Here is a 67,914-nt window from a genome sequence, read left to right as displayed (position 1 = left end):
CCAGCCTGCCTCTCATCCCTTTCCATTCTTGTTTCTCTCAGTCATCAGTTCTTGTCTGGAGTGGCCCACTTCCTTCCTTCTTTGCCTCCTCTCTCTAATTTTTTCACCTGGATTGGTGTTTCCAAAGCTGGATTGTCTTACTGACTTCTGTAATATAGATGGAAATAGATAAGTCTTTTACTTCCCTTTCTTCCTCACTCCCTCTTCTGTGACCTTTGACCTTCATTGTCACCTTTACCCTGGTAGACAATGTCTACCTGAACACCTAGACCTTATAGCCAGTGTCACTACCTCCTTTACAACCTCGAAACTTAGAGACTAGGAACACCTTCTTTTCTTCCTGCCAAGGAAGGTTTCTTTGTTTTTATTTTAACCTCCAGTTTTATTCTCCCCCCCAAGAAGCCTTCTCAGATAAACTGTGCACAGGCACTAACCCCTTTACATTGCTCCCTGAGAACACCCGTGCGTGGCTTGCACATCAGTGTATTTTTCCACCTGCATTAGTTTTCTGGTGGTCTGGGTGTGAATTTACCTCTGAGGTTTAGGGTGTTTCACAGATAGAATTGTGGCAGAAGTTCAGTTGACACAGATTTGCATTCCTGTCTGTTCTCTAGATCTCCTGAGTCTCCAACTTTGTATTATTGGGTCTTTCTTGGAGGAGTTTCCTTGAGGTTTTGGGGAGTGGTGGATTCAAGAGTGATGGTATGTGCTCTGGTGCCCAAGGCTGGGAGAGCCAAACTCTTTGATGTCCTTGTTCCCTGCCCGTCCTTCTCAGGGTTGTCTCTCCCATCCTCAGAGGGACCCTGAGGCCATTGATTGTGGTGGATTTCAAGGAGACTGGGCCAGGTGGCAACTAGGGCTGTGGAGGTCAGTGGAGGTATGCCTGTCCAGGTGAGGGAGTGGAGGGTGCACCAAGAGGAGGGCCAGAGGATCGTAGGCTGGACAAGGACAGCAGGTATTAGTTAAACCCCTAGAGCAGGCTGACCTGCTGCACAGAGCCAGGGTCCCTAAGCACAATGTCTAAAGACTCAGGCCCCTACCACCCTCCCTCCCCCAGTCCCTCAAAAGCTAGATCCCTCCCAGACAGCACTCTCCTACTATCTTGGAGAGTCCTGCCTGCAGTTAATAAATGTTTATTAGCAACTACTAAGTGCCAGGTGTTTGATGTTCTAAGCACAGGCAACAGAGCCGTGAAAAGGCAGACATAACCCTCCCCCCTGGAGCTCACAATGAAAGGGCAGCGGAGGCCATTTGGAGGTGCAGTCATAACCTGCGTCTCCCAGTTTACAGCTCCTAGAGTGTAGAGAAGATGGTTCCATTGTGGTGACACCCGAGACTCCCAATCAGAAACACTTTTCACCTTGACTATTCATGTCAGGGCAGCAGACTTCCTCAATATTTGGTATCTGTAAGGTGCACCCAGCCTCTCTATGGGGGTCACACCCTCCACCTCATGGACCCCTTTGTTCCTGCATTCAGTGGCAATATTGTTCCCCAAAGGGACTAAATGTGCCAGTTGACCTCAAGAAACCACCAAGATTCAGGACTTGGGACATGTACTTGCACATGGCCAGACCTCACCCGATCTTCTCCCTTTACCACCCATATAGCCAGGCATTTCACTTGGGTACAAATTTGTTGGGCAGGTGGGTGCAGAGCTTTATGCAGGTGAGCAGGCAATCCTCAAGGTCCCTTCAGTCAATTTTAGCAGCAAAATTGGGTGCTTTTTCCATTCAAACATGTTTTGAGGAGAAACAAGATGGAGCAACCCCTTCCCTCCATGGTCAAATCCTTCAGACACATCCAACAGGTGTGCACGTGCAAAGCATGGACACACGTGTCTTAGGAACATGCACAAAACAATAATCCACACACGAACATGTTGCTGACTGGGTGCATAGGACAAAGAAATAAAGCGAAGGTGCAGAGTCAGTCTTTTAGAACCTGAAGGAGACCTTAGAGATGAGGACACCAAGGACAAGAACATACAGCCATTTGGTGGCCGAGGCGGGGCTCCTGATTCTTCCTGATGCCCATATTCACCCCAAGCTTCCCTCACATCATAGAGCTCAGGGAGAAAAGCTCCCCATTGCCTGGAAGCACACTTGGAGACTCTCCTATAGTGAGAAGGTTGGTGCAATGGTAGCATCTCAAGGGCCTCACATTGTAACCTCACAGAAAGCACCTGAAGGGATTTAGACAAGAGGATTCCAGGTGCATCTTGGCCATTCCCCTCTGACCACTCTAATGGCCTCATTTGTTCCCAGGCCTGGAGCATTTCACTAAGTCTCTCTGGTTAGTGCTCAGGGGCTGCCATCTAGGGACATTGCTGGAGAGGAAAGTGGGGGTGAAATGGGATGCCCCTGCAGCTCTTCCTGGAAGGAAGTGGCATGACCAATCATAGGATGGAATTTGAGGGCTTCAGATGAGCCTTGCTCTCCCTGTTGGCTCCAAGGGTCACATTTCAGGCACACACAAGAAGACGTAGCCTCCTGAGCATGGGAGGAGAGGCTGGGGAGCTGGCTTGGTTTAACATTTCTCATGGATAAATCACAGAGTGAAGCCATCCAAGAATATTTATGATGGGATTGTGTTTATCTGCTGAACATTCACCTACCTTGTCTGTAAAGCTGTGTTTCTGTCTGAGATATCTTGGTGATGCATCATTTACCTGGGTGTTTCCATAGGCAGAAGCTTCTGGATGTGGGGTCGTGTTTTCCACCATCTCCCAGAGGGTTGGGCCCGTGGGACAACCAGCCTTGGCCTAGGAACCCTTGCTTATTCTGGGCAGTCTGATGCCCAGCTGACCTGCAGGCACCGAGTGAGCACACACTGATAATGAGAATGGTGAAAGTGACAATGGTGCTGAGAAACCACAAATCATTAAGCTGGGAGAGATTGACTTAAGGTCGCTGGAGAAGCGTACCTCTCAATTGCCCGATTTAAGAGGGGTAAACAATCAAAAGTCCAGACACAGAGGGATGAAAAATTACAACCCACGACTCATTATTACAAAAGAATTTGTCTCTTTGAAGGACTCAGCAGAGGACTCAATGAGCTGCTCTTTTTGTTTGCACTCAACATGCAATTGATGCGCAACTTTGCAGAAGGCTCCTCGGGTGCAAAATCAGACATATTTCTGGAGTCTGATGGGATGAAATAGTTTCCACTGAACAGACCAGCACCATGTCTGTGATGCAGGTTACATCTGAGCGACCAGGACACTGCTCTCACTCCCTCTCTGGAAAGAGGATAAAATGCTATATGACCCCATGGACAGAGATGCCCCAGCACCCTCTGCGTGACTCCCTCCCAGGGGAAATTCTGGATGTGCTCCCATAAGGCCAATGAGAGACACCAGTCCTTATAAAGGAATACTTCAAAGTGCTTTTCATTTGCCCCAAGCACTGGTTTATTAGGCAAGAGTTTGTCAACCTGGAGTGAGCCCAGAGACTAATGAAAATGATGAGTGAATTGGGAAATAGGAGGTGTGAGAAAGGGGAAAGGCATTATGTTAGGAGACCAACCTGTTTCTTCATTGTTGTTGTAGTGACCAGGGAATGCACTTGAACCTTGGCACAAAAAATTCAATTCAGTATCAAAGGGCTTCTGTGGTCTAATTGTAAACAGGGATACCCTCTCTCCAGAGAAGTTGTGACATTTCTATTTTTTTTTCTGGAATGATGTAGAGGGTGTGATTCTGCAATGAATGGAATTCTTTTTTATTTGTTTGTTTTATTTTCTTGGAGCATTTAATGTCTCTCTGAGATAGGCAACCTGTACTTTCTATTTTGATAAGGTTGTTTAGGCATCATGGTATTTTGTGGATTTTGAAATATGATTTTCCTATTTCTTTAAAAATTTCCCTTTGAAAGAACTGACATCCACTTAACCTCTCTGAAGTTGGACCTGCCATTGATCACATGCTTTCATACTTTGCACACATTGCCCTTGCCTTTTGGTTTATATGGTGTGTGTTTGTATGTGTTGTGTGTAGTTCTGGCTCTGCCAGGAGAGAGGGATTTTTTTTCTGGGGTAGGCACATGATTCAGTTGAATCCAACATGTACCTAATATGTACCTACCTTCCTGTAAATTATCTGTAGGGTCCAGAACCCAGCTATGCCACAGGTAATCTTACACTGTATTCCTGAATGACTTTGCTGGATTTCTGAGTGACATTGGGTATACAAATAATGAAGTTTGGAAGACAGTTTTTGAGACAAGGGCAATATAGGCTGAAGACAATCACATTCTACTCACCACTCCTCATTACCAAAGAATAAATAACAAGTCAGAGTAGGGAAAATAAGGCTTCAGAGACCAGGAAGGGCTCTCAAAAAGAGAAAAGACAAAATAAAGCTTGGATCGAGTCCAGAGCTGGAGGAGGAGAGAGCAGTAAGCTGTGCCAGCTGGGGCAAAAGCATCATCCCTCTTCCGCCCAGTGTGGGCTGGGATTCTCAAGCTCAAGGGCAGCATGGCTTGGTGTTTGCCCTCAGTGTGTGAATATGGCATCAACTGATGTCATCATCCAGCAGATGCCCCATTTAGTGAGCATCCCACTCCTGTGCCTGCTCTTTTCTTTCTGGGGGAATGGCATCTCCACCAGAGGGCATGCAAAGCAAGAAAAGGCTGGAGTGCTAGGGGAAGGCCAGGTCAGTCCTTCCTTGTTCGTACCTGCACCTCTCCCCAGGGCCAAAAGCTGAACTGATGGAGCCAGAGTCTGGGTGAGACCACACCTCCCTCCCATGGGGGAAGAGCACAGATTCTGAAAGGAGGCAGGTTGATCCTTGGATCCTGGCTCTTACTCGTCACTTATCATTATAACTGGGATAAAGTTCAGCAAGGTGAGTGGATACAGAAATCAACAATTCTCATGCACCACCTTTTAGTGACTATAAAATATGACAGGAAAGAAAGGGTTCTAATTCACAATGCAAAAACTCTTCAGATACCTAGGGATACCTAATACTAGCAATAACAACAACACAAAATGCACAAGAACAGCCAGAAAATACTGAAAAACAAACAATGAGTAGGAATTGCTGTATAAGAAACCAACGTGGAATAGAAAGCTCTAGTAACTACAATGATGTGATTACACAGAAGTCAATGGGACAGAAGAGAAAATCAGTATGTAACAAAAGTGATATTTCAATGGGAAAGATGAGGATGTTTACCTTTATGTAGAGAAAAGTACAAAAAAGAGCAACATCGAACAGATTGTCAAACTACAGCGGGAAGGCCGGGGAGGGTTGGGGGGAGGGGGAGTAAGGAGATCAACAGAAGGACTTGTATGCATGCATATAAGCATAACCAATGGACACAAGACACTGGGGGGTAGGGGAGACCAGGGGAAGGTCAAGGGGAGAAAAAAAAGGAGACATATGTAATACTCTTTGTAATACTTTAAGCAATAAAACAAAATTTAAAAAAACAAACAACAAAAAACTTTTCCAGCTTAAAAAAAATGAAATTAAAAAAACCTTAAAAAACAAAAAAAACACACCAAAAAAACAACAACAATTACCCAAGTTCCCACTCCTCAGAATCAGTCACTATTAACATTTTGACTTATTTGCTTTCACCCTTATTTCCAAGTTAACAACTTTTAATAGATCACATACATAATAAATAAACACAATGTCCTTTAAAAAGAAGTCCATGGCTCAAGTTCCAGCTAAGATGGCCAACCAGCTGGTCATGCTGTCTCCCCCCGCCCCCCCCCCTCCCAGGGTCAATCCTGAGAAACTGTAGAACACATGGAAGACATGGATAGGCCTGGGGTAGAAGAGAGGGGATGGTTAGAGGAAAGGGTCTTAAGTTTTGTCCTTGCCTATTGTCTGCCCCTTTAAAGTAGAGATCCAGAGCAGCAGTGCCCTGTCTGTAGCCCAGTCCAAAGGCAGATCTACTTCATAAGTAGAGTTGCCAGCTTTAGCAAATAAAAATACAAGATGCCCAGTTCAATTCGAACTTCACATAAACAACAAATAATGGCTTAGTATAAGTATGTTCCATGCAATATTTGGGACATACTTATGCGAATTTATTTTAATTGTTTATGTGAAATTCAAATTTAAGTAGGCATTCTCTATTTTGTCTGGGTGGCCCTATTCATAGGTGATTGAGATAGGTGACTGCTCTGAATATCAAGCTTGCTGGCAGGTAGTTGGGCTCTGCAGAACTAGGTACTCAGCTGGCCTTCACTCTAGGGTGGTGAGGGAGGCCTGTAACCTACTCTAATGGAGCTTCTCATGTGGAGAGAGATAACCAGAGTCTGAGACTGTATCATCGGGAAGTTTCCCTATTAGCTTCTAGGATTTATACAGCATGACAGTTCTTAAGCTCTGCTTCCACCATGCCCTTGATCTCAATCTCAAACCTGTGTCTATATAATAGAAGGGTAGGGAAGTCATTAATTATCAAAAGTCTCCTTGAACCCCAAATTTCTGCTTACTGACCAGCTCAGCAGCAAGACTCTTGCCAACCTGCAGGCAATCATGGAACAAGGCTAGACCGTAACTTGACTCATGACCTGGGGCACAGGGATTCTGCCATGGTTTCAGATTAACAAAATATTATTATAACTGAGCTCATTATTGTTGTTATTGGAAGTTTTCCTTGCTTTTTAATTTTTTTTTGCCTATAGATAAGATTGAGTATAAAATACCTGATAAGCCAAATTCTAGAATAAGCTTGTACAAACATGGCCTGAAAGATAGAGAATCCATTTCTGTCTAAAAGTCAAAATATAACCCTGACACTGATATCTGGGAAGATTTTAAGGAACCTCCAAAATCTATTTTTGCTTATCAAAATTTGCATCCATCTTTACACTGAAAATGGTTTTTGGATATCTGATCACAAAAGGAGATTGTTCCCAGCCAGAACCACCTCCTGCCTGTCCACATGGACCATCTTTCAATCTCATCTTTTTGCCAATAGCTTTTCAGAACAAAACTCCTAACCAACACTTTTTTGAGGTTTTATTAATATATTTTATTGAGTTATTTTATTTCAAAGTTATGGAGATGTAATTAACAGACTATCAAATTTACAGGTCCATAAATTTTAACCAGCATTTGTCAAGAGAATTTCTTCAGTGAATCCAACTATCTTTGGATGCAAAGGAAATCTTTCCCAACTCATTTAGCACTATGTGGTTTTATTAATCCATCCACCATGATCTGGGGGTATTTTTTTCTGTACCAACTGGTTTCATACATCTCAAGATGGTATATACTAGTAAAGACAATAACTTTGTGGCAAAAGTCTTTATTATCATAGAGAGGAATCAAGCATTTCACCTTCCTACCAAATGGCCTCTGTTTTGCTGGGTCAGTACAGTGTTTCCTTGTTTGTGGGTGGGAGTAGTGAGGGGTATCTCCGAGAGTCTTAGAGATTTGGGTGGGGGCCAAGCCACCAAATGATGGAGCTTGAAAAACAAAACCCCTCAGTTATGAGGTTATACTGATTTAGGTTCCAGGACCCTGGCTTCCTTTTCTCTAAAACACTTCATTCTGAGAAAGAGACTTGAGTAGCAGAGGACTGAATAGTTGTTGGTAGTCATCAACTCACTGGATAGCTGAGATTCACACAGTGCTTACTGACCGAGTTGGGCATGAAGCAAGGTAAATTGTCAGTGCGGCTGAGAAATGGTTCTCTGAATATGAGGATCATTGTGTGGTATGAGAAAGTTTCAGAACCAATACATGATCAGAGATACAGTCTAACACAAAATCTTTGTATTAGAAATATGCTTTATTTAACACAACAAAAGAAAGCAAAGAGCAGAGAAAAATATTGCAGGGATATAACTCTGTACATGAGAGTGTTGTGTCAATACCATCTAGGGACACTGATGGGAAGATAACTTATTTGTCCTAAGGGCAACTCCTGCATGGAGTTATAATGAGCAGGGAAGTCAGACATCAAAGGCAAGATTCCCCATTCTGTAGATGATGTAGATCAAGTTTCAATTTTCATGGGGCATACGTCATTTTCTTACCAGAATTATGGCAGACTGATATATCTGATAATAATATGGGAACATCAAAAAGATGTCTACATGTCTGTATGACATTGATTGTTGACCTTCTCAGGGTGAGTAATGAAAGCTCAGATCTAACAGGAATTGATAGAGGAAATGAGGACTAGGCAACTTCTGCTTAACCCAGGGGCCAAGAGAAATCTGAGACAGGAGAGAAGAAGCAACCTGAAGAGAGGACCATGCAGCTGCAAAGGGGGCCTTGAGACAATGTGGGACCAAGAGCCAATGGGAGGACTTCAGTGCTTGTAGCCCTTCCTGGTGGTGGATGAGGTGGTGCTGTATTTGATGGTGGAACTGCTGCCCCCAGCAGAGCTGAGGCCACCCCCAAAGCCTCTGCCACTGCCAGAACTGAAGCCACCTCCAAGGCTGTGACCACTGCCATAGGAGTAGCCGCTGCCTCCGCCCAGGCCGAAGCCACTGCCGACACCACCAGCACTGCCATAACCACTGGAGACGGTGGACTGCACCACAGCTGTGGAAGGGAGGGGGACAAGGACACACAGACATGGTGAGCTCATTATGTCAGCCTGAGTCAAGTCAGAAGAACTCAAGGGTAAGGGAGGGAGGCAAGCAAAGATACTTACAGATGTTGACTGGTCCAACACCTTCCCCACTCAGCCTAGGAAGGAAGAAACACAGAGAGCATGAGACCTCAGAGAACCACTAATGGACCAGTGTGGGAAGCCTCCATGTGAGGACCATCCATGGGGAAACTGCCTCTTCCATGGTTCTCTGAGAGTAGTAATTATGGCCATCACTAGGGTGCTTTAAGCTTGGGCTCACTGGCTGCACATCATGGAGAATCACCCAGTTGATAGAGGAGGTTGTGAGTTGCCCACCTGCACTCCTCGCCTTCCAGCAGCTTCCTGTAGGTAGCAATCTCCACATCCAGGGCCAGCTTGACATTCATCAGCTCCTGGTACTCCTTCAGGAGCCGGGCCATGTCCTGCTTGGCTTTCTGCAGGGCATCTTCCAGCTCAACCAGCTTACTCTTGGCATCCTTGAGGGCCAGCTCCCCACGCTGCTCAGCATCAGCAATGGCGGCCTGCAGGTTGGCGCACTAGAGGGGGAGATAAGCAGAATGAACTTGCAATCTAGTCCTCCCGAGGAGACTAGCTGTGGTTCCTATTTCCCAGTGAGGAAGAGAGCCAGAGCCCTGATAGCACGGAAATGCAGCTCAGACCCTTTCTATCCAGTCTCAGTCCATTCTGCAAACCTTATCTAATTTATGAGTCATCTGAAAAAACCTGTGCCCCTTTGTATTAACCACCCTGCATGACGATGTGGGGGCTGACTGGTAGAAAGTTCTACAGCAGATATAGATCAGGGGACAAAGGAAGAAATGTACCCACTCACTTGTTTTGAATCTTGACAGCTTTTGATAATCTCATGTAGCAGCCACACTAACTTGTACAAAATCACAAACATTCTCATGGAGGTGATGGGTTTCTTATACCTCACAATTTTAGGTGACACTGGTCTTTGTCCAGTGTCTTTACTTGACTAACATTTTTTTGACCTTGAATCTTGGGCAGATTTGCACCAATCCTCCTCACTTTCTGGCCTGCCTTTTCTTTCCCAGTTTTGTTCATTCCCAAATCAACTGTTCCCATCTCATCTCTGTTCAGTGCTTCTAGACTATATTTTACAGCTCTCACAGGGGAAATTGGTTTTGTCCACCTGTTTATATCATGCTCTAGGGTTGGGATCTATCTCACCTACCTGTGGGAACTCACTCAGGGTAGACACTGCATGGTGTCCTCTCCCTATTGTCTCCCAAATTCCCAGGAATAAAAAATGATGGTTGGTGACCACGTGGTGGTCTAGCAAGGAAAGGATGCTTTTATTTTCCTTAGTCCCCACCATACCTGTTTCTTGACGTGGTCAATCTCAGATCTCAGCCTCTGGATCATGCGGTTGATCTCAGCAATCTCCTGCTTGGTGTTGCGCAGGTCATCTCCGTGTCTGCCAGCTGTGACCTGAAGCTCCTCATACTGTAGCAAAGAGGGAGAGAAGCTGATGTATATGGGCTTTAACATGTTAACACTGACTGTGACACTGTGTCAGGCTTTTAATAAATTCAACCCAATGGCTTTTCAAAAAAGATTTTAGGAAATGCTGATGTTACTAGGTCATTGGATCCTCTACACTAATCTCAGACCAACCTTGTCATGAAACCACTGCCTTTCTAGTTCTCCTCAGAACCAGCAATGTCCTGCACTGGTTTTCTGAGAGGCAGCGTCAGTGTCACACTAAAGCAAAAGTCACTAGGTTCTTATCTACATTAGTTTTTCTCCTGCATGGGTTTCTTTCACTTACAGAATTGCACATAAATTCTGTCAATATCTACTCTATCGTTACAGGGTACACATTCTGTGAGAGGACACCAGCTTCATTAGAAGTGCATTTTCCCTGTGAAGCCTGGTAGTCTTGCTAGTGTTTAGGGAATGAACACAAGAATTTCTCAGCAGTTGTCCACTCACTGCTCACCTTGCTCTGGTACCAGGACTCAGCCTCAGTCCGGCTCCTCTGAGCAATCTCCTCATATTGGGCCTTGACTTCAGCAATGATGCTGTCCAGGTCCAGGTCACGGTTGTTGTCCATGGAAAGGACCACAGAAGTGTCTGAGATGTGGGTCTGCATCTGAGCCAGTTCCTGCAGAACATAAGATGGTCAGATCATTTTCTCCTGTAAAGTTTATAGGCTTCCCAACCCAAGATCTTCCATCCTTTTGCAGAGCCCCATTAGAGTAATTCAAATGAAGGTGGAGATGCTTACGGCTTCATAGAAGGCTCTGGTAAAGTTGATCTCATCCATGAGAGCATCTACCTTGGCTTGTAGTTCAACCTTATTCATGTAGGCAGCATCCACATCCTGGGGAATAAGCCAACACCATGGGGTCAGCTGAGCCCTCCTCCCCCATCTGCCCATCTTTTAGCCTCCCCACTTTTGTCCTCTCAGATGTGGGGAGGACTCCAGAGTTTTCTTCTTTTGCGAAGAAACATGAAGCCTTGGTTGTAATCAGCTCACCTTCTTCAGAGTCACAAATTCATTCTCTGCAGCGGTGCGCTTGTTGATTTCATCTTCATATCTAGAATGAGAAAGGCATACGTCAGTGGTGAGAAAGGCAGCCTGGGGTCAGAACTTCCCATAATGGATATATCCAAGGTCAGCTTTCTTGACAGTAAGCCTCAAAGATGATTTTTGTGGTCCCTAAATGTTTCCTTTTTTACTCTCCCTATGCACCTATCCGGCCTTTTGCTTCATTTTTCTCAGGTTTGTTTTTAAGCAACATTTGTGATTTTCATCTTTATGGACATGGTTTGCTACAAAATCATGACCACATCTCAACCTGGTCTTGAAGTGTGCAGTTCTGAAAATTACCCCATATCTCTCCTTAACTCACTTGTTCTTGAAGTCCTCCACCATGTCCTGCATGCCCCTGAGCTCTGAGTCCAGGCGGCCTCTCTCCCCAACGATACTGTCCAGCTGTCTCCGGAGGTTGTTGATGTACTGCTCAAACAAAGGCTCCAGGTTCTGCCTCACGGTCTTGGTGCCCTGCTCCTGCAGCAGGGTCCACTTGGTGTCCAAAACCTTGTTCTGCTGCTCCAGGAAGCGCACCTGGAGAAACACAGTGGTTATTTGCCAGACAAAGGAAGGAAGAAAGTAGTATGAGTTGTCAGGTCCCCAAGCAGGCCTGTGTGGTGACAGCATTGGACTGCTAGACATTGTATAGAGGCTCAAGCTGACAGTTCTGCTCCCTCAAACTGTTCACACCCCACTGATCTCCTCCGTGAAGTTCCCCCATGGACACAGAGGTGCTCTCACCCTCTAAGTAATGGAGCCTACCAGAGACTTTCAACATTTCTCTTGTCAAGTGCAATCACACAACTAGTTTAAAGTAGTATTTCCCTGATATAAAGCACAACATTTTTATTTAGTTATGACATAACTAAATGTTTAGAATCTAATAATTAAAATTTAAATCTAATTAATAAATGGATTCCATTCTAACTGCCCATTCAGTGTATGAGTGTCCTATAAAACATCCTCGTTTAATTGTCCTTCTCTGTTTCTAAAATCAATTAGTGTTTCTATGAGACATCTAAATCTTTCTGTCTTTTTTTTCTAATCCAGCTAGAATATCCTTTTCTTTTCTTTTTTCCCCACTACCCAAGCTCTAAAGTAGTTTTCACTGGAATTTTATTTTTAATGTCTTAGATTTTCTTCACAAGGTAAAGTTAATTCATTTCATTTTCACACTGATTTTTCTTTGCTTCAGGGTTATCAAAAGTTGAGAATTCTTTCTGGACTGGAATGAGGGACATTTAGATATTCAACAGTTCTAAATGATTTCCACCAGCTTCTGCCTATCGGATCCCAGTGGGAAGCCAGGCTGAGTCCCTTTTTCCCTCTACCCTATTCTCCTCCTGAGAGAACATGTGTTGGTCCTCTACTTTGGGGACTCTGAGTCCCCACTGGAGGACAGGTCCTCCTGGCTCACCTTGTCAATGAAGGAGGCGAACTTGTTGTTGAGGGTCTTGATCTGCTCCCGCTCCTCAGTCCTCACCCGCTGGATGGTGGGGTCGATTTGCAGGTTCAGAGGAGTGAGGAGATTCTGGTTGATTGTGACCTCTTGGATGCCTCCAGGGGGGCACACAGGGAAGCCAGCGCCCCCATAGCCACCACCAAAGCCAGCTCCACCACCGAGCCCAAAGCCACCACCAGATCCACCGCCAAAACCAAATCCACTCCCGGCTCCACCTCCAAAGCCAAAGCCACCTCCAACTCTGCCACCATATCCTCCACTGATGGCACAGCTGCCACCTCCGATGGAAATCCTCTTGGAGCCCCCCAGGCCATAGAGGCTCCTGCTGCCAAAGCCAGCTCCTCCACACACTCCACCGAGGCCTCCACTGCCCCTGGAGCGGCACACGGAGACACTGCTGAAGCCAGAGCGGCTGACCCCAGGGACTCTGGCTGAGCTGGCACTGAAGCCACGGTGGCTGCTGCTTTGGGTCCTGATGGTGGATTTGCTCGACATGGTTCCTGAAGATGAGAAGGCTGAAGAAGGCGTGAGAGGCTGGAGGGTAGAGCTGAGAGCAGCAGGTGTGTGATGAGTTTGCAGGCAGCAGTTTATATATAGTGGAAATGGGCTGGGCTCAGTCCTGGAAGGTGAGCTTGCAGATTGGGGAGGGTTGGGCTTTACAAGCAGTGAGATCACAGCTGGATTATTAGAAAAGTTATGAAATATGAAGATTGCATTTTGGCTTCCTATAGTCAGGGGAAATTTTCTTGCCTTCTAGCTTTGACTTGATCTGAGTACAATAAGACTATTCTCAATTCACTGAGCTAGGAGTTAGTCACTGAATCAAACAAAGGCTCTGCATTTTATGCTTGTGTATCAGAGTGCTCTCCTCTGCAAACTGCTGTTTCACTCAGCAGAGATCCTGCAGCTCAATACAGGCGGTTGAATATGCCTAATAGAAAGAGTCCTGTTCCTTTTTGTTGATTACAAAGTTAAAAATGCCTTTCCTTCAATGTAAAATTTCACACAAGTAGATAAGCAGAATAACACTACGATGGGCCCTTGTGTACTTATTACCCAGCTTTATAAGATGTATCATATCATGGCCAGGCTTATTTCTTCTATACTCCCACATACATCCTCTTTTCCAAATTGTGTTGGACTTACTTTTTCTCCCACCTTTTGATTCTCTTTTAATACTTTAAGATTGTTTTTTTTTTTTTGTAACTGCTGGCTTTTCTTCACCTTCACCTGTTTGTCTCTTATTGTGCATTCAGCAATGTCTTTTTCTCTTTGTGCTGCTTTCAGTTTGGCCTTCATTTCTATTGTGGCTTTTTTTTAAAAAAAACTTTTTAAAATTCATTTAATAGAGGAAGGGAAAGGGAGAGAGAGAGAGAGAGAGAGAGAGAGAGGGGGAGAAAGATCAATGATGAGAATCATTGATCGGCTGCCTCCTGCACACCCACAATGGGGATCAAGCCCAGAACCTGGGCATGTGTCCTGACTAGGAATTGAACCATGACCTCCTGGTTCATAGGTGGATGGTCAACCACTGAGCCATGACAGCTGGGTGACTGTAGTTTTGTTTTGTTTTGTTTTTCCTCTGCTTCTTTTCTGAGCTTCACAAGTAAGCGTTTTAATCTTTTATTGTCTCACTAGAGGCCCAGTGCATGAATTCGTGCACCTTGAAAGGAACTTTGGGCCATGAGGCTGTGGTGGGCACAGGGGCCGGTCTCGTCCCATCCTCCGGGACCCTGCCCGGCCCTTCCTGCTGCGGACCCTGGTCCCCTGTCTGCCACCACCCTGCTCTCATTCACTGACGGTGCCATTCCCGCTTGTACCCGTTGACAGCGCAGAGTGATTGGGGCTGGTGCCAGCAGTAGGTGCGAGTGGGGCCAGCACCATCAGTGGGTGCAAGCGGCGGCTGCTGCCCAGATTGCCCCTCAGGAGCAGGGGGAGGTGGAGAAGCCCTCAGGGATGATAGGGGCTGGCAACTGCTGCTATCACCTGCTGACGGTGCAGAGTGATCAGGACTGGTGCCGGGTGCCAGCAGAAGGTGCGAGCGGCAGCTCTGGCGCTGGCTGCGGGTGCAAGTGAGGCTGGCGCTGGCTGTGGGTGTGAGTAGTGGCTCCAGCACCAGCAGCCGGTGTGAGAGGAGGCTGCAGGCCCTGATCATCCCTCAGGAGCAGGGGGAGGTCGAGAAGCCCTGAGGGGTGATTGGGGCCAGCAGCACCCCCTCCCATCCGTTGACAGCACCGAGCAATTGGGGCTGGCACCAGGCGCTGCAGCGGGTGCAAGTGGCGGCTCTGGCACCGGCAGCAGGTGCAAGGGCCGGGCGGGACCACAGCATGCGGGAGCAAAGAATTTTCAGTAACCACCAGAGGCTCACCCCAATGACAGCAACCGGCGCCCTGCCTTGGTCTGGCGCCCCCGCTCACCTGCTCCACCATCCCACCATGGCCGATGCCTGCCATGTTCTGCACTCTGCCGCTTGCTGCCAAAGCCCGCCTTGTTCTGCACATGCCTCCTGGTGGTCAGCGCATGTCATAGCGACTGGTTGCTTGGTTGTTCTGTGGTTTGGTCTATTTGCATATTAGGGTTTTTTATATATAGATTATGTTGCCCCTTTGTTCTCTGATTTTATCATGATGTTTATTGCATTGAATTTCAAAGTCAATATAATATTATTTTATTGTGACTTTTTTTTGTTGAGTGTTTTTTGTTTTTTCTATTCCCTGAATTTTTAAAAAGGTAAAGTATCGTCTGGTGCTCTTGGAATGGTTCCTTTCTGACTAGTGCTCATCTCTGAATGAGGTAAGCTACTCCTGGACCTGCATTTGCAGAAAGGATTCTGGGAGGAGGGGCCAAGGCCATATCCAGGCTAGCAGGAATTCCCATTATGACACAGGGCTGGGGTAAATAATTATTTTAATATTTAATTCAGCAAACCAATAAAGATTACTACAGAGTGGCTCACAATTCACAGTCTTTCTTTGCTTCACCAACACAATGCTGCCAGTAGGCCTTGACTGATTCCTTGTTCAATGCTGCCTTCAGAGTTTCTTGAGACTTATGATATATGGGGACCTGCCTCCAGCCCACACACCCAGTTCTGACTGCTGCAACATGAGCTTCTTGGACTTGCACCTGAGGAAGTGTCCTTTTCATCGGCTTAGTAGGAGTTTCATGAGTCAATGGTGCCTGGCAAGTAGGAAAACCTCAGCATTTGCTTTGTCTGGCATTCCTTTGTGGTTTTCCTGTTGCTTGGTTTGGATTTGTTTGTTTGTGAGAGTGTTTCCACTGGCTTTTCTCAGATCTTCAGCTGTGGGCAGCTACTCTCTTTGTTTTCCTAACAATTGTGTGTCGATTCTTTATCTTTGTGATATAGATATATTTTTAATTTAGGGATTTTAAGATTTTTTTGTGTGATTGAGGGTGGAGTTAACCTTTATGTTTCTTGTTCTTCTTATTGTTTTTAGGTAATTCCTGAGAAGTGGGAAATGCCTCCCTTTCCTCTACTAGGTTATATTCAGAAGTCTCCCATTCACATATTTATATTTAACATGTCATATTAACTAAAATGTTCATTTAATAACTTTAAGTTAGAAATATTAATGTTCCTCTTTCATTATTCATGGAAATAATTTTATTCAATGTAGATATCATTGACCTCAGGGCTTCTTTCTTTTCTAGAACCATGTTGTGGGTCATCTGAAATGTTCCTACCAGACATCATATTTCCCATCACTAGACATTTAATTCCAAACATATCTGTGCTCTTCTCAGTATAACAGACTACTTTATGACTGAAATAAAATTTGTATTATTGAAAATTTCAAACAGATACAATTAAAGAGAATAGTATTCAACCAACATATACCAATTACCCAGATTAAATGATTATCAATATTTTATCATTATTGTTTAGTCTAATTCCCCTACTTTTTATATCTGTATTTTCCATTTATTTTGGTGAAGCATCTTATAGAAAATCCAGGTATCAGGTCATTTCACTTATAAATATGTCCATGCAAGTCTAAGTAATAATTACTTTTTCATTTAATCTGAATGTAAATAGGTATTAGATTTCATTAAGAAAGGACTTGATTATGATATAATAACTGTTATGCAGTTAGATTAAAAAATGTAGTCAGTGACAAGTATGCCCTAAGTTCAATCAGTCTGTAGTCTGACAGTGAGGTGTATTGACTCTTTATGATTAGGGGGACCACAAATAGACAGAGTAAGCACCATTCCCACCTCATCAGATCAAGGGCACACACTGTCAATGTGGCATCGCTATTGATATTAACCTTGCTTACTTGGTGGAGGAAATGTTCATTAGATTTCTCTACTGTAAAGTTACTCTTTTACCCCTTATTCCTTCGGAAGGAAGTCAGTGTGCACAGCCCACACTTAGAGGGGAAGAGTTATTCTCTACCTTTCTGAGGTGGGAACACCTATATAAATGATTTGGAGTTCCTCTGCATGAGAGTGTCTATCATCCCTTATTAATTATTATCCAATCATTTATTTATATAAGTATGAACCATGAATATTTATTTTATACTTTGGATTATAACCAAATACTGTATCATCTGTTTTTAATTAATTAACTTCTGGCTCAGATAGTTCCAATTTGGCTTTTAGGAGCTCTTTCAGTGGGCTTTTTGATTGCTTCCTTACTTTATGGCACTGAAAGATGCTCCTGTGTAATCCTATATTTCCCACCCCATTCCTAGAAACAATAGTTTCTCCTTCATTCCTAATAAATGAGGCTTTATTTCCAATGGTATTAGCCAGGGTTCTCCAGAGAAACACACCAATAGAAGATAAAATCTTATATACTAGAGGCCTGGTGCGCAAAATTCATGCAAGGGTAGGGCCCCTTGCCTGGCCTGCGATCAGGGCTGGTCTTCCCCGGCTGCCAGCATTTGACCACCCCACACACCCCTCCCCCACCACTGCTGCCGCTCATCCTCTGTGTGGGGGGCGACAGCCTGGGCGATCGGGGCCCCGCTCACTCACACCTGCCTTGGCTTGGCGCCACATGAGTCCTCTGCCACCCACCCCCAGCTCCCCATTTCCCATTGGGCGATTGGGGCCTGTGGGCTGAGGGCAGCTCCTGTGTTGAGTGTCTTCCCCCTGGTGGTCAGTGCAGGTCATAGCGGCCGGTCGTTCTGCCATCCGGTCGATTTGTATACTACACTTTTATATATATAGACATGTATGCATACATATTATAAGAAATTGGCTCATGTGGTTTTAGGAGGTTGGCAAGTCTAATATCTGCAGAACTGATGTCCCAGTCCAAGTCCTGAGGCAGACAGGTTGTTGCCGAACTAGAAAGCACCAGTGTACTAGTAGGAAAATAATTTGATAAGAAAATTCTCCCTTATTTAGTGCAGGGTCAGCTTTTTGTTCTATTTCGACCTTCAACTGATTGGGTGAGGCCTACTTATATTATGGTGGGCAATATACTTTACGCAGTCTATTAATTTAGATGTTAATTTTATCTAACTACACCCTCACATGATAGAAGAAATCATAGGCACCAAAATCTTGGACATCTCTTGTAGCAATATGTTTACCTATACATCTCTTAGGACAATGGGAACTAAGGAGAAAATAAACAAATGGGACTACATCAAAATAAAAAGCTTCTGCACTGCAAAGGAAACCATCAACAAAACAACAAGAAAGCCCACTGCATGGGAGAACATATTTGCCAATGATACATCTGACAAGGGGTTAATCTCCAAAATATGTAGGGAACTCATACAACTTAACAAAAGGAAGACAAACAATCCAATTAAAAAATGGGCAAAGGACCTAAATAGACACTTCTCCAAAGTGGACATACAGAAAGCCAAGAGACATATTAAAAAATGCTCAAAGTCACTAATCATCCGAGTTTGGAATTCCTCTGCATGAGAGATGCAAATCAAAATGACAATGCGGTATCACCTCAAACATGTCAGAATGGCTATCATCAACAAGTCAACAAACGACAAGTGTTGGCAAGGATGTGGAGAAAAGGGAACCCTCCTTCACTGCTGGTGGGAATGCAGACTGGTACAGCCACTGTGGAAAACAGTATGGAGTTTCCTCAAAAAATTAAAGATGAAACTCCCATTTGACCCAGTGATCCACTTCTGAAAATATATCCTACAAAACCTGAAACACTCATCAGAAAGAATATAAGCACCCCTATGTTCATAGCAGCGCAATTTACAAGAGCTAAGATTTGGAAAGAGCCTAAATGTCCATCAGCAGATGAGTGGGTAAAAAAAATTATGGTACCTTTACACAATGGAACACTACATGGCAATAAAAAAGAAATAACTCTTACCATTTGCAACAGCATGAATGTACCTGGAGAATATTATGCTGAGCAAAATATTCCAGCCAGAGAAAGATAAGTATCACATGATCTTACTCATACGTGGAATCTGATGAACCAAATAAACTGAAGATCAAAAATAGACCCAGAGACATAGAAGCATGAACAGACTGTTGATCCTCAGAGGGAAGGCATGGGAGGTGGGAAAAGATCAACCAATGAACTTGTATGCATATATGCATAACCCATGGACACAGACAATGGAATGGTGAGGGCCTGGCCTGGGGCGGGGGGATGGGAGCAGGCTGGAAGAGGTTAATGGGGGTGGGGGGAAGGAGGACCTATGTAATACTTTCAACAATAAAGATTTAAAAATAATAAAATAAATACATCCTCACAGAAACCCCCAGAATAATTTTTGACCAAATATCTAGACACCTTGTAGCCCAGCCAAGAAGACATAAAGTTAACCATCACACTAATACTGGGTAATAGTTTTAGAAGCCAAGATCTAGGAGCTAGATGTGCTCATTGCTATTGGGGTGTCATTGTTTCTAGGCTGTTGGGGTCCAGCCCCAGCAGGTCCAGGGGTTCCCAAAGGTGTGGACGGAGGCAGCGTTCAGTTGATCATCATAGCTAGGTCCTCTCTTTATTCTACTATTACATCTGTATTTATACTAGTTGATTTTAATCCTATCCATTCTATTCCAAAGGTTAGGGCATTTGTTAATCTAGTTCTGTTGAGTTTAATCCTATCAATTCTATTCCATATTAAGCCATATCCCCAGTGGAAAAAAACCTTATCAACCAGAGCGCAGTGTTTATGTACAGCCTTCGGTCTTGCAGATTTCACTCATTTCCAAAATTACTTAGGTCAGCCTTTTTAGTCCCCACACCTCTCAATGAGGTTGTTTTACACATTTGTAATACAGAGAGATTCATTTCACATCATGCATTTCATCCTGGGATTTCTTAACCTCATAGGTTATTCTTTTTAAAAATTTCTAACATTCAGGTTCACGATGTGCTGCAAAATTCTGTAAGTTTTTACAAATGCATAGCGTTGTGAATTCACCATTACAGTATCATACAGAAGAGAATCATCACCCTACCCTCCCTTCCCTGTGCTTCACCTATTTAACCTTGCCTTTCCATATAGACTTTATTTTTTTAATTTTGTTTTATTGCTTAAAGTATTACAAAGAGTATTACATATGTCTCTTTCTTACCCCCCCCCTTGACATTCCCCTGGCCTCCCCTACCCCCCAGTGTCTTATGTCCATTGGTTATGCTTATATGCATGCATACTTTTTTTTTTCCCTCCTGTCCCCCAACCCTCCCCGGCCTTCCCGCTGCAGTTTGTCAATCTGTTTGAGGCAGCTCTGCCTCTGTATCTATTATTGTTCAAAAGTTTGTAATGGTCTCTATTATCCATGAATGTGTGAGATCATGTGGTATTTTTCCTTCATTGACTGGCTTATTTCACTTAGCATAATGCTCTCCAGTTCCATCCATGCTGTTGCAAATGGTAAGAGTTCCTTCTTTTTTACAGCAGCATAGTATTCCATCGTGTAGATGTACCACAGTTTTCTAATCCATTCATCTACTGATGGGCACTTAGGCTGTTTCCAGATCTTAGCTATGGTGAATTGTGCTGCTATGAACATATGGGTGCATATATCCTTTCTGATTGGTGTTTTTGGTTTCTTGGGATATATTCCTAGAAGTGGGATCACAGGGTCAAATGGGAGTTCCATGTTTTGTTTTTTGAGGAAACTCCATACTGTCTTCCATAGTGGCTGCACCAGTCTGCATTCCCACCAGCAGTGCACAAGTGTTCCTTTTTCTCCACATCCTCTCCAGCACTTGTCGTTTGTTGATTTGTTGATGATAGCCATTCTGACAGGTGTGAGATGGTACCTCATTGTTGTTTTGATTTGCATCTCTCAGATGATTAGTGACTTTGAGCATGTTTTCATATGTCTCTTGGCTTTCTGAATGTCCTCTTTTGAAAAGTGTCTATTTAGGTCCTTTGCCCATTTTTTTGATTGGATTGTTTATCTTCCTTTTGTTAAGTTGTATGAGTTCCCTATAAATGTTGGAGATTAAACCCTTATCGGAGATAACATTGGCAAATATGTTCTCCCATGCAGTAGGCTTTCTTGTTGTTTTGTTGATGGTTTCTTTTGCTGTGCAGAAGCTTTTAATTTTGATGTAGTCCCATTTGTTTATTTTCCTCTTTAGTTTCCAATGCCCTAGGAGCTGTATCAGTGAAGAAATTGCTTTGGCATATGTCTGAGATTTTGTTGCCTTTGGATTCCTCTAGTATTTTTATGGTTCCCTGTCTTACATTTAAGTCCTTTATCCATTTTGAGTTTATTTTTGTGTATGGTGTAAGTTGGTGGTACATATAGACTTTAGAATCAACTTGAATCTTTAGAATCTACAAGAGATTGCTGGAATTTCAACTGAGATTGTGTTGAATCTGTATACCAAATTGGGAAGAATTGATATTTTAATGATATTGAATCTTCCAATCCACGAAGGAATATCTCTTCATATGTTTATGCCTGTGATTTTCTTCATCAGTATTTTATAATTTTCCACATATAGATTCTCTACATAGTTTTTTATATGTATACCTAAGTATTCAATCTTTTATAAAAAATTTAAATGTCAATTTTCAGTTCTTCATTGCTGACATAATACAAAATTGACTTTTATATACAGTAGTTCCCCCTTATTCATGGTTTCACTTTTCATGGTTTCAGTTACCCACAGTGAACCATGGTCCTAAACTATTAAATCAAAATTTCCAAAAATAAACAATTCATAAGTTTTAAATTGCATTCTGTTCTGAGTAGGCTGATAAAATATCATGCTGTTCCACTCTGTCCCACCTGGCATGTGAATCATCCCTTTGTTCAGTGTATCTACACTGAACATACTACTGGCTCATTAGTCACTTCGTATCTATCTCAATTATTAGATCAACTCACAATATCACAGTGTTTGTGCTCAAGTAACTTATTTATAATGGCCTCAAAACCCATGACTAGTGATGCTGGCAATCCAGATATGCCAAAGAGAAGTCATAAAGTACTTTGCGGTTTGGTACTATCTATGGTTTCAGACATCCACTTAAGGTCTTAGAATTTATCCCTGTGAATAAGGGGGGACTACTGTACTGGCTTATTAGTACCAGGCAGTTTTTGATAATGTTTTCTAGATTTTCTACACAGGCTATCATATCATTTGATAATAAAGACAGGTTTATTTCTTCATTTCTAATCTGTATGGTATTTATTTATTTCTCTCATATTATTGTACTAGTTAGAACATCCAGTACAATCTCTCTATATAAAAGGCTAATATGCACAGTGTCCCCTCAGCAGTTCGACCGGGAGACCGGGAGTTCAATCACTCACTATGACATGCGCTGACCACCAGGGGGGTAGCATGGAATGAAGAAAGGCCCCAGCCAGCAGCCGGAAGGCTCCAATTGGCCCTGATCACTGGCCAGGCCTAGGGGCCCTACCCGTGCACAAATTTCATGCACTGGGCCTCTAGTGTTGAATAAAAGTGGATAGAGAACACATACTTGCCTTGTTCTCAATCTCAGAAGGAAAGGAGGAAGTCCTCACTAGAAAGTGTGTGTTCTTTATTAAGATGAGAAAGTTGCCTTCTATTCCTTGTTTGCTGAGATTTTTAAAAATCATTAACGATGTTGGATTTTGTCATATACCTTTCCTGCATTTATTAATACAATCAGATGATTTTTCTTCTTTAGCTTTTTGCTATGATGGATTATACTGGTTGATTTGAATGTTGAACCAGACTTGCATATCGGAAATAAACCTCACTTGGTTGTGGTGTATACTACTTTTTACACATTGTAGGATTTAATTGATAATACATATTTTGTTGGGCATTTTCATGTCTATGTCCATAAGAGGTATTGGGCTGTAGTTTTCCTTTCTTGAAATCTCTTTATCTAGTTTTGGTATTAAAGTAATGCTAGCCTCATAGAATGAGTTAGAAAGTGCTCCTTCTGCTTCTCTTTCCTAGAAGAGATTGTCAAAATTTGGGACCATTTCTTTTTCAAATGTTTGGTATAATTAACCAATGAAAATATCTGGGCTTGGTGCTTTTTTTTATGGAAGCTTATATATTATTTATTCAATTTCTCTAATAGATATAGGACTATTCTGATAATCTATTTCTCCTTGTGCAAGTTTTGTACCTTTTAAAAATATGGCCTATTTTATATAAATTATCGATTTGTCACATAGTTGTTTATAATTTTCCTTTATTATAGTTTTAATATCCACACACATAAGATTTTAATTTAAATATATGTATATTACATATATATATGTGTGTATGTATATATATATGTATATATATATACTGTTTTTAAGCCTCTTTTTGTGTATTTCTATATGCTAGATAATTTGCCTTGTTAGTTATTTTATTTCCATTATTCTCTGTGGATACGCAATAAAAAGTGTGGTGAGTGGGCTTAGACTTTGGAAGCCAGTCATCATACATCTGCTGTTGGGGAAATTCTGGGCAGAAACTGAAGAGTGCCAAAATGAGAGGGTCCCCATGTTGCTGGAGGAATGGTTAGAGGTGAACACAGCAAGATTCTGACAGAGCAGGATCCAGAAACACCCTCTACAAATTAGCTAAGTCAAGAAAATTTCTCTTGTGGTGTGAGAACCTGGGGATTAGGGACCAAAAAAAAACACAAAAAACAAACAAACAAACAAAAAAACCACACACACAAAACCCCCCACAACAAACAAAACAAAACAAAAAAACAAAACAAGAAAAACAACGAACTGGAGACAATGACTGCCCTCAGGAAGCAAAAGCTGACAGACCACTGTTGCGCTGTATCTGAGTTTTCCATACTTATTCACAGAAGTCAAAGCAGGTCAGGGCATACCTGAGAGAATGTGGGACCCTTTTTGCAGCAACAAGGACTTCGACTTTCTTGAGTCTCTGTGACAGGTTTACAGTATAAGCAGGTGGGAATTATCATTCTTGTTTTGCCCTTTATACTTCAAGAAATCAGCATCTGAGTTGCGAGTCTGAATCATGGGAACCTTAATTAGATCAGCTCTAGTGTTTACACTTTTTTCTGTTGTGAAGACTATTGGGATTCACATCTATGGTGTACAACTTTCTGAATTTGAACTACTTTCTCAGGATATATCTCTAGACATGTAATACCAGTCAGGAGTGGGCAACCTACTTTACTCAGGCTTAATTTTTCTTGATATATATCTTATCAGATACATTTATTGGTCATGAAGGCAATTGTAAGTATAAATTAAATATCTTATTCTATTGTCAATGTTCTTTTGCTCTAATTGGACAGTAATATGTTTCTCTGGGCATATGAGCAAATACTGGGGCAGAAAGAGGTGGAGGCTTAGACGCCAGGTCAGAGAAATGAAGCTGCTAGTATCTGAAACGTGCAGTAAAAACAGACTTAACAACGATAATCCCTAAAACTCCACCTGCCAAACATTACATGGAATCTAATTTGGGAGGAATTTTGAACATGAGGGTGCCAAAGGGCTGCTTATTGAAGTTCTCTAAAGAAGGGGAGTGAGGCACATGAGGATTGGGAGTCTCCTCATTCATGAAAAGGAATTTGTCAGATTAAACAGCTCAAAATCCATTGGTAAAAAATCAAGGCAGTATAAAACATGCATTATAATACACATCTGCTTTATTTAGCAATACAAGGGAGCAATACCAGAGGAAACATAGCAGGGATACAGACTGTACATGATAGAACTAGTGACTTATGCTTTCATGACCACTGTGTGGAAGATGGGGAATTCCTGGGCCAGTAGAAAGCAAGACATTGCTCTGTTCTAGAGTCCAACCCAACCAGTGACCTTCTGATGGTGAGCAAATGAAGTTCAAATGGAACAGGTATGAGAAGAGAGGAGAAATGAGGGAACTTAGCAACTTCAGTTCTAACTCAAGGACTAAGAGAATTAAGTAGCAGGAGAAAAGAAGCAAACTGAAGAGAAGGTCATGCAGCTGGAGAGGGGGGCTAAGACAATGTGGGACCAAGAGCCAATGGGAGGACTTTAGTGCTTGTAGCCCTTCCTGGTGGTGGATGAGGTGGTGCTGTATTTGATGGTGGAACTGCTGCCCCCAGCAGAGCTGAGGCCACCCCCAAAGCCTCTGCCACTGCCAGAACTGAAGCCACCTCCAAGGCTGTGACCACTGCCATAGGAGTAGCCGCTGCCTCCGCCCAGGCCGAAGCCACTGCCGACACCACCAGCACTGCCATAACCACTGGAGACGGTGGACTGCACCACAGCTGTGGAAGGGAGGGGGACAAGGACACACAGACATGGTGAGCTCATTATGTCAGCCTGAGTCAAGTCAGAAGAACTCAAGGGTAAGGGAGGGAGGCAAGCAAAGATACTTACAGATGTTGACTGGTCCAACACCTTCCCCACTCAGCCTAGGAAGGAAGAAACACAGAGACCATGAGACCTCAGAGAACCACTACTGGACCATTGTGGCCTGCCTTTTCTTTCCCAGTTTCCTCCATTCCCAAATCAACTGTTCTCATGCCATCTCTGTTCAATGCTTCTAGGCTATATTTTATAGCACTGACAGCAAAAGCCTCCATGTGAGGACCATCCATGGGGAAACTGCCTCTTCCATGGTTCTCTGAGAGTAGTAATTATGGCCATCACTAGGGTGCTTTAAGCTTGGGCTCACTGGCTGCACATCATGGAGAATCACCCAGTTGATAGAGGAGGTTGTGAGTTGCCCACCTGCACTCCTCGCCTTCCAGCAGCTTCCTGTAGGTAGCAATCTCCACATCCAGGGCCAGCTTGACATTCATCAGCTCCTGGTACTCCTTCAGGAGCCGGGCCATGTCCTGCTTGGCTTTCTGCAGGGCATCTTCCAGCTCAACCAGCTTACTCTTGGCATCCTTGAGGGCCAGCTCCCCACGCTGCTCAGCATCAGCAATGGCGGCCTGCAGGTTGGCGCACTAGAGGGGGAGATAAGCAGAATGAACTTGCAATCTAGTCCTCCCGAGGAGACTAGCTGTGGTTCCTATTTCCCAGTGAGGAAGAGAGCCAGAGCCCTGATAGCACGGAAATGCAGCTCAGACCCTTTCTATCCAGTCTCAGTCCATTCTGCAAACCTTATCTAATTTATGAGTCATCTGAAAAAACCTGTGCCCCTTTGTATTAACCACCCTGCATGACGATGTGGGGGCTGACTGGTAGAAAGTTCTACAGCAGATATAGATCAGGGGACAAAGGAAGAAATGTACCCACTCACTTGTTTTGAATCTTGACAGCTTTTGATAATCTCATGTAGCAGCCACACTAACTTGTACAAAATCACAAACATTCTCATGGAGGTGATGGGTTTCTTATACCTCACAATTTTAGGTGACACTGGTCTTTGTCTGGTGTCTTTGCTTGACTATCATTTTTTTGACCTTGATTCTTGAGCAGATTTGCAACAGTCTTCCTCACTTCCTGGCCTGTCTTTCTTTCCCAGTTTCCTCCATTCCCAAATCAACTGTTCTCATGTCATCTCTGTTCAATGATTCTATACTATGTTTTACAGCTCTGACAGGGGAAACTGGCTTTATTCACCTGTTTATATCATGCTCTTGGGTTGGGATCTATCTCACCTACCTGTGGGAACTCACTCAGGGTAGACACTGCATGGTGTCCTCTCCCTATTGTCTCCCAAATTCCCAGGAATAAAAAATGATGGTTGGTGACCACGTGGTGGTCTAGCAAGGAAAGGATGCTTTTATTTTCCTTAGTCCCCACCATACCTGTTTCTTGACGTGGTCAATCTCAGATCTCAGCCTCTGGATCATGCGGTTGATCTCAGCAATCTCCTGCTTGGTGTTGCGCAGGTCATCTCCGTGTCTGCCAGCTGTGACCTGAAGCTCCTCATACTGTAGCAAAGAGGGAGAGAAGCTGATGTATATGGGCTTTAACATGTTAACACTGACTGTGACACTGTGTCAGGCTTTTAATAAATTCAACCCAATGGCTTTTCAAAAAAGATTTTAGGAAATGCTGATGTTACTAGGTCATTGGATCCTCTACACTAATCTCAGACCAACCTTGTCATGAAACCACTGCCTTTCTAGTTCTCTTCAGAACCAGCAATGTCCTGCACTGGTTTTCTGAGAGCCAGAGTCAGTGTGAAGCTAAAGCAATGATCACTAGGTTCTTATTTACATTAGCCTTCCTCTTGCTTGGGTTTCTTTGACATACCAGAATTTCACATAAATAATGTAACCATATCAGTGCAAGGTACACATTCAGCTTCCTAGAAGTGCATTTTCCCTGTGGAGGCTGGTAACCTTGTTGGTGTTTAGGGAGTGAGCACAGGAATTACTCAACAGCTGCTCACTCACAGCTCACCTTGGTCTGGTACCAGGACTCAGCCTCAGTCCGGCTCCTCTGAGCAATCTCCTCATATTGGGCCTTGACTTCAGCAATGATGCTGTCCAGGTCCAGGTCACGGTTGTTGTCCATGGAAAGGACCACAGAAGTGTCTGAGATGTGGGTCTGCATCTGAGCCAGTTCCTGCAGAACATAAGATGGTCAGATCATTTTCTCCTGTAAAGTTTATAGGCTTCCCAACCCAAGATCTTCCATCCTTTTGCAGAGCCCCATTAGAGTAATTCAAATGAAGGTGGAGATGCTTACGGCTTCATAGAAGGCTCTGGTAAAGTTGATCTCATCCATGAGAGCATCTACCTTGGCTTGTAGTTCAACCTTATTCATGTAGGCAGCATCCACATCCTGGGGAATAAGCCAACACCATGGGGTCAGCTGAGCCCTCCTCCCCCATCTGCCCATCTTTTAGCCTCCCCACTTTTGTCCTCTCAGATGTGGGGAGGACTCCAGAGTTTTCTTCTTTTGCGAAGAAACATGAAGCCTTGGTTGTAATCAGCTCACCTTCTTCAGAGTCACAAATTCATTCTCTGCAGCGGTGCGCTTGTTGATTTCATCTTCATATCTAGAATGAGAAAGGCCTAAGTCAGTGGTGACAATGATACAGAAAAGGCAGCCTGGGGTCAGAACTTCCCATAATGGATATGTCAGAGTTCAGATTTCTTGACAGTAAGCTTCAAAGATGATTTTTGTGGTCCCTAAATTGTTTCCTTTTTTACTCTCCCTATCCACCCATATAGCCCATTTTTCTTTCAGGTTTGTTTTTAAGCAAAATTTGTGATTTTCATTTTCATGGACATGTTTTGCGATAGATCATGACCACATCTGGACCTGGACACCCAATGGTCTTGAAGTGTGTGCTTTAGACAACTGAACCCATATCTCTCCTTAACTCACTTGCTCTTGAAGTCCTCCACCATGTCCTGCATGCCCCTGAGCTCTGAGTCCAGGCGGCCTCTCTCCCCAACGATACTGTCCAGCTGTCTCCGGAGGTTGTTGATGTACTGCTCAAACAAAGGCTCCAGGTTCTGCCTCACGGTCTTGGTGCCCTGCTCCTGCAGCAGGGTCCACTTGGTGTCCAGAACCTTGTTTTGCTGCTCTAGGAATCGCACCTGGAGGAACACAAGTTGGTTATTTGCCTGATGAATGACAGAAGAAAGAGATTTGTGCTTGGGTCCCCAAGTATACCTGTGTGCTGGGCTATTACAGAGCACATACAGAAGTGTATGTGACAGTCCTGCTTTTCTTCCCCCAGATCAATCTCACCACTGAAAATTTCCCATGGGCACTGAGGTGCTCTCAACCCTTAATTTATTCAGACTTATCAGTGACTTCCAACATTACTTCTTTCTCTTGACAAGTACAATCACTCATCTAGTTTAAAATGATATATTGCACAAAGCTTTTTAAAAAGATAATACCTCGGTTAAAGGAATATAAGTGTTTAGAATCTGATTATTAAATTCTAATCTTATTATGGTTATATTACAATCTAGTACACAAGTAGTAGATTTAGTACACAAGTCATTTAGTACACAAGTCTTTTCTAAAACAAGCTTCCTCAATGGTCACTACTTAGTTCTACAAATTTAGCATTTCAATGGATATGTAAGTGTTTCTGAGTCTTTTTTTCTAAATCATGCAGAAATATATTTATTTTTATTTTCCTGTCACACTTTTTCCTCTTGCCCAGAGCCCTAGAGCAGTTTTTCACTGGAATTTTATTTTTAATGTCTTAGATTCTTCAAAAGGTAAAGCTAACTCTTTCCATTTTTCTCATTGTTTTCCCTTTGTTCCATGGGTATCAAAAGTTGAGAATTTTTCCTGGACAGGAATAAGAGACATTTAAGAAATTCAGCAGTTCTAAATAGTTTCCATCTCCTTCTGCCTGTGGTCAACATGAAACTAATCTGGCATCCCAGGAGGGAGCTAATCCCTTTTTCCATCTACCCTATTCTCCCCCTGAGAGAACATGTGTTGGTCCTCTACTTTGGGGACTCTGAGTCCCCACTGGAGGACAGGTCCTCCTGGCTCACCTTGTCAATGAAGGAGGCGAACTTGTTGTTGAGGGTCTTGATCTGCTCCCGCTCCTCAGTCCTCACCCGCTGGATGGTGGGGTCGATTTGCAGGTTCAGAGGAGTGAGGAGATTCTGGTTGATTGTGACCTCTTGGATGCCTCCAGGGGGGCACACAGGGAAGCCAGCGCCCCCATAGCCACCACCAAAGCCAGCTCCACCACCGAGCCCAAAGCCACCACCAGATCCACCGCCAAAACCAAATCCACTCCCGGCTCCACCTCCAAAGCCAAAGCCACCTCCAACTCTGCCACCATATCCTCCACTGATGGCACAGCTGCCACCTCCGATGGAAATCCTCTTGGAGCCCCCCAGGCCATAGAGGCTCCTGCTGCCAAAGCCAGCTCCTCCACACACTCCACCGAGGCCTCCACTGCCCCTGGAGCGGCACACGGAGACACTGCTGAAGCCAGAGCGGCTGACCCCAGGGACTCTGGCTGAGCTGGCACTGAAGCCACGGTGGCTGCTGCTTTGGGTCCTGATGGTGGATTTGCTCGACATGGTTCCTGAAGATGAGAAGGCTGAAGAAGGCGTGAGAGGCTGGAGGGTAGAGCTGAGAGCAGCAGGTGTGTGATGAGTTTGCAGGCAGCAGTTTATATATAGTGGAAATGGGCTGGGCTCAGTCCTGGAAGGTGAGCTTGCAGATTGGGGAGGGTTGGGCTTTACAAATAGTGAGGTCACCCCCAGCACCTAGAAAGGTATGAAATATGAAGATTGTATATTTGGCTTCCTTTATTCATGGAGAAATTCTCCTGCCCTCCAGCCTTGTCTTGATCCCCACACAATAAGGCTGGATATGAATTCACTGAAGTCATGAGTTAGTCATGATCTCAAACAAAGGAGACAAGGCACTGATTTGTGTAATTGTCTCTTCCTTCTGCTTACTCAGCCACTCCTCTGTGTCCCCTTCCCACACAGGTTTTCTGGTCTACCAGCACCACCCTTCTCATCAGGGTGGGACTGTCTCCGAGGGCTCACAGGTATTTGCTCAATGCCCTGAGCAAGAAGTGGCCTGCAGTGTTTTTTTCCATCTCGTCTGAACCTGCCCTTTCTTCGGGAGCTGCCACATGTTGTTCCTGGTGGCCTTGTCATGGGAATGGGGGATACTTTGGGGTTAAAACCTTCCTTTGCAAGGCAAGAAGGACAAAAGGGTTGAGCTTTTACATCACAATTGCTCTCTGTCCTATTCCATAAACTTCCCAATTGCTAGTTTCCTGAGAGGATAAGAACCTTCACCCAAGGCCACTCTGCCTCTGAGACAGAGACCTGATTTCTGCAATGAGTTTCTCCCCATGCCTGTACTTCCCTCCCAAAGTGTGCTTTTCCATTGAACTGATGATCATGTCAACTTGTCTTTTCAACTGGAATTCATGGGACACCATTTCTCTGCTGTTTGGGAATGTTCACTTGAGCTTAACTTAAAGAATCTAAAATGAGTAGGACAAAAATCATTAAGAAATTCACTAAATTTTGATTCCCACAGATTTTGATATTTTTTAGGGTTCAAGGATCAGACATCTTAATGGGTGTGGAGAGAACGTTCAGGGGCATATAGAAGCAGTGAATCATAAAAATGTGCCCTTACATGTGTGATGCTGTCACAAGTAACTTTCAAGTGTATATTTCTAATCTCAGCTCTTGAAATCTTAAATCTTTACACATCTTCTCAGAGGAGAGAAGGCTGTCAGATGAGTGCTGTGTTTGGTTTAGAGGAGGATGATGTTCATTTTTCTTCAGTCCAGACCCTAAAAACTGAGTGCAATGAGCATTGAGAGCAATTGTAGGCATGTTGTTATATGAGAACATCTGGTTAAATGGGAAACCAGGGGAGGAAAGACAAACTCCCACATTGGGGTGACCTGAGGACAGGACCTGGTACTATTTTATAAGCAGTCCCAATTTTCCAATGTTTTTAGGGACACAGCATCCAGGAGGGCAGGGCATTTCCTACCCAAAGGAGGTGCTAACTCAGCGTCTGGCTGGAAAGAGATACCTTCTCAAGACAACGGAAGAAGCTCCCCTCCCTCCACCCTGGTTTCACAATGGTTGACCAAGAAATGTGCTGTCACCAAGTTCTGGGAAAGAAGCGATCCTTCCCATGGCACTGAGCTCTGATACATGCTAGTTTTCTCAGGCCTGAGCTTTAGGCTTGGCACAGATGATATCAGGTGGGGTAGGAAGCTTTGGCAAGTCAGGTGGGAGCAGCATGCATTTGCCCAGTGTTTTGTGCCCATGTCAAGCCCATGGCTACTTTCACCCAATGATGGCAGAGTTGGGTAGCTGTAACAGAGAATATATGCCTTGCAAAGCCTAAAATATTTACTAGTTGACCCTTTCAAGAAAAAGTTTGCCTCCCTGTCTGTGTGGCTCCGTGGTTGAGTGTTGACCTATAGATCAGGAGATTATAGTTTGATTCTGGTCAGGGCACATGCCCCAGGGGGTTGTGGGCTTGATCCTCAGTAGGGGGTGTGCAGAAGGTAGCCCATCAATGATTTTCTCTCATCATTGGTGTTTCTATCTCTCCCTCTCCCTTCCTCTCTGAAATCAATAAAAATTTATTTAAAAAAAGAAAAAGTTTGCCAAACCCTGGTTAAGAGCATGGGCTCCGGAGACCTAGCACTCAGGCTCTCATGTGTCTGTATGCAAATTACTCATTTTTACAGATGTCAACTGGGGGTGAGAATTGTACCGATCTCTCATTATTCTGAGGATTATAGGAAATAATTAATTTAAAGGCCTTAGCAGTGCCTGCACATAAGTTCTCAATGAAGATGAGCTAATATCATTATTATAATGGAAGTATGGGAAAGACTTGGTGTATTCAGGCACCCACCAGAAGCTTCAAGAACTGGAACACAGGTACAGCTTGTGTGTGTGTGTGTGTGTGTGTGTGTGTGTGTGATATGAGGGGGTGGGGTGAAAGAAAATAAAAGCAGCATTAGTAAGGACCTAGAAGTCACACATAGGCGGATGCCTAGGCAACACCTTGCCCAAGTTGCTGGAAAGTAACAGTAGTAGGAAGTCGGAGGGAGGATCAGAGTCATTGGCGGGAACCCAGCAGGCTGCTCCTTCCCTCCTCTGGAGTCAGGCTCCTCTGCTGGGTCCTCATCTGTCCTCTGGGCTGTGCACACAGGGACAGGCTGCTGTCAACTAGCACAGGTGACCAGATCAGTTCCACCTTTAGTCCTGATTTTATCTATTTCTAGGGTGGTGGTGGACTCATCTCTGAATGAAGTATATAATTTAATTGCAGCAGGAGCATCACATTCAACCATTTAGCTTATCAGAGGATGGTTTAACTTCAACATATTACCCAATCCCAAGTTTGACATACACACCAGACAGCACCAGCAATATAAAGTATCATTCTATTTCCTGATACAAGTATTTTGCCACTTGCCGTAGCCGGTTTGGCTCAGTGGATAGAGCGTCGGCCTGCGGACTCAAGGGTCCCAGGTTCGATTCCGGTCAAGGGCATGTACCATGGTTGCGGGCACATCCCCAGTGGGGGGTGTGCAGGAGGCAGCTGATCGATGTTTCTCTCTCATCGATGTTTCTGACTTTCTATCTCTCTCCCTTCCTCTCTGTAAAAAATCAATAAAATATATTAAAAACAAAACAAACAAGTATTTTGCCACTTCATTGTACTGATGGGGTCATAATAATCTGGCCGGTCATAATAATCTGGCCACTCAGTGTATATTATATATAACTATATACTTTTTTTCAGAATTTCCATTACCACCTGCCAGAGAAGGATGCCCTGGGATCCAATTCCAGTGACCCCGAGCATGAGTGAGGTCACTTGAGAGGGCTCATGGGAAATGGCGAGGGCTCCTGAGACAGTAAAGGAGGAGCTGGAGAGAAGGGACCCTGTGGCAGATCCATTTCTGATTCTACTCTTTTCTAGTCCCATCACCCTTAAGGTCAACTTTGTACTTGATTCATTTGCCCTTGATTTTCTATATCTTTCTTTGCGTCTGGGGAGATGCTCTGTGTTTCCTAATTCACTTTTAGACAGGCCTCCCAGCCGTCTTTCCCTTCCCCTCCCCCCAAGCTAAGCAGTACTTCTTTCCTCCTCTGGAGTCCAGCCCTCTGTTTTGGCATCCAGGAGTGACTTGTGTTCATAGGTGGTGGGGAGGGGTACACTGGATGGCTAGAGAATTGACTTTTTAGATGAAATCTCTCCACTGATCCTGAATCATGTTCCATAGTAGAGCCTAGAAGAGTTATATCTTCCCAGAGTAACAGGGTGGGGAAGGCCAGACCTTCATAACAAGATTAGAGCAAAGAGTGATAGTTCAGACAACTATGTGAGAGAAACTGAAGCAAGCTGTGTGAGTAAGCCCAATGACAGCTGGCCTCCTCCCCAGCAGCTTGCTGAGCCCAGCCTCTACTCTCTCTCAGGAGAGCCTCCTTGCAGTCCAGTGCTGTCACTTATTGCCAGGAAATGAGGAAGGCCTGTGGTCTAAGGCCCAGGGGTTAATCTGTACTGCATTTGCCCCAGCATAGCTGAAGGCAGGAGGGAACCCCTGACGTCTGAGCTCATGGAAAATCTGCCTCAGGAGGATTTGCCTTGTCTTTCTGCCTCCCTGGGTGGAGCTGACAGATGAGAATGAGGGATATAGGCTTTTGTCATCACCTATCAAAAGCTTAAGACTAAGTGCCTACTCCTGCAAGCTCCAGCACAGGATGATGCTGTTCAGAGGAAATCCCACAGACCCAGTCCTGTCCCTAGGGAGCACCCATTGAAAGAGAACATGCAGCCACAGGTTTATAAAGAACATACACAGTAGCACCAACGCTGGAGCAGAAAAGGCAGCCTTCTGTGATATATAGAGTGGTTCAGAACGTATAGAAACTTCCAAAAGTCCATTACTTAGTAACTAGGCTGTTTATGCACCAAATTGCAACATTTCCCTGTATTTCTCGCATGGTCCACCCACTTTTTGAATAGAACACAGTGATGGAGTTACATCTCTGGACATGATACCTGAGTGGGCTTTGTCCACAGCTGCTAGAAGTTTCTGACAACTCCATTTCCAAGCAGGATGGGGCTCCACTTTAGGTCAATTGTGGGGTCCAGAAGCCATTCAAAGAACACCTTCCACAGTGCTCGATGAATGATCCGTTCAAAGCATTGACCTGCCTCTGGAACTGTGGTCCCAAATCCCCAGATGTCATTCCATGTGGCTTCTAGTGGGGATAAGTCAAGAACCTCATATTTGGCCCGGCCGGCATGGCTCAGTGGTTGAACAGGAGGTCACAGTTTGGTTCATGGTCAGGGCACATGCCCAGGTGTGGGCTCGACCCCCAGTAGGGGGCCTGCAGGAGGCAGTTCCTATATCTCTCTTCCTTTCCCTTCATGTCTCGGAAATCAATAAAAACATTTAAAAAAAGAAGAACCTCAGATTTGTCCCACCTGGTCCTCATGGACTGGAGGAGATGTGGGAAGCATTGTGGCTGCCATTTCATCCGCCAATAACAATATGCAACACAGGGTCTGGGATGAACTGGGGTACCATTATTAGCCTACAGGATTAAAGCATGTTATGTGCCGTGAGCATTTATACAATTATGGAAAAAACTCTGAATTCAACTACTTTTGGTACATATTCCTATAAAACCTAGTTCCTGAGTAATACCTTTTTGAAAGTGTTCATTTCCTTTTGACTTGCTGTGTACATACTGATACTGGGTAGGTGGTACACTTGAATGCTTAAGTAACTGATAAGTGCATAATTGGACTGGGGACTGAAGGACATATTCAGACAAAGGGGGGCACCCTTGTCTTTCCTAACCAATGAGGGGAAACTAGTCGGAGGAGGGGGAACATGTGTAAATATGAGAGAGGCATTTAGATGCTCAGAGGCAAGTGCTGTTGTCAGTGAAGAGAAGTGCTTTAGAGCAGATGTGAGGGTGGAAAGAGAATGAGCTGAAAAGCAGGGCTAGTGTGGATCATGCCTAGGATGAGCAGGGCAAAAAGGCATGGACGACAGAACGAGGAGCCAGAGTCTCCTTCTGTCTGTATTTGAGGTCTTTGACAAGAACAGGGGTTGAAGAGAACCACACCAGAGTTCCAGAGGGGCCAATAAAAATCTGAGAAGAATAACACGTGGAATGGTATCTTTTTCTATCCACTGCATCCCTCACGTTCCTTGCCTCCCTTCTTACTCCTGCCTCCATTCTGACCGTCTGGTTTCTACCTCCTCACCACCGAAGGTTCGCCTCACTGTACTATGTCATTTTAAAAAGTGTAGTTGGGCCCTGACCAGTTTGGTTCAGTGGATGGAGCGCCAGCCTGAGGACTCAAGGGTCCCAGGTTCGATTCCGGTCAAGGGCATGTACCTTGGTTGCGGGCACATCCCCAGTGGGGAGTGTGCAGGAGGTGGCTGATCGGTGTTTCTCTCTCATCAATGTTTCTAACTCTCTATCCCTCTCCCTTTCACTCTGTAAAAAGTCAATAGAATATATATTTAAAAAATAAAATAAAATAAAATAGATGTCTTATTGTACTTTAAAAAAAATAAAATAAAATAAAAAGTGTAGTTGGGTAAAACATATTCCAACAATTCTCTAGTGAGATGCACAAGTACCTGACTTAAATAATGTGAATGATTGAATGGGGAGCAGCCTATGGAACGATGCCTCACTACATTTGCCTTCTGGTGAAAGTCCCTTTATTCCAGGGAAGGGATATATCTGGTTAATTGTGAATGTACTGCACGATTCCCTCAAATTCAGGATGATTTGGAGTAAGTTATCTCAACATCACCTTATTCTTAGAGTATGAATATCCTAGAGAGTAAACGTGCCTCAGACAGTTTCCTCTGAGATTCCTTCATATTGAGTGGCTACTTCCATCTGTTAATCCTTTATAATATCACTTTTAGCCTAGGGTTGGGATTAGTAACAGGTCATTGATAACCTGGCACAAGTCTGTGAAATTAAAGTTGCAAAGGAGTCCTCAGGGGGATATAATAAAGTTAACTTCCTTCTGATTTCCCTCTGGCCCTCCCTCAGCTGCTTCTGGGAAATAGTCTGGATTTTTTTAATAGACACAGAAGAATACCCAATATGGCTAGGGAAGTTTGTACTCTGTGGTACAATCTAGATCCCATTCCCAACTCACTTCTTTCTTCCCGTTTCTACTATAGAAACTTGAAAAATGAAATATTCTTTCTTTTAGAAAAATTTGGTTTCTAGATCTATAATGTACACACAGTGAAATGCACAGAGCTATAGATCTTAAGTTCCGAGTTTAATCCATTTTGACAAATTCATGCACTTCTATAACTCACACAATATCAGGATACAGAACACTTCCATTACTCTAGGTAATTCCTTTGTGTCCATTCCCTTTAATCCCATTGCCCCAAGCAATAATTGTTTTCATTTTTTCCTTCTTGGATTACACTTACTTTATAACTTTATGTAAGTGGAATCATATAGCATATACTTTAATTTTGCGTGCGCGCGTGCAGCGCGCGCGCGCGCGTGTGTGTGTGTGTGTGTGTGTGGCTCAGCAAAATGTTTTTGAGATTCATACAGATTGTTGTGATATTTGACAGTTCATTCTTTTTTATTGCTGAGTGATGTGCCATTGTATGAATATACCATAGTTTCTTTACCCATTCAGGCTGGTGGATTCCTAATATATTCCCAGTTTGGAGTTACCTTATATGAAACAGTTCTGAACATATTGTGAACCTTTGTGTGGATGCATGCTTTCATTTCGTGCAAGTAAATACCTAGGAATAGAATTGCTGCATCAAGAGTAAATGTATGGTCAGCCCAATCACAGGCACACCACACACACACACACACACACACACACACACGTAAATGTTTATTAGTGTTTCAAATGGTTGTACTATTTTTAATAATAGAGTTTAATTTTTAGAGCTGTGTAGGTTCACAGCAAAATTGAGCAGAAAGTATAGAGACCAGAGAGTTCCCATATACCCTCTCCCCACTCACACAATAGCCTCCCCCACTATCCACTCCCATAGCAGAGTGTACATTTGTAACAATTGATGAATCCATCCTATATAATAAAAGCCTAGTATGCTAAGTGTCCGATCATCCAGTCGGCTGTTCAACCAATCAAAGCATAATATGCTAATGATATGCTAAGGCCACTCAACCACTCACTATGACGTGCACTGACCACCAGGAGGCAGACACTCCGACCGGTAGGTTAGCTTGCTGCTGGGGTCTGACTGATCAGGACTGAGTGAGATGAGCCTACCTGCAGTCCCTCCCTTGCTGGCCAACCTCCCACATCCCACCCTGGCCCCAATCGTGCACCAGTGGGGTCCCTTGGCCTGTCCTGCACCCTCTCGCAATTCAGGACCCCTTGGGGGATGTCGGAGAGCCAGTTTCAGCCTGATCCTGCAGGCCAGGCCAAGGGACCCCACTGGTGCATGAATTCATGCACCAGGCCTCTAGTGCTGCTATAAACATTGTGTGTAGGTTTTTGTGTCTATACTAGAGGCCTGATGCACAAAATTCTTGCACTGTGGGGAGTGGGGGCCCCTCAGCCCAGCCTGAGTCCTCTGGCAGTCCAGGATCCCTTGGGGGATATCCACCTGCCAGCTTAGGCCCGCTCCCTGGGGGATTGGGCCTAAGCTGGCAGTCAGACATCCCTCTGGCAGCCCGGGAGCTCTCAGGGGATGTCCGACTAATGGCTAGCACTGCCGCCACCGCCGCTGCTCTGGCCAGCCATGAGCCAGCTTCTGGCTGAGCGGCACTCCCCCTGTGGAAGTGCACTGACCACCAGGGGGCAGCTCCCACATTGAGTGTCTGCCCTCTGGTGGTCAATGCACGTCATAGTGAGCAGTCATTCCTGGTCATTCCACCATTAGGGTCAATTTGCATATTACCCTTTTATTATATAGGGTAAGTTTTCAGCTCATTTGAGTAAATATTAAGAAACACTAGAGGCCCAGTACACGAAATTTGTGCACTGGGGGGAGGGTGTCCCTCAGTCCAGCCTGCACCCTCTCCAATATGGGATCCCTCTCACAATCCAGGACTGCTGGCTCCCAACCACTCGCCTGCCTGCCTGCCTGATTGCCCCCTAACCACTCCCCTGCCAGCCTGATCGATGCCTAACTGCTCTCCTCCCGGCCTGATTGCCCCCAACTGCCCTCCCCTGCTGGCCCAGTCTCCCCCAACTGCTCTCCCCTGCTGGCCTGGTTGCCCTTAACTGCCCTCCCCTGCAGGCCTGGTCCCCCCCCCCCAACTGCCTACCCCTGTAGGCCTGGTTGCCCACAACCGCCCTCCCCTGCCAGCCATCTTGTGGCTGGGGGCACCGCCATCTTTGAGGGCATAGCAGTCAAGTAGCATATTCCCTCCTTATTGGCTGTGGGCGCTGCCATCTTTGCTATGGTGTGAGGGTCAATTAGCATATTCCCTTTATTAGATAGGGTAATTGTTGATTGTATGGTAAGAGTATGTTTAGTTTTGTAAGAAACTGCCAAACTGTCTTCAGCGTGGCTGTACCATTTTGCATTCCCACCAGCAATGAATGAGAGCTCTTGCTTGACATCCTTGTCAGCATTTACTGTTGTCAGTTTTGGATCTTCAGCTTTCAAATAGGTATGTAATGCTCTCTTGCTTAAACCTGCATGTCCCTGATGACTTATGATGTGGACCATCTTTTCATGTGCTTACTTGCCATCTGTGTATCTTCTTTGGACAAGTGTCTGTAGTGTTTGGCCTATTTTCTAATTGGGTTGTTAAGTTTTCTTATTGTTGGGTTTTAAATATTCTTTATATTCCCTGTAACAGCCTTTTTATTGCATCTGTCATTTGCAAATATTTTCTCCCAGTCTGTAGCCTGACTTCTTATTCTTTTGACAGTGTCTTTTGCAGGGAAGATTCTATATATAGTCCCATTGGCCCATTTTTCAGTCAATTCCTCAATACCACATTTTCTAATTACGGTATCTTTATAAAAAGTCTCAGTATCTGGAACTATAAGAACTTTGTTCTTCTTTTTCAAGATTGTTTTGACTGTTTTAGAGCTTTTTATTTCCATATAAATTTTAGAATAGGCATATCAATTTTTATAAAATACTGGCTGACATTTGATTGAAATTGCTTTGAGTCCATAGTTCAATTGGAGAAAACTGACATGTTTACAAATTAAGTTTTCCAATTCACACAGGTGGCATATACCTCTGTTTGTGTGTGTGTGTTTTTAAGTTTTCTTTAGTCATTTTCAATAAGCTTTTGTAGTTTTCTATATATGTCTTTGGCTACATTTATTTCTAGGTATAAAATTTTTAAAAAATATATTTTTATTGATTTTAAAGAGGGGAGAGGGAAGGGAGAGAGAGATAGAAACATCAATGATGAGGGAGAATGAGAGAGAGAGAGAGAGAGAAACAACAATGTGAGAAAGAAACATTGATCAGTTGTCTTCTGAACGTGCCTTAACGGGGAATTGAACCAACGACCTTTCAGTGCACAGGACAATGCTCAACCAACTGAGCCACTCATGTGGGACAGATAGTAGATATTTTTGATGCTACTGGAAATGGTACCTTAAATTTTATTTCCTAATTGTTTCTTGCTAGTATGAAGAAATACAATAGTTTTTTGTATTGGTTTCCTAGTGACCTTGATGAATTCACTTACTAATTATAATAGTTGGGAGAACTTTTTATTTCCTATACATAATTATGCCATTAGTGAATAACTATAATTTGCTTTATTTCTTTCTAATTCTTAAGATGTTTACTTCTTTGCCTTGTCTTATTTCACTGGCTATAATATCCACTGTAATGCTGAATAATTGTTTTGATTATAGTCATCTTTGCTTCCTTACTGATGTCAATGAGAAACTTGATCATTCACTATTAAGGATAATGCATGTTGTCTGGTTTGGGAGAGAGAAAACAATTTGATTTCTTTTATTCTGTTAAAGTTGTGCATTACATTATTTTTTGAAAATGTCAAACTAGCCTTACTGTAATAATGTTTGACATTTGAGGGCTTCTAAGCTCCACTCCTCCCTCTCCCTCTTCTATCGACATCTGAGAAAACCAATAAGAAAGCCTGAGTAATCCCTTCTTTGTGACTGGTGGGAACTTCAAACCTGGCCCCACCCCAGCCACCATAAAAATTCCACTCTAGTCTCCTTTCCTGCTCTTTTACGGCATATTTGGACCAGCTTGCTCTCTTCAGAAAGCTTTACTAGTATTACAAGAGTAATATACATTCAAGTAACAGCATAAATAGGCCTAAGTAAAATTTATAGAAGAAATATGTTTTCTTCAGAACCCAAAAAGGCCTAAAAGATGTTGGGCCTGCTCTAATATTGTGGGTGCTGAAAAGATCAATAGCTGTTTCTTAACAACTCTACAGTCTGTCCAAATTGCAATACAATGGACACTCCCATTCATCCCCTCCAGAGAGTCCTTCATTCTAGAAGCGTTAGCAACCTCCCTCTCATGCCTCCTGGAGTCTCTGGACCACTCAGGATGGCCACACCCCATTCTACCTGTGAATCATCAAAGGGACCAGTCACACCTGGACAGAGTGACCCTCAGGAAGTCTCTAGGCTGATTGTAGACTGAAAAAATAATTCCGCACAGCAATTTATATTATAAAAGCATTTTATTGAACACACTCTGAAGGCAGTCAGAACCAGAACTAAATTTTGGATTGGGGTGGGGTCTCTGTTTTGATGATTTAGATACTGGAAAACTTTGGATTTTTCTCTCATCAAGGACCACAAAAGACTGATTTGAAGAATATAGAATCTAGGAGATTGGGCCATTTCGGGAACCAAAGACTGTGGTCCTGCCATAGGCTTGTTCTGAACTACTCGTCAGCTAAAGAGAAATCTTAGCCTAGCAACCACCTAGAAGAGGCAGTTGCCAGGGGCCGGTTGCTGCCCTGGGGTGGCAGTGACTTGCAATAAGCAGGCTCTTAACTCTTGAAGCTCTTCCGGGAAGAGGAGGTGGTGGAGACAAATTTAACGCTGGAGGCGCTGCCTCCTCCACTGCCGCTGCCTCCTCCACTGCCGCTGCTGCCAAAGCCCATCGGCAAGCCAGGGATCGGAGTCAAGCCACTTCCCCCACCTCCACCAAAAAATCCACCAGAACCTCCACCAAAGCTGCCGCCATAACCTCCACCAAAGCTGCCGCCATGACCTCCAATGAGGCCGCCGCCAAACCCAAGGCCACTGCCCAAGCCAGCGCCACCTCCATAGCCACCACTAGAGCCACCTCCGTAGGCAGAGGAGACATTGCTGGTGACGACAGCTGTGGAGAAAGGAAGGAGAACTTGGTGAGACCAGTCTGCCAGATTGATCCTTCAAGTCCAAATTATTTGATCCTGCTAGTATAAGCACTGTACCTGGCCCCTTTACAGCATAGCAAATGAGGCCCAGGAGAACTAACTCATTTACTTAAGGTCCCTAACAGGAAGTTGGTGAACATAGTAGGCAAGGGATGGTGCTAAACTCAGGGGGAGGGGGTAGGAGGGGTGGAGAAGGGGGGACCATGGCAGGGGGGCAGAGTACAAGATGTGTAAGATACAGTCCTACCCTTTAAAAGATAAAACATAAGCCACGTTGCTTCAAATCTCAAAGTGTATCCTGTACCCTCCACTAAGTGTATGAAATAACCAATTATTGGAATGGGGAGTATCTGGAATCTAGAAATAGCAAGATTCTGAGTTGGCACCAAACACTGCATATTATTACCATTTTTAATACTTGTTTAAAGTTACTTACAGATGTTGACTGGTCCAACTCCTTCGCCACTCAGTCTGAAAGGAAACAATTGAAATAAGAGTTAAAAACTCCTCCAAAGACAATACCCATAGTCATGTTTAAAGTTGCCAGCCCTATGATAAAAAAAAATGCCAAAAACATACAAAATAAAGAAAAACCACCCACACTCTGCTTAAATTTAGACAAAAATATAGCTCGCTGAAGGGACTTCCCAAAGAAGAGGACCTGACCTAGAACCAGGTTATCAAAGGGAAAATTATAATTCACTTTCTCCTCCACCCATTATATGAGAACTAAGAGAGTGTGGGAACTATGAAAATGTATGAAGCAGGTTTTGCCTTTTGCAGGAACTTACATTCTGTGAGAGGACTTGGCATGGACAGAAACACTTCTAACAGAAAGTAGGCAGAGGGCAGTGTTAGAAGATTGAAGAAAACAGAGTAGCTTGAGAATCCAAAGGCAGGTGAATTTAACTTAGCTGGAGGGATCATGAAAGGCTTCATGAAGGAAGAGGTACTTGAAAAATGGGGAAGATATTGATTAAGTTGCTTAATTGTTTGAAGGAGGGGCAGCATCTGAAAATACTGGTGGTGGGAATCGGTTTAGAAAAGTGAATTGGGACCCTTTTGTGTAGGTCAGCTGTATGCCCAGGTGTCAGATTGAATCCAGGTTAATGATGGATAATTATCATGCACAAGAAGTGCTCACTGTGCGTGTGTTTTACATGCTGTAGTGGAGAAGAAGCTCCACTTATCAAATGTGAGGCCATCCCGGGCTTGTGATGTCAGCCCTACGTTGCCCACCTGCACTCCTCGCCCTCCAGCAGCTTGCGGTAGGTGGCAATCTCCACGTCCAGGGCCAGCTTGGTGTTCATGAGCTCCTGGTAGTCTCGCAGCAGCCGGGCCATGTCCTGCTTGGCTTTCTGCAGGGCGTCCTCCAGTTCAGCCAGCTTGTTCCTGGCGTCCTTGAGGGCCATCTCCCCACGCTGCTCAGCTTCAGCGATGGCATTCTGCAGGTTGGCGCACTACTCAGGGAAAGGAAGAAAAGTGGACACTTTAGTAGTGAGCTGGGCCTGTGGTGTCTCTTTCTGAGTTTCCAGAGAGAAGTCAGTACATTTAATCTGATCATTGTAGATGGGGGAACATTGAAACGCTGGTTCTTGTTCCAGCTCTGTGTGCATGCGTGCGTGCATGTGTGCCTGTGTGTGTGTGTGTGTGTGTGTGTGTGTGTGTGTGTGTTTAAAACAAGCAAAATGGGTCTCCCTTTCAGAGCTCAGGCCTCCTCATTGCCTTCTTTTGACTTCTCCTTACCTGCTTCTTGACGTTATCGATCTCCGCTCTCAGCCTCTGGATCATGCGGTTCATCTCGGAGATCTCATGCTTGGTGCTGCGGAGATCATCTCCGTGCTGACCAGCTGTCCGCTGCAGCTCCTCGTACTGGTGCCACCAGAAAAGAGGAAAAGTTCCATTTATATGAGGATGGAAACACTTTCCCAATGTTCATGGGCAGGAGCTACCAAGAGGTGGTAAGCGATGGAGTTATCTGAGGCCTGGGGCTAGTTTCGACTTTATCCAGGTGGACCTGGTCTTAGATAATTTCCTCTTTAGTGCTTTTGCTCTCTTGGAGACACTGGTGTGAGAATCTCCTTAAGGTTCTTGAATTCTTGTGGCAAAGGCATACATGACTGTTCTCATATCTCAACCCAAGAGTTTTCAGCAGGTCTCAGGAGACCTTAGCATTCTGTCGTGGCCTGGAATCCCAGACACGAGTCCATCCCCTAACTCAGGACACATTCACCACAGCACTCACCTTGGTCTGGTACCAGGACTCGGCTTCTGTCCGGCTTCGGTTAGCAATGTCCTCATATTGGGCCTTGACCTCAGCGATGATGCTGTCCAGGTCCAGGGAGCGGTTGTTGTCCATGGACAGCACCACAGATGTGTCTGAGATGTGCGTGTGCATCTGGGACAGCTCCTGCAAGGAGACTTGAAGTCAGTCATCTGAATTTGTGTTATTTTAAGCCAGGTCCATTCAAATATTCCACTCATTGTGGTATGTTAACTTGAGAAAAAATAATAACCACCTACACCAAACATTTAGTTATGTTAATAATCCAAATCATCATTAAATCTATTTTTAAAAAAACTTTAAGCACTCTGAATCTCCAAGAAATGCCTACTGTGTAACATCTCAGATGTGAGTTATGACCCATCTTGGATCATAACTTATTTTAAAAGAATCTAGTTGACTGGTCTGTTACACTGGGACAAGCTAGCGAGGGGAGGTTTGGGAAAGGTGTACTGTGCCTATAACTCACTTTAGACCTCACTCAGCAAAATGATGGCTGAAGAATTTGATTTAAATGTGACTTTGTTTTCTTAAGGATTGGCTTTATAAGTAATAGTGTGAGTAGTGCTAAAGGGATAGGAAGGACAAGGGTGTGTCCACAGCTTTGGAGCCACTGAAAGTCACTTCATCTGGATACCCTAATCCCTGGTGTGATCCAGTGACCATCTCTTTGGGACCTGAGTAGGGGGCACTTCTTACCGCCTCAAAGAACATCTTCAAGAAGTTGATCTCATCCATCAGTGCATCGACCTTGGCCTCCAGCTCCACCTTGCTCATGTAGGCGGCGTCCACATCCTAGAGATACAGGGATGGTTGGCACTACACCCGATTTCCACCCTGACTTAAATTAACGCCACCCTAAGAGAGCATAGCCACAGGCAACAGGTTCTCTTGTACCCACGCACCTTTTTCAGCATCACAAACTCATTCTCAGCAGTGGTGCGCTTGTTGATTTCATCTTCATACCTGGGGATAAAGGAATGGGAAGGCTTATTAGGAGGTGAGGGGCAGGTGAAGCCTAGGGTCTTTATTGCAGAAAGTCACCTGTGAGCCTGCTTTCCCACTGGAAAGGGGCCGCTCTCCTCCCATCATGAAAGCAGGGAGGGAGGGGGCACTGGTAGTGTGACCCTTTGGGAAAGGTCCTTACTCATTAGGATCCTGTTTCCTTTTTAACTGCCCATCAGAGAGTCATTCTATTATTGCTGTAATTCAGTTGCTTGAAGAATATGCCTATAGAAACCTGTGCTGTTTCTTCCCAACTCCACATCTAGTCAATTTCCCTAATTCTTTTTTCAGCTTTCACAGTCTTAAAACAACAAAAACAAACAATTAGCAGCACAGGGTCTAAAAAAATTACTGGAGCCATCAAGGTGAGTTAAGTCGTCAGTTCTCATGTTGGAGGGAATCCATCACACAGCCCATGGTGTGTACTCTGAGTGTATTGGGGAGGAAAGCCCCAAGAGCAGGAATTACACTGCTTGCTATTTCCCCAGGGGCATCAAGCTTGTTGCTCTGGCCAGTAGCTAAGTGCCTTGCATAGGGACTGAGCTTGGGGCTGGAACTTTCTAGACATGGACCTGGGTTTTATTTCAGTACTTCAGGTGTCCATGGAAGGCATATGTGTCTAGCCCGTGGGGAAGGCATAAGCAGTAATCTGGTTATCAAGTACATCTGGTGCCAAGAAGACATTAGTTTCCACTCCACCCCATCTCACTTGTTCTTGAAGTCCTCCACCAAGTCCTGCATGTTCCTCAGCTCTGAGTCCAGGCGGCCCCTCTCCCCCAGAACACCATCCAGCTGTCTCCTGAGGTTGTTGATGTACTGCTCAAACAAAGGCTCCAGGTTTTGCCTCACGGTCTTGGTGCCCTGTTCCTGCAGCAGGGTCCACTTGGTGTCCAGGACCTTGTTCTGTTGCTCCAGGAAGCGCACCTGGAAGGCACAGAGTCTAAAGATGGAGAAACCTGGATTTCATGTCTCAGTGATCATCACCAGCTTCTCTCCCTTCTCATACTCTCCTCCTAAACCTTTCCCATGTGCCGTCCCTGGCGCTGGACCCTAGGCGGGGAGGCACAGAGTGAAGCACCTAACCTCACTCTCCTGGGGAGACAGGGCACTTATCCAGGGCACAGATAGCACTGGGCACGGCTGGGCAGAGTGGGGCCCAGTGCAGTGGTGGCTGTGAAGGCACTCAGGCTACTGCTCGATGAACTCATCCACCTTCCTATGCAAGCAGCCCCATTCCATGAAGCACAGAATTCCTTTCTTTGCCCAACAGTAATCAAGGAGCCCGTATGGGGTAATTACATGGGAAGAACTAAGACCCTGTCTTCCAAGCTGCCAGTCTAGTTAGGAAAGTGAGCCACAACTCCGGGACAGAAACAAGTAGAAACACATTCACTGCAAACTAGGAGGGTATTTGCACAAAGTCAGAAGATGTTTCTCTTCCTACTTTCTTTGGTATTTGCTCCACACTCATAGTGGTTTTTCACAAAGGATTGGGTCCTACCTTGTCGATGAAGGAGGCGAACTTGTTGTTAAGGGTCTTGATCTGCTCCCGCTCCTCAGTCCGCACTCGCTGAATGGTGGGGTCGATTTGTAGGTTAAGGGGAGTCAGGAGACTCTGGTTGATAGTGACCTCTTGGATGCCTCCAGGGGGACAGACGGGGAAGTCAGGGCCACCAGCGCCACTTCCAAAGCCCATGCCTGTCACATTCCCAAAGCTACCAACTCCACGGGACAAAAAGCCACTACTAGTACCACCGCCAAAACCAAATCCGCTCCCGGCTCCACTTCCAAAGCCAAAGCCATAGCCAGCACCGTTAGCAAATCGGTTTCTAATGCTACTACTGCTCATGGAGATCCTCTTGGAGCCCCCCAGATTGTAGAGGCTCCGGCTGCCATAGCCTCCTGCTCCACCAGCACCCCGGATGCTGACCCTGCCAAAGCCACCGCCACCACCACCCCCGGATCGAGACACAGAGGTGAAACTGGTGCGAGAGACAGACGGGGTGATGGCAGAGGCAGCACTGAAGCTGCGGCCTCCCCCACTCCGGAAGGACACACTTGACTGGCGAGACATGATGGCTTGTTCCTGGAGGAGCAAGAGGATAGAGCACTAGAGGTTGGGATGTGCTGGAGAGAATAGAGCTCAGCAGGATGCAGAGGTGGCTCTGTTACCTGGACCTGCACTCCCCCTTTTATACTAGAACGGGGCTGGGCGGGACAGTTGTTGAGCTGTGAAATGATTAAGTGGGCTGGGCACGCCTGGGGGGGCAGCTGTGAGCTCACCGTCACACCTGCACATGGTGCGGGGTGCAAACGCTGTCTTCCTGGCAGGCTCCGCTCAGTTAGGAATAACCCTGCCTTGCAGCACTGATACCTTGGCAGCAAGTCGCACTTCCCCTTGGGGGCCCAGGGCTGGGAGCAGCCCAAGATGGATGCCAGGAAGCAAGGGGGCACTTGGCCAATGTCCCGAGGGATCCTTACAGGACCAGGGGCGTTGTCCACCACCCCAGCACAGTATGCACTGTCCGTGAGTGACGACAAAGTGAGTCCCCACTTGCAGTCATCTGCCCTTCTCACTCTTCCAGACAGGAGGTTGCTGCAAGGATTTTCAGCACTTGGCAGGCACCTATGGCCTGACATCTCAGCTATGAGCTGGAGGAAAATAGAGCTAGTCTTTACTGCAGAACTTCCTTTCTTGGGGGAGGCACAGTCATCCCTGAGCCCTGCAAGGTTCGGGCCAGAAAGGCTCTCTGAGCCCCAAGCTCAGTCCCTGGTTTGTACCACTCTGCTCTCTGCAGGGGCAGACCTCCCTCCACAGCTCCTCCTAATTCATCATTTTCTGTGGCGTTTGACCTTTTCCCTGGCACTTGGGGCTGGGCAGGACCCTGCAGGGTGAGCGAACCCAGGGGTCCCTGCCATCTCTCACAGAAGTCCTGAGACTCAGCCTGGCAGTCACGTCCCTCTTCAGGGGGAGCTGCTCTGCCTGCTCCCAGCCCCCCCAGGTGTGTTCCAGCAAGCCCTGGGTTATGCCAGTAGGCAAGAAGTGAGTCATCGAGTATCTGTTGATACAGGCTGAGGGCCGCCACAAACACATACCTGCAGGAGCTTCTAATCTCATCAGGAACGTGTTGAGAATCCGCCGGCCTGTTATAACGGAGAACCACCCGCTCGAACAGCGGGAACTGCTGCGCTTTCTCTGGGCTCCGGCCCAAAGTCTTCTTCAGGGCCAGGGCAATGGAAAATCGAATTCTAAGTCTTCGGATTGTCCTGCCAGTGAGACTAGACAGAGCAGGTTAGGGGTACAGGGAGCTGGCATAACCACCTGCCCAGTTGTCTGAGGGAGGCCCCTTGTAAGATCCTCTGCAAAGCTTGTTTGGGTGGGCGGTGGCACCAGGTGGAGGAGAGGGGTCTGTTAGGCTTTGGCAAATGTCTGTCCTAAACCACACCTCCTCTTTTTGGCTACAGACCTGAATGGAGCCACCTCTTTGCCTCCCCCAAACAGAAGCAGGACTCTCAGGCAGCTCTTGGGTCATTAAGAGCTGTGGGGGCCACCTCTGGGCTGGGGCTGGAGGTAGGAGTGGGGTGGGAATGGCTTGGAAGCCTCAGAGCTGAGAGGCTATGTTCTTAAGGGTAAAGGAGTGGGGACCCAGCCTGAGCGCTGGCATCTCTAGTCAGGGCCTGTCCTTGGCCTCGAGGAAGGCACCGCTGTGGGAAAATGACTCGGAGCTGCTGGGGCTGTGATTGCTCACCAGGGGCTGTGATGGGAAAGCTGTGGACAGGAAAATCCAGACAGACAGATCGATGGCCCGAGCTACCTTACAGGTTCTGGGCAAGGAGGTTAGGTTGCCTCCCTGCCTGGAAAATTCTTGAGACTCTCAGAGATGAATTTTAATGAGTTCACCAATTTTACACTTTGTGGCCTCTCAGGGAACAGATGTGTGTCTTAGGGGCCCTGAGACATATGAGGGGCCCTTCAGCCCCTGACAGAATCGATTCGAGCTTGAAGCAGGTGTCTGGGGACTCCTAGCATGAGTTCTCTCTCTCCACTGGAAGATCACCCTCAGGGTATGTCCCACACACGCAGGTCCTGGGTGTTGTCCCCACTGCCCTTGGGGAAGCTCCACCCTCTTGAGATGCCGGGACATTTTCTTCTCTCCATTCCTCCTCCTCCCAGCTGTGCTGTGCAAGGGGAAGGACTTGGTGGGACAGGAATGCCTTCCGGCCAGCCTGAGGATCACTAGAGTGTCAGGCTCCGATTCACATGATGGGGACCAATGGTGTGTGGGTGGCAAGGGGGCAGGGGGGCAGCAACACTATTCTGTCCAGCTTTGTGGGAACCCTCCCCCGCAGCAGGCAGGGCAGCCTCTCACACAATGCCAGACCTGGACAGCTATAAACAATGGTGAGGCTCCCCTGGGGGGCGGGGGAGGCACTGCATACTGTAGTGTGGGAGAGTCCCACCCCAGCCTGGAATTTCACTGTGGCAGGAGCAGAGGGATTAAGAATGGAGCTCACCCAGTACCCACAGAGGCAGTTACCAAGACTTGGCAGGACACATGACTTAACTGCATCAGGCATCATTGTTCTCATCCACAAAAGACGAGTGCAAGGCTAAGCGAGCTGTCCTGGCTGACCCTGCAGGCGTCCCAGCAGAGGGGGGCCAGGAGGACTGCGCTGGCCTTCCTCACAGAGGTGCGCAGGGACGGAGAAGAGGGGCAGTGTTTCTAAACAGGGACACACCTCCCAGACCAGGCAGGGAGCAGACTGGTCCAAGCATCCATGGGGCAAGGATTAGGCAAATTCTGCAATGCAAGCCCAGGGCTCCCTCCTAGGATTTGCCACTGCAACCTGCATGCCTTTCGTAGAGGAGGTATGGAATAGTGACACAAACACTTGCTAGAAGGTGGTTTTGTCCATGTCCTCGAGGTCTCACAGGACAGTACACTTCCCAAGGTTAAGGGAGATAGCTGGCTCACCCTCACATGGCTGCCCCTGCACACTGGAGGTGCTCAGCAAACACTTTTTAAATGAAACGGACAGACACAGGTCATCTCCCTCTACTCCCTCTCTAGATCTTTGTGTGAAGCCCTGCCCAGCCCATGCTGAGTCCCAGAGTGTTGTCCCCCTGCTCTGTCCCTGGATCCATGTCCGAGGGCAGGTCTTTTGACCCTTTCAGCCTGGGCACCCTCTGAGGACAGAGTTCACGACTCTTCATTCTTTGGGCTTCCCTTCATTCATCTCCCCCATCCCTGCCCTGAAGCCACTCTGCACCTGAGCCCACTAGGATCCCCCAGCCACCATGTCCCCCTCCAGTCCCAGCCACCATGTCCCCCTCCAGGAGAGAAAGAAAGCTGCAGTGTCCTCATCTTTGCAGATCAAAAGTGGGAGCAATAGCTGAGGCATGAGTCACCTCCTTCCCAGGGCGATGGTTGGCAGCCCCACGGCCAGTGTTGAGCCAGCATCAGCAGGATGGGGAAGGGCAGGTGGAGCAGCACGAGCCCCAGCAACTCTTCACAAAACCTGTGCCTCGGGGGGGGAGTTGAGGGAAGAATTCTTCTGCCTCCAACAAACCCAGCAGGAATTCTGCCTACACCCAGCTCTGGGTCCCAGCTTTTGATCTCGGCAGGATTCTCAGAGTGGCTGTGCCATAGAGGAGACTGGCCCTCTGTGGACTGGGGACCTGGATACCCTAGCCCCGTGGTCAGCAAACTGCGGCTCGTGAGCCACATGCGGCTCTTTGGCCCCTTGAGTGTGGCTCTTCCTAAGCCTTAGGAGTAGCCTAATTAAGTTAATAACAATGTGCCTACCTATGTAGTTTAAGTTTAAAAAATGTAAGGTAAATTGTAAGGAATTTAATTTTATCAATAAATAATATCGTTATTAAGTATGATATCAAGTTTTATTCAACGTACCTATAGTTTAACTAAGACTTAAAACTTTAAGTAAAGTTTATTAAATTAATTTTAGGGAACATTTTGGAGTGAAAGAAGATGTAGTGTCGAGGATTGAGAAAGGTATGTTGAGATGGTTTGGACATATAGAGAGGATGAACGGAAGGAGATAGATGAAACAAGTATACAAGACGAGTGTGGATGGGAGGGTTGGAAGGGGTCGACCTCAGCGAACGTACCTCAATCAGATTGAGGACGTTTTTAGCAAAGGCCAGCTTAGGAGTACCCTAATTAAGTTAATAACAATGTGCCTACCTATGTAGTTTAAGTTTAAAAAATTTGGCTCTCAAAAGAAATTTCAATCGTTGTACTGTTGATATTTGGCTCTGTTGACTAATGAGTTTGCCGACCACTGCCCTAGCCCTCTCTCATGTGCCATGTCTGGCCAAGGCTGCCCTGTGATGCTGGGAACCCCAGCAACTTCTCTAGGACTTTCAGGCCCCACCGCTGCCAAGGCTCAGGCAGGCTTTGGAGGTGGCACCCTTCTGCTTGTTCTGTGGGTCCCAGTAACAAGTGGGCCCTTGAGTTGCATTTTCCTGTGCAAGGCCTTCACACAAATCGTGGGTCACAGCATAGGTTCAAGAGCCAGCCGGCCCACTCTGGGCCTGTCTTGTTCCTTGAATTGTGGGGACCCTGGACACATACTAGTAGCCCAGCCTCTCACTGCAGTTTTCCACTCCGGTGCTGGGAGATAAGCAATCTGCAGGCGCAGAAGGGAAGGGGCCTGGGCTCATCAGAGGAGGCCTTGCAGGCTGGAATTTTCATTTGGAGCTGGCTGGGGTTGGGCAGGAAGGGTGGGGTACATATGCAAGGGCATATGAGGAGCAGCCTTGGCCCCCACCCCTCAGATATAGCGGGCGATTAGCACTTGTGGGGCGAGACTGCAGAGCAGAGCACCCAGCCTCCCTCCAGCAGGTCCCTGCAAGTCTGGGGAATGTTCTTTCCTCACTTGAAGGTGTTTTGCCAATGGCATACCAAAGTCCTAAAAAAATCCCCCGCAGTGGGTTGAAACTGTGGGCTGGAAATCAACAAATACTTTAATTAGTCAGAGGAACTAAAAAAAGTAAATACAGAAAAAAGCCTCTGCCCTTTGCTTTCTCAGGGAGGGTGGTTTTATCTTTCTTAGTAAACGCCGGTGTAGGACTTACCACAGGCCAGGCTCCTACAAACTGTGCACGTATAAACCTAAAATGGTGAATAAGCAAAGTGCTTTTACCATTTTCTTGGCATTTGCTTTGGTCCTTCCATGTGGTGCCTGGCACTCTGGAAATGTGCAGCCTTTCCCTGCAATGGAGAGGCAGGGACATGATTCATTTATACCGGCTTCGATGCCTGTGGTGTTGGAGGCGTGCAAGGGAGTGTGAGTACATTCTTGGCCAGCTCATGTTCCTTTCCTCCCTGCCCATTGCTGCTCCCGCCACCAGAGCCACAACAGGGATGGGAAGGTGGAGGTAGAGACTGGAGCTGCCCTCTCAGAGCCTCTGCTTGGCACACCGTGTCCTTGTCCCGAGTAGCTTTAGGGCAAGGTGCAGGGGACAGAGTCTGGTTCCCATCTGACTTTCTTTTCAGCTGTGGGTGAGCTCCAATCACACGGGGTGAGTCAGTGCAGGCAGTGACTGGGTTAGGGACTGGATAGAAAAGAGAGGACTGCCCCGAGGCGGGAAATGTTGCTGCTCCCAGGGTCAGCCTCAGAAGACCTGGAGACAAACGGACACCTTCCTGGCCCCGCTGCACATTCCTTTCCACGTCGCATAGGCGCATAGACTGCGGGCCTTGCTCGCTGTCCACTGGGACCAACAGGCACTGTCAAGGGCTTGGGAAAATAGGTTAGCTTTGCCCTGGCTGGTGTGGCTCAGTTGGTTGGGCGCCGTCCCGTGCACTGAAGAGTTGCCGATTCCCAGTTGGGGCATGTGCCTGGGTTACAGGCTTGATCCCCACTGGGGGCCATTGGTGTTTCTCTCTTTCTAAAAAAGAAAAATCAATAAAATAGGTTAGCTTTTCCAAGAGAGACATGGCATCAAAGGCAACAGACATAAGAGAGAGAAATGTGTTTTCAGCAATTGTGGGGTGCCATGTACTGGGCTGCCACAGTGGGGGTACAGTAGTGAATGGGACAGGCCTGTTGGGGGGGTGACGAAGGGTCTGAGGACAGAGCTGGGTCTCCTCCTAGATCTCCTTTCCAGGCCCAGGACAGTAACCCATACCACTCACCTGGTGACAGGGTGGACATGGAAAGGCTGGCTTAGGGAATCCTTCTGACTTGGTTTTGGGAGAAACTCAGTGTTCGTAAGCCATCCAAGGCAAGCCATGACCACTGTCCTATGGGCCTAACTGATTCCTCCCCATCTCCTCCCAGTCATGTCCAGATGTCCCTCAGTGACTCATTCATATAGGAAGAGGCAGAGTTCAGAGAGGCAAAGCCCCAACCCCAAATCCCTCAGCGAGGCAGGCTCAGGGCCAGGACTAGGTCTGGTCCTGTCCTGCACGCCATCCATTGTCCTGCACTGCCTTGCCTGGGCTGTTTAGCAAGAGCCACTCTGTCCCACTCCAAGGCTGCATGTCTCTGTCACCTTCAGAGAATGACTTCCTGAGGCCCGTGTGGAAGGCCTGTGTGTATCAGACGGCTGACCAGCGGCTGTCATGGGGGATGAGGTTTTACTGCTTCTCACCTCTCCCTGCCCAGAACCCTGAGAATTTCTGGCATTGACCTGGGCCTTTCCAGGGCGGAGACTAGCCTCTGAGCCAAAGTCAGCACCAGGGCCCATTCCCCTAAGGCGCTTGCCTGTGGGTGCTGACACAGGTGGGAAAGGAATGGGTGGTGGAAACCCCTTTCTATCTTTCCCCTTCCCTACCCCCTAGTCCAACCAACTGATAAAAGGAGTGATAATTCACACATGACTCGGTGTTTGGAAGCCCACCGTCAAATCCATATCCCCTGAAACAGTTTTCAAGGGCTTCCGTCGCCCTCATGCCACCACCAGTCCCTGGGTTTCCATGGCTGATCAGCCTCAACCCTGCACCTCTAGCGAGATGGGTCCATTCACACCCTCACCCCAGGACTTACCCACTCCCTGCTTTCATGCTAGGATGAGGCAGTTACTCGGAGCGCTGGCTCTGTCTCTCTTCTGCTTCTGTTTCTCACTATCTTTCTGTCTTGGCTTCCTTGCCACAAAACATGAGGCAGAGACGCAGATGCATTCTCAGGCAGTCTTTTCCAAATGGCTGAGGAAACGTGTCTGACAATTGCTGGACTTTCCCTAATCCCAACGCAGCTCAAAATATGGCATGCGCCAGTGCCAGGGTGTGCTCTGAGACATGATAGGAGATGACACAGCAGCCGCACTTACATTATTCTGAATGTACCCGGCACAGTTCTGGATGTATTAATTCATTTAATCTTTACAGCCTCATGAGGTGGACCTATCATTATCCCTATTTTACAGATGAGGAAACTGAGGCCCAAAGAAGTTAAGTAGCTGGTAAGTGACAGAGCCTAGATATTAACCCAGGCAAGTGTGGCTCCAAAAGCTCTTGTCTTCACCATAGTTCAGTTACCAAGACCCTGACTTGACCCTTTAGAGAAGGACTGGAACAGTGGCTCTGGTCTCCTGCCAGCCTGTGAGGCCAGAGGGCTTTAGATGCCACTCGGCAGTCAGTGTGTCTCAGCATCTTCCTGCAACCCTGAGGACAGGAAGCTCTACCTTGAGCGGAAGTGGTGGATGGATCCTTAGGGAGACCTTTCCCCTCTCTGGACTGTCAGAACCCACAGACTCTGGAGAAAACTCCAGTGGGTTGGGGTCACCTCTACAACGTTTCTGGCCCTGAACATTGGAGATCACTTACTGTCACTCCTCTCCCTACTTCCCCAGACACAGGGCAAAGGCCTAGGGTCCTCTGTGGCCATCTCTTCCCAATGGCCAAGAAGTGTCTGATGACCACCCCCCAACACCTCATGTGTGGTCCAGAGTCTTGGTTCAGCCTTTTTCTTTCTAGTTCTCATCTCTCCTGACCCAAAACTCCCTATGGCCAACACACCCAGACAGGGCCCCACAGAACTTTACTCTGAATGAGTAGAGGCCACGAACAGGAGAAGATGATAGGGGACAGCCCAGCCTGGGGGTTATTTGGCATTTTTGATCCTTTGGGACGGGCCAAGCTACCAGTGGCCTCATAGGGATTAGACCATCTCCTTACATGAGGCTGCCTCCCACTCTGAAAAGAAATTAACCCCATTTCATTCAGACATGCAGCCTCATTTCTTTTGGCAACATTGGGCCTGATTTCCTCCAGTCCCTCTTTGAAATAAATGGCAGTTGGAGTGCTTACTATGTGCCTGAGATTGTGCTAAGCTTTAACATGCATTATCTTATTCACGTCTCACATTATCCAATGGTATTAATGCACTATTATTGCCCCTGTGTTCTGAAGCTCAGAAAGGAAATGTGTTTTATCTAAGGTCACACAGCTAATAAGTGTTGAACCTGATATTTGATTCCAGGTCTGGTGGTTCCTAGAGCCTATGTTCTCAACCAGAACATAAGTGGTGATGCCCCAGGCACTTCAGGGCGCCCACCACCCCAATAATCTCCACCGGCAGCCCACACATCAAAGCATCCTCAACTAAAGAGACCACCTAAATGAAAACCGTGTGCTCCACTGCAAACAGCTTTGAGACAGGTCTGCCACTCCGTAGCCTCTTTCTAACTAGATGCTAGCCTCTAAACCTCATGCCCACCCATGAAGAAATTCTGGAGGTACCACTAGGGCAGCGGTTCTCAACCTGTGGGTCGCGACCACTTTAGCGGTCTAATGACCCTTTCACAGGGGTCGCCTAAGCCCATCCTGCATATCAGATATTTACAATATGATTCATAACAATAGCAACATTACAGTTATGAAGTAGCACCGAAAATAATTTTATGGTTGGGTCACAACATGAGGAACTGTATTTAAAGGGCCAGAAGGTTGAGAACCACTGCACTAGGGTCATCGTTGCCAGTGTCCCCGCAAGATGGAACTTCATACCTCTCTGGATCTCTGAGTCCCTAGTGTTCACTTAGCCATCAGCCTTCCCAGACAGGGTATGTGCCAAGGAGTGAACAAAGCTCCATTCACAATGACCCTCCTCCCACCTTTTTTTCACCATACCCTGCTTCCCTCCTCAGCAGTCCAGGACTCCCAACCGGTTTCTGAGTTTGTCCCAAGGGCTTGTCTGATCCATCAGCATCCTCACCCTCCAGGCCTTCCCCAGAAGGGGCAGCCTCACTGTCCAGGGCTAGGAAAACACTTGGTGCCTCACAGCCAAAACATCATGACTTATCCAGCCTTTTGGGCAGTCTCCAGCCGCCAGCTGACCTGGGCATCCCAGAGGGCTGGGCCCCCTCAGTCTGGCACCAATAATGGCCTCCTGCAGGTTGGCACACTGCCCTAAGCAGAGAACAATAGCACGTTATGGTCTGCAAGACCTCAGACATAACATGGCTTCATTGTTTGGAGTCTGGAAAATGATCTCACGCTAACCCTGAGAATTGAGGCTATCTCTAGTCCCCGAGTGAAGCATAGCCCTTCTTTGCTCAAGAACACACAGTAGCTACCTATTAGCCTTATTCTCATCTCCTCATTCCTCTGGGTCCCTGTTTCTCACCAACCCTCCTACCAAATGTGGTAGTAGAATAATGGCCCCCAAAGATATCCAAACCTTAATCCCCATAACCTGTGGATACATTTTACTACATGGCAAAGGGAAATTAAGGCTGCAGAAGGAATTAAGGTTGCTAATCAGCTGACCTTAAAATAGGGGAATTATCCTAGATTACCTAAATGGGTCCAATGTAATCCCAAAGTCCTTAAATGTACAGGAGGGAGGCAGAGAGGAGGTCAGAGTGATGCCATATGAAAAGAACTTCATCGTTATTGCCAACTTTGAAGAAGGGAGGAACCATGAAACAAGGAATGTGGGCAGTCTTGGAAGCTGGGAAAGGCAGGGACTCTCCCCTGGAGCTTCCAGAAGAAATGCAGCCTTGTCAACACCTTGATTTTAGCCCACTGATATTTATTTCAAATTCTGATCTCTGAGATAATAAATAACTTTTTATAGCAGCAACAGGCAATAAGTACACCATCTCTATCCAGAGTCTGCTTTGGCCAAGGGAATCTACTCTGCATCCTCCACACCCAGGTTACCCTCTCCCAACTTCTCTTCCCTGCCTCCTCTACCCAGCGCTGCTGGCCCTTCCCGCTTCCTGAATTCTGCTCCTCACAGATCCCCTCCAAAAGCTTCCCATTGCAGAGGCCCACTTCTCATCTCATTTATGTGCCCATTACACATGTTACCACCAGTCCCTGGACTAGGTCCATGGAACAACAGTAAATAGGCTACATTCACCATCTACTGGGGAGCTTCTGTTGGTTGCATGTTTTCCTGTCCCAGGGTCTGTATGCATTCTGGCTTTCTGTCCACAGGTGTTCACAGGCCCCTGAGTCCGCCTTCCTCAGTACTGACCTTTCCCTCCTGACCTCTCTGAATTTCCTTGCTCCAAGGCTTAGCAGGAGCAGTGTCCATTGTGAACTGAAAGGCACAGGTGCTCCCTCATTGGCTGAGGGTGGGAAGGATGCAGGCTGGAGTCAGACCCATCCTTCGGTTACTACTTGATAAGAGTGAGCCATCAAGCCCATTCCTGCTCCATCCTGGGGCCTGGCCTCTTAGGGTGGACCCAGGCTGCTTGATGCAGAGCACTCCACTTTGCCAGGCTTCATTATGCTTCTTGGAGGGGATTGGTCTCTTGGTGGCCTCATTTACTAGCCAGTTGATTTCGCCCATTGCTACCTTTGTCTGCCTTGGGTTCTCCCCCTATCTCCTGCTGTCTGCTACAGATCTTCATGCTAGTGAGGTCAAAAAAAGCAAGATGGGCCCTAACTGGTTTGGCTCAGTGGGTAGAGCTTGGGCCTACAGACTGAAGGGTCCTGGGTTCAATTCCGGTCAAGGGCACATGCCTGGGTTGCGGGCTCAGTCCCCAGTAGGAGGAGTGCAGGAGGCAGCCAATCAATGATTCTCTCTCATCATTGATGTTTCTATCTCTCTCCTTCTCCTTTCCTCTCTAAAATCAATAAAAATATTTTTTAAAAAAGAAGAAAGAAAGAAAGAAAGAAAGAAAGAAAGAAAGAAAGAGAGAAAGAAAGAAAGAAAGAAAGAAAGGCAAGATGGTAGTTTGTAAGGATGAGTCTCTGTGGGATGGTGAGGAATGTGTCCTGGAATGTGACACCATGATTCGTGTCTCCCTGAGGACCTTGTACTGGTGAACAAATGCTGACATTTCCCAGTGGTCTAGCTCCTTGTGAGGGAGGCAGTGGACATCAGCCTCACCTTTATCTAAACAGTCCCCTGAGGGCTCACCTCAAACAGAACAGGCTCTGTCTATCTTCCCAAAGGCCCATAGTCTTCTTGGTTGGTAAGAGCAGAGAGCACTCTTTGTGTTGGAATTTTGACAGAGGTCGATTCCTGGAGGAGAACAGGGTCATGCCTAATGAGTTCATCTCATAATGACCTCAGCTGGGAGCATAAACTAAAGACAGTCTTTCACCTGAAAATAGCTCTGGGCTGCTCAGGAATTCTGCCCTCCGCTTAACCCTATACCCTCATGAGGATTCCCACAGCCCGTGACCTCTCCACATCCCTCCAGGGAAATGAGCACGGGTTACAGCTCTCCCACTGGTGGCACTTGAATGACTTCTATCAGCCCCAGATAGAAGTTGAAGGAGCAGAGTAAGTGATATTTTGGGTTCGCTCCCTGAGGAAACCAATTCAGCATGGATGTTCTAACCCCCTAACAATGGGTTCAGATTACCCAATTGGGCGCCACCTTCTGAGTCAGTGGGACAGGCATCTTCCAAGGCCTCCAGCACCATCAATTACCTGCCTCGTCCTGGTTCCAGGATTCCAGTTGAGCCTCGGGCTGGCAGCAGGTGGGCCACATTCTTCACTCTGATATGCTCAGATCCAGGCTGTGGTGGTTTTCCATGAACAAGAATCCTGACATGTCTGAGGCAGGGTCTGCATCCACAGATCCCCTGAGGGCTGAGGGAAGGAGCACCTTCTTTCACCTTTCACAGAGCCTCACTCTCCCTGCTCTCCTTCACCACACTTCCAGCACCTGGAATAGGCCTTCAACTGGACTATTAAGCATCTTCCCTGGGGCAGATGGCTGGGCCCTGGGAACACTGGCCCCCAGTCCCCTGGTGGCAGCCTGTCTCCAAACACAATAGGTGTTCAGAAGTTGTCTCCCTTCTGCCTTCCCTCATTGGAAGGTCACCCTGCACTTGCTGGGAGGAACCAGAGAGGGCGCCATCCCCCAGCCCCACTGCAGGTCAGAGAGGGCAGCTCTCCTCTCCTCAGACCCACCAGCCCATTTTCAGACAGTTCTCATTAGAAGCAAGTTCTTCCTCATCGTGAGTTGAAATCGGCATCCTTCCAACATTGGCTTCTCAGTCGTGGTTCTGTTCTATGGATTTCTGAAAAACAGGATCAATTTCTCTTACTCCTTGGAAAAATTTTCTCTGTTTGGGGTCATTTCTTAGTCACACCCCTTCTCTAACTCAGAGGACACTGACCCTCAGGAAGAATATGTGGGTATACCCCCAGCAAGCCACACTGCAGCAGCTTGTCCCACCTCCCTTCTCGCAGCCCTCCGGAGCTGGCTGTAGGCCTCAAGGCCTGCTCAACCCCATGTAGGCATCTGGCCTCTCCAGCCAGTGCCTCTTTGCTCCTCTCTAATATGGTTACAACCCCTTAAATATTTCCCAAACAACAGTCATTCAAGTGCCACCCTCATGATTTTGCCCAAATCCACAAGCCACCTATATTGTTATTTTCTTTAATATTTTTCATTTAAATCGGCTTGTGAGTTTATCCAATATATTTATTATTATAAGACAACTTTGTTAACTACTGAATGCCATCTTTTCTGATGCACATCCGTAAAACGCCAGGACTGTAAAGCAGCTGCGATAGAGCCTGGGATGAGTTTGTGTACCAGCAGTGCTGGTCGGCTCTGCTTTGGGAAACACAGCTTTAACACATCTGCAGGGAGTGAGCTGTGTTCCAGGGCCCCTCCCTGCTCACCTGTCCCCCTCCTCAAGCCCGTGCCCAGACTCCTTCCTCACAGACCTCTTCCAGGGCCCTGGGGAATAGGAATAGAGATTCTGGTTCCTGGCTCTTGGCATCTATTCTCCAGCTGCAAGACCAGACCTTGCTCTCTGCTCTTAGACCTCATTTCCCATGAAACAGAGCCCCCTCTGTGGCACTTAGGAGGGGCAAGGGGCAGGGCAAGGGGCAATACCTGAGCTTCTTTCATCCTCAGAATGTACAGCAGCACATTGACCAACAAGTACACCTGACCCAGAGTCAGGGAGGTGGCGAGTCCATTTCTGTAATTATATCATCAAGTGTCTGCAAACCACAAATGAGCACTTAGAAAGCCAAATTACAGCCCTAGAGGGTGAGTGTAGCAAGCGGCAGCTTCTGACCAGGCAGACAAAACAACTGGGGCTGTAGGGTGGTTCGGCCCAGGAGTGTGTCAGGGAAGCGTCACCCAACCCTCTCTCCCCTGTAATAGGCAGCACCTATTTAGAGATGTTGGAAGCCACTCTCACTGACCAAATGAAGGACCTAGGAGAAATTTCTGAAAAGTTTCTCACCTTGAGGAGTTGCCCTGTCACCACTGCACCAGGTTCATGGCCACAATGGCCACCCCCTAATGATGGCCCTGACCACATGGGCATTCGGACACTTAGGTGGCCTTGACCTTGTCTGAAAGTCCTGCCCAGTCTACCCTTTGTCCTCCCAGACCCATATCATTGGTCCCACACAATCTCCAACTTCTCTGTTGTCATTACTCTCTGGGACACCTCTGCCAACACCAGTGCCTCATATCTGGCTCCTGAAGACAGAGCAGAGCCCTGGAGCAGACACAAGAGGGCACAGTGATGTTCCCTCTCCCCCTTCTCCAGCACACTGTCAGGGTGGGAGAGTGTGGGGCTGCTGACCCCACCAGACTTCTGGCTGGTGACATTAAGCACATTTCATAGTCTCGCTGGCCCTAAGTTTCCTTACTTATATAGAATGGGGGTGCTAATGGAGTTGTTGATGAGGATTTAATAAGAAATATTAACTTGAAAAATTAGCCTAGCCCATGTTCTGGCATACAGGACACTCTCAATAGACAATAGTTATTATCATTATTCCTACCTTCCACGCTTCTCTCTGTACTTATTTCCCATCTCCTTGATGGGCTCAGCACTGCCCCTCTGGCTGCTCCATCCTCCTGACCTTTGAACTAGAGCTTGGCCTCAGTGCCTAGTTCTGCTCGAGCCTATGTCCCAAATGTGGGTCCTGTATCCAGGAACACCCCTATACTTAGTCACAAGGGCCACTGCTCTGGCCCCACTTTAGCAGGCCCTGCTCTGGCCCCTTCCAGCTGCTCTCTCCCCACAGAGAAAGAATCTTCAGGGCTACAGGGGCAAGCACATCTGCATCCACACTCCCCTTCAGACCAGCTAAGACCCCAGAATTCCCTCCTCAGTCTTCACTCATCCCCAGCCTACTTGTCTAAGCTCTTGAGGTTATTTACATCTATTGAGTCTCTATGGTGGAAATGCTATGTGATCATGCCCCATTGCACATCTCTTTGCAAATCTAATCAGTGACATCTTGTTGGTAACTCAAAATTATTATTGTGGGAGCATTTACACCAAAGGAATCACCAAACACTGCCAATCAGATCTTCATTTATTGTTTTGTCTATTGTCCAGAACCACACTTTCAATCATCATTGCCACCAGCCCTGTGTGGCTACTGAGCACTTGAAATGTGGGCAGTTCAAATTTAGATATGTTGTAAATGTAAAATACACACTGGATTTCAAAGACTTAGCATGAAAAGTATATCATTAATCGTTTCATATTGATAACAGGTCTAGATTTAATTAAGTGATGGAGAAAATGTTATGAGGATTATACTTAAAAGTATGTGTGTCTGTAGCCATTATATTGTGAACAGGTAAAAAAACTGACAAAATACTTGTCCAGTATTTAAAAACTGCCATTTGATTTAGCAAAGAGGTGGCCACTCACATCACTGCGGGACGAGTGAAGATCCAACGTCCATCTTCACTGTTTCACTTACAGCTTAATTGTTGGGACGGAAATATGGACCAGCGAGCGAGGTGGAGCTGGACTTGTTTGTCAGGTGTAACCATGAGCTGGTTATGGGTATACGAGTTTAGCAAAACTCGGCTGAAAGCATTTTATGAGACTCAGTGGTGTTACAGGGTTTACAACAAAGAGTCGTGAATATTTTATTATACTTTGTAAATTGTGAGCTACAACTTATAATAAACTTATGTACATACATATAAATATGTAATATGTGTGTACACATATTTACATCTTTGCATATGTATATGTGTGTGTTTATAATGAATATACACTTTTTTTCAGAAAGCTGCTTGCTAAGCATTTACCAGCACACACTGTCTCCAACCTTCCTGCTACCCCAGGGCACTCCCCAGGCCCTGGCCTTGGGGACACAGACAGACTGTCCCTCTCCATTCTTCACTTTCCAAAGCTGAAAAGCTTAGAGATATGGAAAGAGGCCCCTCCACCTCCTCTCCTCCCTGCTCTTCAGTCCATTTCTCTTCTCACCCATCCTGGCTCAAACCCCAGTTTCCAGACGGCAGCCCTGAAAAGTCAATCACGGAGCCATGGAAATTCTACTCCCGGGCGTGGCACTGAGCCAGAGCCCTGCCTGCCTGCTCTTGCCCTGAGACCCTTGCAGCTAAAAGACAGTTTTGGCGATGACTACTGGCACACCTGGCCCTCCGGGCTGTCAGGTGATCCTTCCCGCCCCATGGAGGATAGGTCTGCAGTGAGACAGGGTGGTGAGTGAGCACAGAGAGGAGTGTGGTGGGGGTGAGCGGTGTTCAGAGCGCTGGGGACACAGCTCTGTAGGTTTCTTGTACCCACCCTCATCTAAAACCCCTCAGCAGCCTGGGGGCAGTTCTGTCCTGAATGCTGCACCAGAAAACAAGGCACTTCCCAGGCTCTGCCTACCAGGGTCCCCTGGAGGAAACTACTCTTCGACTGAGACTACTGAAAGGCTGGGCACTTGGGGAATCAAACTAGCACTCCTGTTTAAAGTAAACCACAAACTTAGCAACACATACATGTCAGGGGCAAGGCATGGCTTTAGGAGATTCCGGGGGTTTGGTTCAGGAAAAAAGTATAAGGCACAAGCTCCATTACGGTTGGGAGAGACTGAGAAGGAAGCCATGGTGGGCTCAGAAGACCTGGGGGAGCTCCCTGGAGGAGGCAAAGTTTTCAAAACATGAGCTCAAATACTTCAGTCTGGGATAGAAGATGAAGAAAGGAGGTGACAAGCACTCTTGCTGCTGGGAAATCAAATTAGGATCAGAGTCTCCAGTGAATCTCTAAAAATTACTCACGGTTTCCTAGGTAGTTCTCATTGTCTCTAATAACAGTAATAACAATGATGACAATATAATAATAGCTAACATTTATTATGGTCCCGGCATGTTATGTCTCAACCACAGAAATGCCAGGAGGTAGTTATTATTATTGTTATTATTCCCATTTTTGCAGAAGAGGAAACGGACAGGATAATGAACTTGCTGTAAGGCACAGCCCTACCGGATGGAGTCTGGGATCAGAGTCTTCACCCTTCACCCCACATGGCATTGCCTCTGCAGGATCCCCATCATGCCTTCGTTCTGCAGTTCATGCCGTTTTTCTGCAGGTTTCCCCTTCACTATCCCTTTCGGTGATTTTCTAAATGGTAAGCAATTGACTAAGTGGTTTTATTCTCATTGTTTAGATGAGGACACTGAGATACAAAGAGGTTGCACAGTAAATGCTGAAACAGGAACTATGCACTAATCTGGAGCGAATGGAGGAAAATAAGTGTGGCTAAGTATTTTAATCTAAAGGACCAAACTTATTCTGACAGAGTATCCTTCCTTTGTGCCCTTCCTTGATAAAATGATGAAGGCAGTATCTGGAAATTGTGGCTTTTCTAATGTCCTTTAAAAAAAAATAGAAGACTGGAAGCCCTGACAATTGATTTGAAATCCTCTCCACATCCCACCCGATGGCCCGGGGTCCTGGGCTTGCTCAGTGCTCACCACACACCTCACCCAGCTGGGGCATTTATTCCGGGGCGCCCATGCTGCTGAGGAAATATAAAGGATGCTCAAAAGGTGGTGCCCACCTGCCTCCCACCAAGTTGGGAAGATGCCCTCCATTTCTCCTGACCATGGACGAAGGGGTCTCAGAGAGCGCTGGGCCTGGGCTGACTTGCCAGCTAAGGGTGGCAGAAGGAATACCCCAGTCTTTCTGGCTTAAGAGGATGCAGTGTCCTTACCAACCCTCTATTTCAAACCTGCCTTAGCTTTTATGCAGCCCCTTTCCCCAACATTCTACCTTCTGGACTGGGGGAGAAAGTCAACAAGAATCTTCCCACAATCCACACTTGTCCCATCCATTCCTCAGGCAGTCAAAGCCATGATTCATTCACCTTTTATTTATTTATTTGCCATGGCAACCTCTCTCTTGATTTGGCTGTTTTCCAGGACCATTAAAATTCTATTCAAACCAGAAAACACTAGTTCCTAGAAGACACGTGTTTTCTACTGGTATTGAATCCCTGGGTCATCTAGGCTTCTGAATGATGTTGTGTGGCCTTGCCTTTGGTTTTAGGTGGCTTTTTCTCCCTCTTCCACCAGCACTGGCCATGGGCAGTGCTTACATTCCAGACTAAATGGGAGGAACAAGAAATTGCTAAGGCAGAGAAAGGAAGAGACTTGGACTTGAAAAACACCTTCTCTCATAGAGCTGGTGTTGTGACAAGGCCACCGTTGAATGAGGGCGCTTAGAGAACTGGGGTCAGGCTACATAACCTGAGAACCTCCACCCCTGAGAAGGCCGATGGGTGAATGAGGCAGGTAAGAAACAGTCTTTATCACTAGGCAAGGTAACACATACTCAGCAGGGAGTCCAGGTTCCGTGTAGCTGTAGGAGTGACAGTCAGACAGAAAACAGAACTTTTCTAAGGCCAGGTTGTGACACATGAGGGCTCTGGGTCTCCTCGGGAGGTCCTCATGAGAAGCAAAGACTCAAAGGTGGCTGCAGGCGTGGCTGGACTGGCCACCACACCAATGTCGAGAGAAAGAACCGTGCTGTCCATTAGGTGCTGTCCTGATGCCCCCACCACTAAGAGGAGAGGCTTCTATGACTGAACGGTGACAACAGGGCCATAGTCTCTGCAGGTAGCCTCTGGTATGGAAACCTGAGATGGGTTACATGGCAACCACGGGGAAAGGGAACACAGCCCAGCGCCCAGGAATCGGAGACTTCAGCCTTCAGATGACGGAATATGATGGATGGAAGTTCCGACAGATAATGGGCAGAGAGCCCTCAGGATGTCAGGGCAGGGTGGAAAGGCACAGCAGCTGGGTGGGCAGAGACAGGTGGTTCCCAGACCCAGAAGCAGGGTGGCAACGTGGAAAGAGTGTGGGCTTTGGAGAAAACGACCTCATGGAATCCTGGCTCCATGCACTGGCTCTTTGGTCCTGGGTTTAGTATGTTTGTGTCTTAGGAATAACAACATCCTCCTCAGAGAGGTGGCACAGGGGAGGTGCCATGGGTGACGTGCCCAATGCAGGGAGTCTCTGGTCCACAGGAGGTGCCCCATAAACACCCGTTTCCATTCCTTCCCTTCAGACCCCGGATGGTACCTGGGCCTGGAGCTGGGAGAGGGAAATGGAGACGAAAAAAGGAGTTGAGCCTTAGTCACAGCCAAGAGGCCTCAGCCCCTTTGAGTGGACCCTTGGGTACCAATGTGGACCTACTGAAGCATAAGGTGCATTATAATAAGATCTTCAGAAGTGGGATATGCAAATAATAATTTGAGAAGCGTTGGTCTAGTGGTCAAACCACCCTTGCAACTCTTGAGTCCCCTGTAATACCCCTTAAGAGCTGTTGAGTCTGTTCTTGAACACCTCCAGCAATGATGAGCACCCTATCGCTTAAAGCGGCCCATTCCATCCTGATTTTAGTTTACACCAATCAGTTCTTCAGTGCAAGGTGTCCCACTTCACTTTCGTCCTCAGTTTCACTTCTCATCTCTTACTTTCACCCAACCATGGCTACAGGGACTCAGTACCTACAGTTAGCACCCCAGGAATACACCCCAATCCCAAATCCCATAGCAACTCACTCAGGTCAAGGGAGATCTCATTTCAGTGAATTTTCCTGCCCAGATTTTATTGATTTTATTAATCTTCCCACCTGGTGTCTTTCCAGCCTGGATTGCAGGAGGCAGAGGAAGCCCAGCAGAGACTCTGGTCTTCTAGGACCTGGCCTGGGCCTCCCGCCTCTGGGCCATGTTCTCATGCGTGTGCCTCTCATGATGATGCAGCCAGTCCAGGAGCGGCTTGTTGCCATGGGTAGGAACATGGATGTGTCTTGGGCCTCGGTCTGCAGTCTGTCCCCTCCTGAAGGACCATGGGAAGCTCAGCCCCAGGCCAACAGGCCACTTTCCTGACACAGCAGCACGGGGAGCTCCCTGATTAGGGCGGCACTTCGTGCTTCAGATGCTTGCGAGCAGGCTTTGCCCTTCTGGTCCTCATGTTAGCTGGGTGTGGGGCTCCAGCAGGCATTGTAATGGCAAGTAGTGGCATGCAGGAGCCATGGGTTTGGAGTCAGAGGCCTGGGCTGGGCTCTGTTCGGGACCCTTCCTGAGGCTTGGTTTCAGCATAGGTGTGTGGGAACTGGGCATGAGGCGCAGCCTCTGCATGTGGTCCTGGGGGAAGAAGGAAGCAGCTGGGCAGCAGAGGAAACCAGGCTGTGCACAACTCAAGGGCCCCAAAGACCTGCGCTGTCTGGGAGAGACCAGGACTGGCCCAGCTGTAACTCACCCAGGGCAGCCCCAGTGATGCTCCTGAGAAGCTGGTCCCCTGCACAGCTCCTCCTCTGGGCCTCCAACTCCACCCTCCTGCTGAAGGCCTCCACACTCTGAGGGGAAGAATGGCCATGGGCATCATCCCCACTGTAGTGCAAACTTAAACTCCATTTCCTCCCTTGCATGTCTCCAGACAGCCTGCTCCTCCTGGGCTTCATGGAGCAAGGATTGAGTGGGAATGAGCCAACTAGCTGCACATGATACACTCTCTGGCTTCCCAGACAGCTGCCCTGCCTCCCCTCCCCTGCTGCCTCAGGCCCCACCTGCACTCCCTTCCCACCCCACTGAGTGCCACTGATCAAGATAAAAATGTGTTCAGCATCCCCTCTGCTCCTGAGACTACCCAACCTGCTCACGGGGACACGACCTCCTCGCCCATGCTGGAGAGCAGTGCCACAGAGCTTTAGGGTCTGAGCCTGGCTCTGCCCCTGACAATCCAGGTGACCTTAGAAGAGACCCCGGCCCCTGCCTGGGTCTCAGCTCCTCCAGTGGTGAAATAGATAGAGCAGATCCTGCTGTGCAGCACAGAGGGCCCCACATCAGGGTATCAGGGCCAAGCGAGGAGTCACAGCAGCCCTGAGCCCCCTTCCATGTCACCCTACAGTCGAGTTCCTCCTGGAACCCACCCAGCGGGAGACGCAGGTGGGGTGGCACCGCCAAGGACAGACTCCTGTCCCTGCACCCACTCTCCACCAAGCCCCCTAAAGGGCAGGCAATGGACAGGGTACCTTTGGGATCGTCTCCATCCCAGGGTGGTTGTAGGGAGGCAGGGGATCTGAGTCTCAATGTTTTATCTGTAAAATGGCAATAGTAGTGTTCCCTCAACCCCAGTGCTGTGCTCAGTGGGTGTGTAG

The 67,914-nt window shown here is 46.5% G+C and overlaps 3 protein-coding genes across 5 annotated transcripts; all 3 read right to left on the bottom strand.

The window, feature by feature from the left end:
• Positions 1-7,739: 7,739 nt before the first annotated feature.
• Positions 7,740-13,297, bottom strand: LOC102243274 (keratin, type II cytoskeletal 6A). The gene is made up of 9 exons (XM_005869223.2): positions 12,554-13,297; positions 11,456-11,670; positions 11,080-11,140; positions 10,828-10,923; positions 10,540-10,704; positions 9,918-10,043; positions 8,889-9,109; positions 8,634-8,668; positions 7,740-8,521 (listed from the first exon to the last, which is right to left on the bottom strand). Exons 1-9 carry the CDS (start codon positions 13,091-13,093, stop codon positions 8,286-8,288), a joined length of 1,695 nt encoding a protein of 564 aa, XP_005869285.1. The 5' UTR covers positions 13,094-13,297; the 3' UTR covers positions 7,740-8,285.
• An 11,344-nt stretch (positions 13,298-24,641) lies between these two features.
• On the bottom strand, positions 24,642-47,259 carry LOC102242452 (keratin, type II cytoskeletal 5). 2 transcript variants are annotated; one of them, XM_005869222.2, is made up of 10 exons: positions 46,876-47,259; positions 29,437-29,713; positions 28,298-28,512; positions 27,905-27,965; positions 27,653-27,748; positions 27,365-27,529; positions 26,764-26,889; positions 25,736-25,956; positions 25,382-25,416; positions 24,642-25,269 (listed from the first exon to the last, which is right to left on the bottom strand). In XM_005869222.2, exons 1-10 carry the CDS (start codon positions 47,151-47,153, stop codon positions 25,034-25,036), a joined length of 1,710 nt encoding a protein of 569 aa, XP_005869284.2. In that variant the 5' UTR covers positions 47,154-47,259; the 3' UTR covers positions 24,642-25,033. The 2 variants fall into 2 exon arrangements, with proteins under 2 accessions (XP_005869284.2, XP_005869282.1); XM_005869220.2 differs by lacking the exons at positions 24,642-25,269; positions 25,382-25,416; positions 25,736-25,956; ... (4 more) ...; positions 28,298-28,512; positions 29,437-29,713 and adding exons at positions 41,085-41,753; positions 42,227-42,261; positions 43,030-43,250; ... (3 more) ...; positions 44,980-45,040; positions 45,789-46,003 and having other exon boundaries at positions 46,581-47,258.
• On the bottom strand, positions 47,152-54,261 carry LOC106726601. Of its 2 annotated transcripts, none has more exons than XM_014542099.1 (2): positions 54,095-54,261; positions 47,152-48,358 (listed from the first exon to the last, which is right to left on the bottom strand). In XM_014542099.1, exons 1-2 carry the CDS (start codon positions 54,109-54,111, stop codon positions 47,755-47,757), a joined length of 621 nt encoding a protein of 206 aa, XP_014397585.1. In that variant the 5' UTR covers positions 54,112-54,261; the 3' UTR covers positions 47,152-47,754. The 2 variants fall into 2 exon arrangements, 1 of the variants encoding a protein (XP_014397585.1); XR_001362664.1 differs by lacking the exon at positions 47,152-48,358 and adding an exon at positions 52,956-52,994.
• Between the last annotated feature and the right edge of the window lie 13,653 nt (positions 54,262-67,914).

The sequence above is a fragment of the Myotis brandtii genome, unplaced genomic scaffold (genome assembly GCF_000412655.1).
Source record: "Myotis brandtii unplaced genomic scaffold, ASM41265v1 scaffold29, whole genome shotgun sequence".
NCBI classification, from domain to species: Eukaryota; Metazoa; Chordata; class Mammalia; order Chiroptera; family Vespertilionidae; genus Myotis; species Myotis brandtii.
Note: the sequence above shows the minus strand (reverse complement) of the source record. Positions and strands in the feature narration are given on the sequence as shown.

Bases quoted from the DNA above. Each gene is read 5' to 3' on its own strand.
- LOC102243274 (XM_005869223.2), bottom strand. From the start codon at position 13,093: ATGTCGAGCAAATCCACCATCAGGACCCAAAGCAGCAGCCACCGTGGC. The intron at 11,671-12,553 runs GTGAGCCAGGAG...GTGTTTCTCCAG, and splicing joins TCGCCTCCTTCATTGACAAG to GTGCGCTTCCTGGAGCAGCA. The intron at 9,110-9,917 runs GTATGGTGGGGA...CTCCCCCTCTAG, and splicing joins TTGACCACGTCAAGAAACAG to TGCGCCAACCTGCAGGCCGC.
- LOC102242452 (XM_005869220.2), bottom strand. From the start codon at position 47,153: ATGTCTCGCCAGTCAAGTGTGTCCTTCCGGAGTGGGGGAGGCCGCAGC. The intron at 44,870-44,979 runs GTGCGTGGGTAC...CTGTATCTCTAG, and splicing joins AGTTTGTGATGCTGAAAAAG to GATGTGGACGCCGCCTACAT. The intron at 42,262-43,029 runs GTGGGCAACGTA...GTTTCCTTTCAG, and splicing joins CTGGAGGGCGAGGAGTGCAG to ACTGAGTGGCGAAGGAGTTG.